This window comes from Quercus lobata, chromosome 12 (genome assembly GCF_001633185.2).
Source record: "Quercus lobata isolate SW786 chromosome 12, ValleyOak3.0 Primary Assembly, whole genome shotgun sequence".
Classification (NCBI taxonomy): Eukaryota; Viridiplantae; Streptophyta; class Magnoliopsida; order Fagales; family Fagaceae; genus Quercus; species Quercus lobata.
In genome coordinates, this window is record NC_044915.1 from 6,154,181 (window position 1) to 6,222,614 (window position 68,434).

The following is a 68,434-nucleotide window of genomic DNA, read 5'->3' on the forward strand; positions in this document are numbered from 1 at the left end:
ATTTAATATATAAAAATTGGTTTCTACTCAAACATCGACAACTTTTTTTTTTTCACCGCTCACAATCAGCCACTTCAGCATGATATGAAATTAGGTGTCTCTATAATTATTGTTGAAAAATTTTAAATTATTTTAAGAACTAATTCAAAATTACAAAAAGAAAACCTTAAAACAAAATGTTTCATTTGTTTCGACATTAACGTTTTTTAGAAAATGAATAATTTTCCAAAAAGTTTTTTCCTAAAAAAACTGTATCTTTTTTTTTTATATATATATTTTATATTTAGTAATAATCTTAAAATGAGTTAGAAAACTATTTTTTGATTTTTTTATATTTTTTATTTAACTTGATGTAAGATAAAGTTGCTTTCTAGAAAATTTTAGTGTAAAACAACTTTATCTCGTATTAAGCTAAATAAAAGAAGTCAAAAGATAGTTTTTTTTTTTTAACTTTTTATTTCTTGATATTACCAAACACAGGAAAACATGAAAAATTAGGGTATGTTTGGTAACTGTTTTTTTTTTTCCCTAAATTTTTTGTTTCCAAAAACAATTTTCTATTTTTGAGACTAAAAACTTGTTTGGCATTTGACAACCCAAAATGGACAGAAAATAAAAACTGTTTTCAAAACTCAATTTGTAAAGGAAACTGAAAACACACAAAATACTGTTTTCAGTTTCTAATTTTCAAAAGTCAATGAAAACACGCATTTAATTTGATGAATCTGTCTCATTTAATGAGTTAGTACTAGCGTTCAAATCCTAGTAACAACATATTTTAGTATTTTTTATTTTTTTCTTCAAAAAACTATTTTTTTAATTTCAACTTACCAAACAAGTTTTTGATATAAAAAATACAAGAATTTTTTTTTCTTTATATTTCCAAAAACAAGTTTTTGAAAATAGAAAACAAAAACTGTTACCAAACATAACCTTATATTCGCATAAGATTTTCTATAAGAACAAATGGAGCTTTAAAATATTAAATGCTACTCCTCAACTGCCACCGGATGTTCAAGGAATATAGGGAGGCCACGGAATTTTCTTAAAGAATCTTCCATAATCTTTTACATTATGTCGTGGTTTATGAACTCATAAAAGGTTTGATTTTTTTTTTTTTTTGAGAAGAATAAAAGATAATATTTGATATAAGTGATTAATGCAATATTTGATTAAAATTAGGATCTTCAATGCAGAATTTTGTTATTGCTGACCATCGATTTCGACTCAAGAAAAAAAAAAATAATTTTGTTGAATCTATGCATGATTCTGTAATATTGATCAGCCGAATATCAGTAGAAGTCTATCATAATTAATTTTCAAATATGTCATAGTTGAATCAGTCAAATTAGAGGTAAATTTTTTTTTTAAATTTAAGTTGCAAGTTACTACTTCTTCTTATCCATTATTCCTTTGGGAAAGTGACGGTCAAAACATTGATATCAGAAAGTGCCATATAATCAACGTCGATCAATTTTCCTAGGACTGACTATTGAGGCACAGCCTGCTTCAGAATTATTGCTCCTACCGAAAATGCAAGATTAGAAGCTAAGCTGGCACAGGATTTGGCAAAACTCGTTAGAGCATCCACACCAGCTCATGTAAATTAATCATCTATTTTATATGGAAAAAGCTACTTTTTCTATTTTACATTATCACATTTCTAAAACACCCACATCAGTTCATCTATTTTACAAATCTATTCTAATTAAATAATATTATTTATTATTTTTTTATTATTAGATATAAAAACCGTTTTTCTCTCTTTCCTCACCCATTCTCTCTTTCCCTCACCCACTCAGCTCGCCCGTTTCTCTCTGCTCGCCCGTTTCTCTCTTTCCACTCCCAACTCGCCGGTTTCTCTCTTTCCCTCACCCACTCCCAGTTCGCCGACCCAGCCGATCCAGCTCGCCGCCGTCGCTGCCTCAGCCACCAGTCAATTCGACTCCCAGCTCGCCCGTTTCTCTCTTTCCCTCACCCACTCCCAGCTCGCCGATCCAGCTCACTCCCAGCTCGTTGATCCAGCTCGCCGCCGTCGCTGCCTCAACCACCAGTCGATTCGGCCTCCCTTTCGCTTTCGCCCTCCCTCTCTCCTCCACAACCGACCCTTCGCCTCCCACCTCCAACTGACGACAGCAATGGAAGATCCGGCGGCAGTAGTGGTAGCAGATTAGGCGGCAAATCCGGCTCCGTTGGGCTAGGTTTTCCGGTGGGTGTGTACTGTTTTTGGGTTGGGTTGATTTTTGGGTTTCTGTTGATTTTGGGTTGGGTTGATTTTTGGGTTTCTGTTGATTTTGGGATATTTTTCTGTGCTAGGTTGCGGTGTTTGGTGGTGGCGCTGGGTTTGGTTGTTGGGTTTGTTGTAGTTTGGTGGTGGCGGTGGTGCTGGCGCTGGCACTGGCGCTGGGATAGTCTTCTTCCTTGCCGCGCTAGTTTGTTGCAGTTTGATAGAGGAGAGAGAAAAAAAGAATAAAAAATTATTTACACATTGAACAGTAACCGTGTATATATGCACGGTTACTGTTCATATACACATCCGGGTGTATATTTTACACATCTTTACACCCACTAATGTGGGTGTTTTTTTGCCTAAAATGTGTAAAACTTGCACCTTTTTCTATTTTAGAGGACTTTACATAAGCTGATAAGGATGCTCTTACGTCTTTGAAGTTGGCAGTAATTTTGTTTAAATAACTGGCTTAAGGCGTAACCCAATAAAATTATGTGCATAAATTGCAAGCATGATGTTTTAACGAAGGAGAGTGTTCCCATAAAAAATAAAATTAAAAAAAAAAAAAAAAAAAAAAAAAAAAAAAAAAAAAACAAAGGAGAGTGTAGATAAGAAGCAAGACCATGCTTCTATATACAGGTGTGATACACATGGTGATACGACAATTTCCAAAAATTAGGATACAATACTGTAGAATACATGTATTAATTAATTTATTATTTTATTATATATCATATTATATTATATATAATAAAAATTGGGTTTAGACGTTGTGGTTACGTCACGTGACTTCATAAAAATGCTTCATGTAAGATTGTAGGTAAATTAATATTAGATTAATCAGGACTTCATGTAAGATTGTAGGTAAATTAATATTAGATTAATCAGGACTCTAATTCATTCTTATCTCTAATTCATTGTTATCATAAAGTAAGTGTATCTCTAATAAAAAATTGTAGATTAATATTAGATTAATCAGGACTCTAATTCATTCACAACTAATGCAACTAACGCAACTAAAAAAAAATACACGCAACTAACACATACTCACAAAATTCAAACACAAGAACAAAACCAAAGCACAAAAACGTAATCCTAAAACATAACAAAAACCTTTGAACACAACAACACAAAATAAAAACCAAATTAAATCACACCCATACTATCAAAAAATACACACCCAAATTAAAAGTGGACATCCAACCATTTGAAAGGTGGTGCTGTTGCAGAGACTTGCTCTTAAAAAGGTTAGCTTCTATTTTTACATTTTTTTTTTAATGTTATGTCTCTCTGTATATGTGTTTAATTGTTGATATAATTAAGTTTCTATTTTATTTTTCTTTCTTCATATTGCTTGATTTTTGAAAAATTAAGAAAGGGGTACAAGTTTTCGAAATTTGAACTTTGATTTAATTTTTTCACCCACTAATTCAGCAAAATTTCATCTTTATTTGTTTTTAGCGATTAATTTTTTTCATACTTAAGCTTTGGTTCAATTTTTTTTAGGTTCTTGCAAGGAGAGCCAAGAATCAATATACCTGGAAAGGGTTTGGTGCAATCCCTATAGCCTTAAAGGAACTCAAGGTTAAGGCCTACAAAATTTTACACCATGCCCACAACCAGTCAAATGGGGTAAATCAGAACCCAATAGGTACAGCTTTTCCCTCTTTGTAACAATTTGGGTTTTGAAAAATTGTTTTGGGTATTTTAATTGAAAATATTATTTGTGTTTTGGGCAGGTTTCAGATGATGATGATGAAAGACTTTCCAATCCCAGTACTGGAAGTCAGAATGACAAGTCGAAGCTTACCAATGCTGTCAAATGACTTAAATACTCAAATGCTTGCTAAAAGGTATTAATTTCTTTTTGGAACCCTTTTTTAAAGAACTAAAAATGAATAGCATACTACCAAAGACTCTAATTCATTTTTATCATTAAGTAGTTTATCTCTTTAAAAAAATATAAATAAATAAAAAATTGCTTCACGTCTGCTTCATGTAAGATTGTAGGTATAGATTAATATTAGATTAATCAAAAAAATATTATGCCACGTGACTTTACCAAATTGAAGAAATTTTATTAAATTTTTAGATTTTTAAAGAACTAAAAATGAATAGTATACTACCAAAGACTCTAATTCATTTTTATCATTAAGTAATTTATCTCTTTAAAAAAAAAAAAAAGAAATAAAAAACTGCTTCACGTCTGCTTCATGAAAGATTGTAGGTATAGATTAATAAAAAAAAATTATATAGTAAGCGTAAAATAAAAATTGCTTCATGTAAGATTGTAGGTAAATTAATATTAGATTAATCAGGACTCTAATTCATTCTTATCTCTATTCATTGTTATCATAAAGTAAGTGTATCTCTAAAAAAAAAAAATGAAATAAAAAACTTTAGATTAATATTAGATTAATCAGGACTATAATTCATTCATATCTCAAATTCCAAAAATCAGGACGCCGTGATTATACCACGTGGTTTTACCAAATTGAAGAAATTTTATTAAAATTTTAGATTTTTAAAGAACTAAAAAAGAATAGTATACTACTAAGACTATAATTCATTTTTATCATTAAGTAGTTTATATCTTTTAAAAAAAATAAAGAAATAAAGAAATAAAAAACTACTTCTCGTCTGCATCATGTAAGATTGTAGGTATAGATTAATATTAGATTAATCAAAAAAATATTATATAGTAAGCGTAAAATAAAAACTTCATGTAAGATTATAGGTAAATTAATATTAGATTAATCAGGAATCTACTTCATTCTTATCTCTAATTAATTGTTATCATAAAGTAAGTGTATCTCTAAAAAAAGTGAAATAAAAAACTGCAGATTAATATTAGATTAATCAAGATTCTAATTCATTTATATCTCAAATTCAAAAAATCAAAACTCTAATTCATTCTTATCTCTAATTCATTGTTATCATAAAGTAAGTGTATCTTTAAAAAAAAAAAAACATACTGCTTCCTGTAAGGTTTTTATTTTATTTTATTTATTTATTTTATTTATTTTAATTTGTGTATTAACTTTAACGTAATTAAAAAAAAAATCTAATAACAATCTAGCTAATAACGTTAACAATTTTTTTGGGATTAAGTATTAAAAAAAAAAAAAAAAAAACTAGTATGTAATTAGCCTAAACTTCTTGATTAGGTAACTTCAAGGTGTTTAGAGTATTTGATTTTTACTTGGACTCATTTTCTAGGTGGAGTATGTATATATATACACCGTTCGTTGGTGTAGTTTTTCATTCTCCAACTTATTGTACAGTTTTTTATTATTTAGACTTCCATTTTTCTACCTACAATCATGTAGGTATGTATTTTTTACTCTGATTTTTTATTATAATCAATTAAATTCGTTTTATGTATTTGTTGCCTTTTGTTTAAGCTAATTTCCTTAGGGGGTAATTTCCTTATGATCTAATTCATCTGTTAATGGTTTGATCTAATTTAATTATTTTGTTGTCCAATATATATGTAAGTTGTTGTAGTAAATTCCAATCATAGACTATTAAATTTACATACAATTTTGCAATCTATATGGTACTTTGTTTTTTTTTTTTTTTAACTTTGTTTAATTTTCTTCTTGATTTTTTTTTCTTCAGGTTTGTCAAAAAAGACTTCAAGCATCCTAAGAAAGGTTTGTAATCTAGATGTAGAACTTTGCAAATTTTTTTTTTAATTAGAACAAAGGTTTTATTCCTCGAATAGTTCTATCTCTAAAAATTGGCCAATTTTATGTTACTTTGTCTAAAGATTTTAATCATTAATATTGTTGTTAACAATACTGCAAATCACTTATATTGTAGATTCATTAGATATAAAATTCATATGTGAATAGTTTGATACATGTAACTACAAATGATATTATAGCACAATTGGTATGTTATAAGATAATTTTGTATTAAGGTGCTATCATTTTATATTTGATGGTTGTTATACCAATGCAATTTATTCTTTTAGTTATAATAATTATTTATTTGGTAATAATAATTATATATATTCTACAAGTTTTAACATAAAACTGTGCAACGCACAGGCCTTCAACTAGTATATATATATTTAAGCAAATACCAATTTTGTTTTTCATAAATAAGCATATATCAATTTAAGAGCAATAATGGATGGTAAAGTGAATACATGGCCATTAAATAATACTAGTATATAACCCGTGGATATGCATGGTACAATTAAAAACAATCATAATTACACACATATATGAGTTCAAAATTTCAAATTATACGTAGTGCCTCTCTCTCTCTCAAAAAAAAAAAATATATATATATATATATATAATTAGTGTAAGAATTACATGTTTTTTAAGTCATAGATGAGTTTTATTCTCTCTCTTTTTTATTTTAGTTTTTTTTTTTTTGGATATACACATGATTGTATTTTTTTTTTAATTGGATCTTTTTATGGTTTATTTATACTACATTTTTTTCTTTTTGCACAGTATTAACTCATCTAGATCAAAAAAAAAAAAAAAAAAATTAGATAGAACACATGGGGTAAAATTAGATAACAATTGGAATATAATTTAAAATCTAATCGAATTTTGTTAGCTTTCGCTTTAATTATATATATAGATTTAGAATACAAAAGATCAAAAAGAATGAATAAAAGATAACATTGAAACCAAAATAAAATAAAAGATTAGTGTTTAAGACGATCTAACATCCTCATTTTTTTTCACTACCAACATCTTCACTAATATTTGTACCAACATTGATACTAGCATTCCTAATCAGATTGCTATCCAACTTTGGCACATGAGTTGTAAGGCTATCAATCTCAAGCATCCCAGCTCATCCCAGCTCATCCATCTATGTCATTCCAATTATCTACTACAATATCCCACATATTTGTTGCTCTATGGTAGTCCTCCTCATTGTTGCACCATGACAGAAGTTAAAGATTAGAATGCCCATATATCAAATTCTTAGCACATGCAAGAGTTATTTTGTTTCTCAAATAAATAATAACAATTTAGTAAATATATTTGGAGCATATTGGGGTGGCATGACCAAATTCGTCCTCGCCCTATCTCGATGATCAAGGCAAAGATTTTGCCCCATCCTTGAGAGAGGGTAATATCACATTTTATGAGTCTTAAACACCAATGGGTTCACATACTATTAGTGTCTTATTACATGTAGTAGAAATATATAAATCTTTTTACCATCCCAACCTCATCATTTATTTGAAACGAGAAAAAACCTACGTGATTCTTATCTATCCCAAAAATTTTAAGAGAGATGATATGTTCACAACATTTTTACAACAAATCATTGGTGGTTAGTTGTTATTGGTTCAAATTTGAACCTAACACTAAGATTACTTTTTTGCTCCAACAATAACAACTAGTAATAATCTGTCACTTAGAATTTGTTGTGAAAATGTTGTGGACATATCATTTCTCAAATTTTAAATAATAAAAATAATGAATTTTGACTATATTATTCTAAGAGTTTCTGTGATAAACATTAAAAATTTAGAATATGTAGACATGCAATGAACAACAAAGCATGATTACTTTAATAAGAGATACTCAGGTAAACATAAAGAAACAAAAAAAGAGAGAGAGATAATTAATTGAAAGTGGATAGTTTCTTTGACGTCGAAGGTGACGGTTTTTTAATTTCTATGATGGCATTGACAAAGCAAATTTTTTTTGCATGGAATTAGAGCTTTTTAGAGGAGCCAAAGCAACCAATTTGAAAATGGTATTTGTGGGTTTTATTTATTTTTAATAATTTGATTTTTTTTTTATGAGAAATAGTAATTTGATAGTCGGGGAGGGTGGTGACTCTAATTATTTTCTCTATAAATATTAAAGAGCACAATTATGTACGAGTTGGTCGTTTTTTAAAACTCATCCATTTCCTTGTTTAAAAAGTCTTCTTTCTTGCAAGGCAATTAAGAAGAAGAAATTGCAAAACAGAAAATCTATAGTGGTTTTATATATTTTTCCTGAATTGGAAACAAATGATGGAGACAGAAAGTCTCACTTTGTTTTTTTTACCCCCCAAAGAGGCTGTTTTCAAAAATCATTATACCCAAACCATGTTCTAAATTTATACCCAAACCATTTTATGTGTTTTGTTGCCTCAATGATGTTTCAAAGGTGTTTTGTAATTCATTTTTCCATCATATTCTTCTTTTTCTTTTTTCTTTTTTTTTTGGGCAAATTACAACTTACTCATATGTGGTTTGGCTGAAATTTAAGTTGCCTATTTGTGGTTTAAAATTTGACATTTTACCTACCTGAGGTTTGATTGAAATTTAAATTGCCTATCTGTGATTTGAAATCCCATGATACAAGTGTTCCGCTAAATTCTTTTTTATCTTATTTGATCTTGTACTTTTATTTTTTTATTTTTTTATTTATTTTTTTGTGTTTTTGGAGGAGAGAGACATAAAAATGGAGCAAAATTACATATTTGGCCTTGTTTTTAATCGAAGTGGGTTATGGAAATCTAATTAAGCTAACCTCAGGGGGGGTAAAGTGTCAGATTTTAAATCACAGGTAGACAACTTAAATTTTAGCCAAACCATATATGAGTAAGTTGTAATTTTTTTTTCAGTGATAAAGCTAAAGACACACACACACACACATATTTGGCCTTGTTTTTAATCGAAGTGGGTTATGGAAATCTAATTAAGCTAACCTCAGGGGGGGGTAAAGTGTCAGATTTTAAATCACAGGTAGACAACTTAAATTTCAGCCAAACCATATATGGGTAAGTTGTAATTTTTTTTTCAGTGATAAAACTAAAGACACACAAACACACAAAAAAAAAAAAAAAAAACAATTTTTAAGAATAGGTTCCAAACTGAAACTAATTTCCCGTCCACCTCATTGATCTCATAAGATAACTGCCGTAAGCCCTAACGTTATATTGTGCATATTTCATCTAGATCTCTCCCTCTCTGATGAACTCTTGTGAATCCATTATGTCATCAGTGATGTATTGTAGGTCAAAAGGTCCTAGTGGTGAATAAGGTGATCTATGGTACAAGTTATCGAATTGAATTGTACTGCTTACTGCTTAGCAACCAAAATAAAATAAGTCACCCGATTGATATTTCCCTAAAAGAATAGTACTAATTATAAAAACTTAATAGTTAAGCTTAAGCATTAGTATTATATAGGATGCTGATATAATCATAGGACAATTACAGTACTGCAGATTCATTTTGCAAGACTGTTATAGTAAGGATAAGATTGATTCAACGACTTCATAATTTAATAATGTAGTATTTATCCTCTTTGCAAAAATAAAGATTTATGATTTTGTCATAATAGTTACACAGTTTGTGGGATTTATAAGGTTATTTTAACGGAGTAATCAGATTCCAGAGCTTAACGAGAACTATATAACCTGTAGAAATGCAAAGCAAAACGTCCTTTGTAATTTGACATGACTGATTATTGTTAACTTTCTTTCTTTTCTTTTTTTTGGATAGGAATTGTTAACTTATTTTGATATTAATTAGGAATATTCAAAAAATTGGAAGTTATATTTTTAGATTGTTTTAGAATATAATATAAATTAAATATTTAATAGGCCCAAACCCTCTACTTGCACAATATTCCCCATTACCGTGTGTTTGAATTTAATAATTGGAGAACATAATGTATTATACCTGTGGGGCCAAAGAACTTGACAACCCCGGCTCACTTTATACTAAGCCCAAGGCCCACGCCGAGGAGGAATAAATGCCCGAGGACGAATGAAGAAAGCCCAAATGGGCTAGAAACATCGCCGGGGACAATCTTGTTCTCGGCCAACCCAGATCTTAGAAAGGAAGAACGACACGCCATCGAAGGCAGCGTCCCAAAGTGTCCCAAGAAAAAGGACAAGTATCTTAGGACAGCCATGAGAGCATGGTGTAGGAACAATTCAAGGAGAAACTGTCACCTCCGCATTAAATGCCCACAACTAACGTTCTGGCCGCATTAATGAGGAAATGACCCCTAAACAATGCGGTCTTGGTTGCTATAACTTACAGAAGGTTTGGGAAGGTGGCTGATGGGACTAGTACTCGAATAGTGGCTTGCATGATCAACGGATGGATGACCAAGATCAATTGGAAAGGGATATATAATGAGAGAAATCCCCCAGGAAAAGGGGATCGGAAATGAGAGGGAGAAGACGGTAGCAATTTACATAATCTTGGAAATCTTTGTAATCAAGCACTGAAGAAAGAATAAAAATAATAAGCTCCTTGGAAGAAATGTCTGAGAACAGAATTTCATACTTTAGCCTATATCTTTGTTATTCAACCCATTCATAACTATGTCAAGTTGTTGTAACCCTCACTAAGGCCTAATTCTTAAACCCATTCTCTATAAATTTATTGTATTGGACTAGTTGGGCCTGAGTCCACTCCTCTAATAGAAGAAGTGCTCAATTCTAGTCCCTACAATTGGCGCCGTCTGTGGGGAGAACTTGTGTGTTAGTAAGGGCAACAATCAAGCATGGTAGGATCAGGCTCTCATTAAGCAGGCTCCCATCAGCCCGAACCGGTGAGATCCCAACAACAGGGTAACTTTTCCAACCCTGAGTGTGACCGAAATGAAGAGAATGGAAGGTTTCGAGAGGGAAGTGTACACACCACTTAAACCAGCAGAAGCCACTCTCGTGTGGCCAGTCACATGCTTCAGAGACAAAATAATAACCGGGCCATGCAACCAAAAGAGGTTAGGAGTCACGTATCCCAGAGACAGAACGATAAGCATACCATGCAGCGAGAGATAGACGATTTGAAGAGAAAACTGCGCCATGCACAACGAAGGCGATCTCATTTTAGCCCTGACATGCCCTTCGGTGATGAGAGCGATGATGACTATAGGCAAAGATCGAGAACTCCTTCAAGTGAGACCTTTTCTCACGAAGAAGAGTACTACTGAAGGCATAAACGTAAAAGCCCGTCTCTTAGGGGCTTGGGAAACGATGCCATGAGCAGGGCACTGGATCAACTCTTCAAATCACCTTTCACACGCCGCATAGAAGGGGCTACACTTCCTCGACGATTCCAGTAGCCAACTTTTGCCATTTATAATGGCAAAACGGACCCCGTGGAGCATGTGAGTCAGTTTAACTAAAAAATGGCTGTCCATTCTAAAGACGAGGCGCTGATGTGCAAAGTTTTCCCATCTAGCTTGGGACTAGTGGCGATGAGGTGGTTCAATGGCTTAAAGACGAATTCCATAGATTCTTATAGGCAGCTAACCCAAGCCTTTGGCTCCCGTTTCGTTACAAACAGCAGAGCTCCTCGGCCCTTGAGTGCTTTATTGTCGTTATCCATGCAGGAAGGAGAAACTCTAAAGGTCTACTCGGACAGATATTGGGAGATGTATAATGAAATGGACGACAATTTTGACGATGTCACCATCAGCACCTTAAAAAATAGTTTCCCAGCCGAGCACGACTTGAGGAAGTCTCTGACTGGCAAGCCTGCCACCAGTGTGCGCCAACTAATGGATCGGATCGATAAGTATAAGCGAGTAGAAGAAGACCAGCTGCAAGGTAAGGAAGAAGGAGGAGGTCTGGACCGAGGAGACGATGGTTGCGATTGGGTGGAAGATGACATGGTCTGAGCAGGCTGAGGTTGGGGTGGAGGAGGAGGAAGTTTGGATTGGGGTCGCCCAAGTCACCAGAGGGATCCTCGGATTGATCAACTTGGTTGAATGCACCAAATTCTTCCTTGGACGGACCCAAATCACCCTCAGCCTCCGCTGCTTGATGGGATGAAGAAGGGCCTACCAACGGGATGCCTTTTGGGACAGGAGATCCTTCGGGAAGCAAAAACCTGTGTTCTGCTAAGGTGATTTTGTGAAGCCGAGGATCGTTAGCTTTGATCACGTGCTTTGGAGCAGGGAATGATTTCTAGATGGGATCGTACCCGAGGATCTTGTGAGCGGCCTTGACTTAGTTGTCAGCTTCGTTTACAAGGACCTCCGCCTTGAGAATAGTTTCTAAATCTCCCCGGTTGACCAAGTGAAAGTGTCTTTCAAAGGCGTGTGGATCTGCAAAAAAAAAAAAAAAAGCATGTTCATATTAGCAATCGAATAATGCAAGTTATGATAGCACAAAAGATTAACCCTCTCCTACTCTAAATACCCCACCTGGTTCCCCCTCCTCTATTGGACAATGAAGGCCGTCGTGCCACTCCCTAGACACAATGAGAAAGTCCTTATTTAACCCCTTGCTAGTCTCGGGGAGGCACTGAATAAGCTGAACCTTATCATCCCTCGTCTTCATATAATAGGATTTACCCTTTAGGTGTTGGAGGTTGTAGCACTAGTTTACATCGTGATGGGATGGGTTAACCTCAACTCCATTTTCTCGTTTAAGGCGTCCACACCCCAGGATCCTAAACACGTTGGCGGCGCACTGAGTGGGAGCTAATCGGAAATGCCTAAGGTAATCCCTCATCACCGGCCCTATAGGGATTCTCATACCACCTTCTATGAAGGCGATTATGGGAATCACCACTTCACCCTCTTGCCTCCTAAAATGCCACTCCCCTTCTTCACAGTATCTCAAACCTACATTACGGGGTATCCTATAATCGGCGACGAATTTTTCCGTTGCCTCTTCGGACTCAACCAACTTTTTTAATTTACCCATCCCTAGAAACGACTAAGAGACTCAGGGAAGAAACTTAGAAGAGAGAAAACGCGAGTTAGAGAGAGAAGAAAACTTATGGAAATGAGGAAAAGCTCCTTGGGCAGGCTTTTTATGCTGAAAAGAGATGTGAGTTTGGCTGGAGAGTTGACCGAACACAGGATGTGTGCGCAAGAACTCTTGAGTGTAAAAGTAAAGAAGCAGATCGGTTAAAATGGGTATTTATACCTCCAATTAAAAATAATTGTGCGGGTTTTCCAGCCCATAAAGTTAAAGAAATCCCCACCGTTAGATTACCATCACGCCGTTGAACGTGGGGAGCACAGAGCCACCAGAATTTAATGAGGACGCGCTCCGTATACCGAGGCGCCAAGAACATGCCTTAGACAAGTGAAAAAGCTCTGGTGCTGATGGAGGACAAGACTTGACAAGCCATGATAAAGGCCTGAGGATACCAAAATCCTCCTCTCTGTCTGAGGAGCTAGACAGCAGGATTTTGAGGGGCTATTGTGGAACCAAAGAACTTGACGACCTCGGCCCACTTTATATTAAGCCCAAGGCCTACACCGAGGAGGAATAAATGCCCGAGGAGGAATGAAGAAAGCCCAAATGGGCTAGAAACATCGTCGAGGACTCGGCCAACCCAAATCCTAGAAGAGAAGAACGACATGCCATCGAAGGTAGCCTCCCAGAGCATCCCAAGAAAAAGGACAAGTACCGTAGGACAGCCATGAGAGCATGGTGTAGGAACAATTCAAGGAGAAACTGTCACCTCCGCATTAAATGCCCACAACTAATGTTCTGGCTGCATTAATGAGGAAATGACCCATGAACAATGCGGTCTTGGTTGCTGCAACTCACAGAAGGTTTGAGAAGGTGGCTGATGGGACAAGCACTCGAGTAGTGGCTTGCATGATCAACAGATGGAGGGCCAAGATCGACTGGAAAGGGATATATAATGAGAGAAATCTCCCAGGAAAAGGGGATTGGAAATGAGAGGGAGAAGACGGTAGCAATTTACATGATCTTGGAAACCTTTGTAATCAAGCACTGAAGAAAGAATAAAAATAATAAGCACCTCGGAAGAAATGTCCGAGGACAGAATTTCATACTTTAGCCTACGTCCTTATTATTCAACCCACTCATAACTATGTCAAGTTGTTGTAACCCTCACTAAGGCCTAGTTCTTAAACCCATTCTCTATAAATTTATTGTATTGGACTAGTTGGGCCTGAGTCCACTCCTCTAATAGAAGAAGTGCTCAATCCCAGTCCCTACAATACCTAACAAAATTTTACATAAAATTTAGTCTTTCATGTCTATTACTCACATGATGCACCTATAAATATAGGTTTATATGTACACTTAGAATTACTTCCACTCTTTTTTTAAACTTCTTCTCAACATTGAAAATAGTATTGAAAATAGTATATATATCAAGTTACATTTAACTTTAAACAATGTTACCCAAATTTTTTATTGAATTAATATTTTGAAAATCCCACAATTGGATTATATGATTTTTATGTTTTATCATACCAAATATCATACCAATCAAATATTTATTATTCGATCTATAAACTCATCTTTTATAAATAATTTTAATACACAAAAAATTGAAATATAAATATGTTATAGATGAGATAGTTTTGATTTATGATAATCTTGAATTTTGCAAGCATATAGGTTATAAGAAGAAAAAAAATGTAATATAACAATGAATTTTTGTCAAAATTCACATCTAAGAAAAATGAATGACATAACATTGCTTAGTAGACACTTTTTACCCACCACTAGGCCAAATGATTAAATTTTATTTGAAGACATTTAGCTTGATAAGAGAGGGCCATGTAGGAAGACTTTACTAGTAGGATTGACAAATCAAAAATGTTTTAGAGGCTGTTTGGTAGGGTGTTTTGAGCAACAATTTTCAGTATTTAAACAACATTACATGTATTTTCACATGCTTTTTCACCCACACGTATTTCCAAAAAATACAAACGTTACTAGAACAACATTACCAAAACGGCCCCTTAATTAAAGGTTAGAGCCAAAAAAAAGAAAGAAAGTAGCATTAATCAATTGGAGGCAACACATCATTGCAAAGAGTGACAATTACTTCGAGCATTACTTCAAGTGAGACACATGCTAAGCACATGAAAGCAAAAGTAACTTTTTTTTATTTTTTATTTTTATAAAGAAGGTAAGGCAACAGTAGTCTTGGAAGTGATTAATTAAAAGAGGTTACCCAGTCTTAATACTCATAGGTTACTTATTTAATTAGGCATTCATCTTGTTTTTTGAGAAACAAACACACACACACAAGAGAGAGGGAAAATAGTTCTAACACAAAGGCATTCATCTTGTTAAGTAGGCATTTACTTTTCCTACAATATATATTACTTTGAGTAGGTTTAATAACTTATGCTTGGTGAATTAGACTTTGTAATCTAGGCATTTCCTCATTCTCATTTTTAACATGTGCATCTCACAAAAAGTCCTATTAAGCCAAACCCCAGACCTAAACCTTTGAAATCATATATCCACTTAGAGTCAATCTGAACCACTTCGGCTGACATGTAATAAAAAAAAAGGACCAAATTTAATATATAAAAATTGGTTTCTACTCAAACACTGACCATTTTTTTTTTCACCGCTCACAATCAGACACTTCAGTATGATGTGAAATTGGGTGTCTTTATAATTCTTTTTGACTCTTTTTTAATTCTTTAAGCACCAATTCAAAATTACAAAAAAAAAAAAAAAAAAAAAACTTTAAACAAAACGCTTCATTTGTTTCGACATTAACATTTTTTAGAAAATGAATAATTTTCTAAAAGTTTTTTCCCTAAAAAACTGTATTTTTTTTATTTATATTTAGTAATAATCTTAAAATGAGTTAGAAAACTATTTTTTGATTTTTTTTTATTTTATTTAGCTTGATGTGAGATAAAGTTGTTTTTTAGAAAATTTTAGTGTAAAACAATTTTATCTCACATTAAGTTAAATAAGAGAAGTTACGTTAAGCTAAATAAGAGAAGTCAAAAGATAGTTTTTCCTTGAACTTTTTTTTTTTTTTTTCTTGATATTGCCAAAGGCCTTGTAACTGAATTGGCACCTCCCCATGTACAAATTGCTCGGGGTCTAGGAAGGAAAGAGTTCGAGTTGCGAAATTAGCAACATGTTGTAATTATTTCTCAAAAAAAGAAAAAAGAAAAAAGGAAAACATGAAAAATTATGCTCACATAAAATTTTCTATAAAAACAAATGGAGCTTCAAAATATTTAATGCTACTCCTCAACTGCCACCGGATGTTCAAGGAATATAGGGAGGCCACGGAATTTTCTAAAAGAATCTTCCATAATCTTTTACATTATGTCGGGGTTTATGAACTCATAAAAGATTTGTTTTTTTTTTTTTTTTTTTTGAGAAGAATAAAATATAATATATGATATAAGTGATTAATGCAATATTTGATTAAAGTTAGGATCTTCAATGCAGAATTTTGTTATTGCTGACCATCGCTTTCGACTCAAGAAAAAAAAAAGCTTTATTTTTGTTAAATCTTTGCATGATTCTGTAATATTGATCAGCCGAATATCAGTAGAAGTCTATCATAATTAATTTTTCAAAGATGTCATAGTTGAATCAGTCAAATTAGAGGTACATTTTTAAATTTTTATTATTTTAGTAACTAAGTATAGGATTTGACCCTATAGTATCCTTCAACGTTCTTAACTATAATAATTACTCCTCATTATCACTTCAAGACATTAATTGATTTTTTTTAATAGGTTAGATTCAAATCAAGGCAGAGATAATTTTTTTTTTTTTTTTTTTTATCAATTAAGCTAATTAAACCTATGTAAAGCATGTAAAGCTAGGTCATTACCACAACCAAAAAAAAGAGAGATTAAATTTAGGTGTATATGAAATATGGTTTTTTTTTTAAAAAACTTGTGGCCCAGACTATCATATGTGTTTTGAATCTTGATTGAAATCGATTCTAAAGAGAACAACATCTAAGTACTGTACTTAAATTATAAGTTTTATTTATCAACAAATAGAACCTGCAGGTTTTTTTTTTTTTTTTTTGGTAGTGTTATTAACCTGCCAGGTTTTAGGGGGGAACACAGACTCATGTCTTATTTTGTAATACTATGGGCCAAATAAATTATTAGTCGGGTTCCCTGTAAATTAAAGTAAAAATGAGCTCAGTTTAAAATTAAACTAACTGATTGCAAATTAAGTATTCGTTTGGATTGGACGTCTGCATTTATAAGTTTGCGTTTTCTGGTTTTTTTTTTTTTTTTTTTCATGTATTTTAGGGAGTAATGCGGCTACTGTTCATGAACAGTAGTCGCAAATATTGACTTTTCCGTGTACGGATCCATAAATTTCACTTTTCAGTAACTTTTTCATTAAACATAGGTCTCACGATATTATTCACACATTTAAAAATTATTTTATTATAGTATTTTCAATTTTAATTTTCAATTTCAATAAAAATAAACTCAATCCAAACATACCCTAAGATGCAAATTGCAACTATTGGGTTACTACTTAAATCCATTGTTCCTTTGGGAAAGTGACGGTCAAAACATTGATATCAGGAAGTGACAAATAATCAACGTCAATCAATTTTCCTAGGACTGACTATTGAGGCACAGCCTTCTTCAGAATTATTACTCCTACCGAAAATGCAAGATTAAGCTGGCACGGAAAGTTTTATAGAACATGGGTAGATTTTTTTTTCTTTTTTAATTTAATTTTTTTTAAATTTAATCTTATTTTTATGTTTTATGAATAAGGATAAGTTAATTAAATTAAGAGTATTTTTGAAATAAAAAAATAATAACTAATTTTTTGAATTTTCTTAATATATAAAATAGAGAAAAAAAAAAAAAAAACCGAATGAGAGTGTAGATAAGAAACAAGGGCATGTTTCTATATACAGGTGTGATACACATGATGAATTGATGATACGACAATTTCCAAAAATTAGGATACAATACAATAGAATACATGTATTAATTAATTAATTATTTTATTTTATATATATATATATATATTTGAGGAAGATATATATAACTAATCATATATCAAATTTTTTTTTTTAATTATAAATAAGCATATATCAATTTAAGAGCAATAATGGATGGTAAAGTGAATACATGACCATTAAATAATACTAGTTTATAACCCATGCATATGCATAGTACAATTAAAAATAATCACAATTACACACATATATGAGTTCAAAATTTCAAATTATACTGATTTCCTCTCTCAAAAAAAAAAAAAGTAAAAAGAAAAAAACTTAGTGTAAGAAGTACACATATTTTTAAGTCATGGATGAGTTTTATTCTTTCTCTCTTTTTTATTTTAGTTTTTTTTGGATATACACATGAGTTTACTCTTATTTTTTTTAATTGGATCTTTTCATGGTTTATTTATACTAGATTCTTCTTCTTTTGCACGACATTAACTCATCTAGATCAAATTTTTTTTTTTTTTAAAACTTAGATAGGATACATGGGGTAAAATTAGACAACAATTGGAATCTAATTTAAAATCTAATAGAATATTTTTTAGCTTTTGCTCCAATTATATATATATATATATATATATATATATATATATATTTAGAATGCAAAAGATCAAAAAGAGTCATTTTATTTCTCAAATAAATAATAACAATTTAGTAAATATATTTGGAGCATATTGGGGTGGAATGACCAAATTCATCCTCACCCTACCTCAATGATCAAGGCAAAGATTTTGCCCCATCCTTGAGAGAGGGTAATATCACATTTTATGAGTCTTATACACCAATGGGTTGACATACTATGAGTGTCTTGTTACATGTAGTAGAAATATATAATTCTTTTTACCATTTCCACCTTATCATTTTTTTTTGAAATGAGAAAAATCTACATGGGACAAAACGAGATGAAATAGCTGTTAGTCTATAAATATGTAAATTTTAATTAACCCCTCACTATTTTTGGTCATGTTTGCTCACAATAAGAATTTTTTTTTTGTTTTGAGAAGAAAAAAGTTGGGATTATTTAGTTATTTTTAATCAAGTTGGGCTTAAATTAAACTCAAAACAACCCCCCAAAAGAAAAAGAAAAAAAAGAAAAAGAAAGAACAGTGTTTTAAATGTTGCACTAGGCCCATTATATCCTCAGAAAATACATTTAGCCCAAACCAAACCGCATCTTCATGATTTGTCAGCTATCCATTTTGTCTTTCACTTTTATAAGACACATACACACACATGCTTTCTTTCTCTCTGTTTCAGAATTTCGTCTCAGCGAAACACTCCAAAATCAAACGCCGATCCTCATCAAAAATCCAGTGGTGAGTCTCTCTTCTCTTCTCTAGGCCCATAAAAAAATTTCATTCTTTTTCTTCATCTCAATAAAAATACTATCAGATATCAATCAATCAATCAAACAATCTCTATTTTTTACAATTCGTATATAACATGGGTTGCACTGTAAGAGAGAAGCACATGCGAGCGAATCGTAGGACCCGATCGCTTAAACCCGAATTTGATCCCTGTGCTTACATAGATAGAGCATCAATCTCGAAATCTATATTTGATTCGGGTATTAAATCATTGAAATATCATCTGGGTCATCTGGGTCTCAAGGATTCGACCCAGAACCACAATTCTTGTAATAACAACCCCAATACCCAAGAAGATAACGGGTGGGGTTACTGCACTGAGGAACAATTAGAGGAAATTCTGTTGAAAAACTTGGAGTTTTTGTATAATGAAGCTATATCTAAGCTTGTTGCATTGGGTTATGATGAGGATGTTGCCCTCAAAGCCATATTGCGAAACGGGTATTGCTATGGGGGCATGGATGTATTGACAAACATATTGCATAACTCTTTGGCTTATTTGAATTGTAGTGTTAGTAGTAATTGTGGTGCTGGTGGTGGTGATTGTGATGGTGATGGTGATGGGAATTCAGATGAGTCTGAACCCGTTTTCACTGATTTGAGACAGTTGGAGGAGTACTCCCTTGCGGGTATGGTTTCTTTGTTGCAACAGGTTAAACCGCATTTGAGTAAGGGTGATGCCATGTGGTGTTTGCTTATGAGTGATCTTCATGTGGGTCGGGCGAGTAGTATTGAAATCCCGGTGCTTCCTTCAAATATGAGCAATGGGTGTGTTAGTAGTAGTAGTAGTAGTACTATGGTGTCTAGTGCTGTTGAGAGTGTTGGTAGTCATTCGGTTGGTGTTGTGACCCCGGCGCTTTGTAGGTTTCATGGTGGCTGGGGTTTTGGGAGTGGGGGAGGGTCAGAGTTTCCAGTTAATGGGTTTTTTACGTGTGGGGCAGAGGTGACTTTGCAGAGAGATATTGACTGTCCAAAAAGGTTTAACCTTTCTCCTTCGATGAAGTCATTGTTGAAAAGGAATGTTGCCATGTTTGCTGCTGGTTTCAGGGCAAACTCAAAACAGTTGCAGCCACGGTCTCAAGCTTGTCCGAGTGCTTTGTCACGTGGGGGTGCCCAGGCTGTATTGGGGGCTGAAGTTCCAGTTGAGCAGAGTCAGGAGTCTTTGTGTTTGAAGAACCAAGAGGTTGTAAACTCAGTTATGAGTAAATTCCGTGATCTGAAACTTGATGAGAGTTGGGATTCTGTGGCAGAAGATCAGAAGGATGAGATGATAGTGACTCTGCTTCATCAGGTTAAGGATTTTGAGAGACAAGTGAAGGAGCGGAAGGAGTGGGCTCACCAGAAGGCAATGCAAGCTGCAAGAAAGCTTTGCCATGATCTGAATGAGCTTAAGATGTTGAGAATGGAAAGGGAGGAGACTCAAAGGTTGAAGAAAGGGAAACAGACTCTTGAGGACTCAACCATGAAGAGACTATCAGAGATGGAGAATGCTTTGAGAAAGGCTAGTGGTCAAGTGGACCGGGCAAATGCAGCTGTGAGACGACTTGAGACTGAGAATGCAGAACTCAGAGCTGAAAAGGAGGCTTCGAAATTAAGTGCATCAGAGTCAGTTACGACATGTTTGGAGGTTGCAAAGAGGGAGAAGAAGTGCCTGAAGAAGCTTTTAGCTTGGGAAAAACAGAAAAGTAAGTTGCAGGAGGAGATTGAAGATGAGAAAGAAAAGATTAAGGAATTGCAGCAACAGCTGGTTCGGATCAAACAGGCTCAGAAAGAATTTGAGGTGTGTTAAGAATATTAATTTACCTCTGTATTAACACACACACACGCGCACACACACGCAAACTCTCATGTCTATTTACATGGGTCATTTGCTTATGATATGGAAATAGAAGTGGGAGGCCAACTCAAAAGCTCCCTTGCTATGATGATTTGTGCAAAAAAGCCATGATGTAAGATATATAGATGATCAATGTAATATGGGTTGAGGATAACAAATGAGGAACCAGTTTAGACTTGGCAGTCAGTTGATGCAAAATGTTGCATAAAAGTATAATTTGTTAGATTGCAAAATGTTGCCTTATCTGTAGGATCAATTAATTATTCTGTGAGAGAAAGCAGTTCTTTTTTTGGGGTAAATGTTATATATGATTACAAATCAGATGAATTAACAATAAAATTATTTGGAGTTCATGGTCACTTACTCTTTTAACTTTGCTTTTGGCTTACTGTACTGAATTTCTGTTTACCACACTCGTCCGCATTCATCTAATTGTCTGTGTACCTTAAGCTCAATTTTTCACGTTCTATTTTTATTGGATTCATCACCGTTATTTTTCTTTGCATCCACAACTGTCTCCACAGCTTTTGTAGCAACTTATAAGTTCCCCTGAATTCTTGTGTGTTAATCTTAAACAATCAATGTATTCTATCATATACATGCTGTACTCACTATTGCACCAATTATTTTTTTATGATAAGTACTTATTAGTGAACCAATTATGCCTGTGCAATTTTCTTATTACAGCTAAAGTGGAGGCAGGAGTTGAATGCCAAAGAACTAGCCTCAGCACAAGTGGAGGAGGAACGACGCTCCAAGGAAGCAGCTGAGGCTAGTAACAAAAGGAAACTTGAGGCTTTGCGCCTAAAGATAGAAATAGACTTCCAGCGGCACAAGGATGATCTTCAAAGACTTGAGCAAGAACTTTCACATCTAAGAGCGTCTTCTCAATTCACTGAGTCGCACCATGCATCAGATACAGTGTCCACAGAACACAATGAGGGCATAAAACCACAAGGAGAATCCATTGCTAAGCTGCTTCATGAATTATATTGTTTGGAGGATTCTTCAGAGCAAGAAGTCAATGGTGATCGGGAATGCATAATTTGTACGAAAGATGAAGCCTCTATTGTTTTCTTGCCGTGTGCTCACCAAGTTCTATGTGCTAATTGCAGTGATAACTATGAGAAAAAGGGTAAAGCTACTTGTCCAAGCTGCAGGGTTCCGATTGAACAAAGAATCCGTGTTTTTGGTGCAAGTTCATAGTTTATTCGGTTTGAGTTGTGATTTGAAAATGGAAAATAATTGTAAGAGCATTACAAAAAGGAACATCTTTGCATGCTTGTTTCTTTATTTTTCTTCTTGTAATTTTTTGGGTGCTATATAGGTGGTTACACTTGTAACCTTTCAAAAATGGGCAATAAATTCTATGTTGTGTGGTTCGGCATTTTACAATCAATCTCATTAGTCATTACTTACACCATGATTAATTTTACATTTCTCATGATATATATTAGTTTTTGAAAAAAAAAAAATCATATGTAAATGAACATGGAAATTTAAACCTATATTGTTTTCCTTTTAAATTCGTTCAACAAGATAGTTTGAATCAATCTCTTATTACATGACGTACTATATTTAAGGGTGGTCATAAAATTGGGGATGTTATCAAGCTAAGTTGAGTGTTGATATATTTAAGGGTGGTCATATAATTAGGGTTGTTATCAAGCTAAGTTGAGTGAGTATCAACGGCTTAAGATTGGAGATTTTATTACCGACAAATTTTGTTTCTTGATAAACAAATTATACGCTAATCAAGATAAATGTAGATGATTCCAATTAGCACAAGTAAAGTCTTGTTGTTGAATAAAAAAGCTGTGATCGAATCCTGCCTACAAAATGTCCCTAAAATTCCAAAATGATAGAAATACTAAAAGAATCTCCAAATTGACTAAGCTTCAAAATAACGAAAACACCCTGCAATCTTTAAAAATTACAAAAATATCTCTAAAACCAAAATATTATTAAAAACTCCAAAATGATCAAAATACTCCCAAACCTACTAAATGACTAAAATAACTTTGAAACTTTCAAAATGAATACCTCTACAACTAACCCTATAACCAAGGTTTTGAATTCCGTTCTAGATTGACAATTGGAACGGAATATTCCAATTTCGATGTGTTTCGATACACCATTTCAGAATTACGCACCAAATATATATACATACACATATACATAATTTATATATTTATAACTTCATATTTCATTATATCTAATTAACCAAATTTTTTTTAAAATATATTATATGGGAATAAAATGAGTTAAATGATGAATTTTGGGCTTCAAAGTTTAAAAACAAATCCAACACAATCTGGAAAATCCCGGAATAGGCCGAAATTTAGAGATCGGAATAATTGGAATTTATCTGGTACACCATAATAGTCTGGAACAACTTAAAATTTAGACCGAAATAGAATAAGGGGGTATGTGCACTGGATTAAGCATTAGAATGAAATTTAAAACATTACCTATAACCCTACAACTAACCAAATGAGGAAAAAAAAAAAAACTATAAACCATGTAAATAATGAGAATACCCTTGAAGCCTCCAAAATGACCACAATATGCCCAAAACATTTCAAGAATCTTTTTGAAGGTTTCAATTATTTGTATTGATACATTTAAATGTGTAATTAGGTAAATGGTCGGGTTACATCCTGCTTAGAATAATTATGTTGGGTGGATCATGGATATTACTTTTTAGGTGATAATTTTTTTAAATAAATTTAAGTGATTTATTAATTTTTTAGTATTTTTCTTAAAAGTGTAATTTTCAATAACTTTATTTTGAGTGTACTTTATTAATATTTTGATGTGGTAAATTAAAGTTCTTCTTTCATACTTATATCAAAATATAGGAAAATTTGTGATTTTTTGTATAAGCCAAATGCCAGAAAATGTGTTTAGCATTTTCAAGAATATAACCAAATACCAAAAAAAAGTAACTTTTATATATTCTAAATCAAAATATTTTACACCTAAATAAACCAAGTCAAGAAATAAATGTAATGCAGTGGTGGTTAACTTGTTATCTGCTCATGATGATTGTCTTTTATCATTAGACCAAGATATTAATCGGTTTTTGGTATATGCAGAGATCAAACCTCAAATCTCTTATTCGCTTACAAAATTTTTTACGTTGAGCTAGCTGAAACCCACGACACAGTGGTTAATTTGTAAGACAACAAAAACATGGGTTTGAGTCCTAACAAGTAACAACAACAATATTTATTTTACAATTTTTTCAAACAAAGCAACCCAAACTGGTTCAACCCATGATTAATTCGCTACAAACCAGTAAATTCAACCTGTTTTGGACGATTTAGCCCACAAGTTCTGCCTATTTGGTTCTTAAAAATCTGGCCCAAATCCAATGGCCTATTAACAGAAAACCAAGTCGGACATGGTTGGTCCAATCAGAGTTTTATATACAAAATATTTTATGCAAAGTTCATAAATCCGAGTTTTAAAGTTTTTAATCTATTTGGTGTGCCTTTGTATTAGAATCCGTTTCTCTCTTTTTTGTGTATATGTGTTTGTTTCTCAAAAAAAAAAAAAAAGTTTTAAACCTATGGTAAATATGAATATGATTGTGTTGGTTTTATAATGTTTTATTGTGGTAATAAAAAAAATTATGGTAACTACTTTAATTATAATTTTGTAGTATCTTTTTATAAATCCATTTTAATGATTATTTACTTAATCCGGGTTAAACTATATTTCAAGTAAATTAGATAGGCTAATTTTTATTTATGAATTTATAAAAATGAAATTTACTGACCTTGTATTTGTTAACAAATTATGTATAATTTTTTTTATCAATAAATGAATTATGAATATTAACAATCACTTAAATTTTAAATGTAATTAGTGTATCATAGTCCCTCACCTATATCTTCAACAATCTGATATTATGTTTATTTAAGTACAATTTTTATATAAAATTATCTGATATTATGTTTATATAAGTACGATTTTTATATAAAATTTTCAAATTTTCTGTTCAAAAACTTCTTGGATATACTATCATGTTTACGTCTAACTTGTTTATTAAATAAATGAAAAATAAATAAAACTCTTTTTGCATGTTTAGTTTCAGAAGTTCATTCACAATTTGGGTTGAACAAAGTTTGAGTACTCCAAACATGTTTAGAGTTATCTTTTCTAATAAATTATATGACGATTTATAAAACTATCCACGTATTATTTAAACATGTTTAAAGCTATTCTTATCTACCTTGGATCATCATCCTCTTTGCATTTAGGGATGGGGTATTTATTGGAGGGCTCGGTCCCTTATCCCCATAAGTGGGGGATAGAGTTGAGGTATTTGTCTAATCTCATTTTCTTCTTGTTAGGGAAAGGGAATGGGTTAGAACTTAATCTTACCATCCCAATTGTTCAAACAAGTCATTCAGTATTTAATGTATGCAGTGGCGGAATTAGAATTTTAGTTCAGAGAGGGCAAAATTAATTTGAAATTATTAATAAATATTTATAACAAAATAAATATACAATTGTAAATAAGTAAAAATTTACTTACTCAACTATTGGGTTAATTATTATGTTTCTTACCATTTAAATAAATTAAATAAAAAATAAAAGGAAAAGTGCATGTTATGAGTTTGTGACTTTATATAAATGAGAAAGTGAAAATGTAGGGCAAGCCAAAGCTAAAAGTTCTTTTTGACTTGTTAACTTTACTGTGTCCAGATCAAAAAAAAAAGAAAAAAAAAAGACTTTGACATGTCATGTAACTCCTTGCTCTTTTTGTTACAGTGCCATGTTCTTTTGCTTTTTTTGAGAAAGATGGTGTCAGTTTTTGGTTTCTTTTATTGAGTGTAGTTTTGTTTTTTTCTTATGTTAGTGAATTAGAGGGGGCAAGCTTTTCTCATATGCTTATAGCTTTCGACCCCCCTGGCTGCGCCCCTGAATGTATGGAGAATGTCTGAATAGGTAACTTAATACATTTCCTAAGGATTGTACAGGGCCAACTAGGTTTATCTGAAAAATTTCTTTGTACTTTAAAATTATGCATAAAATATAAGTTTATAGATCATTTAGTAAATAATATTTGATTGACACAAAATTTTACACCCATATTTTATTTCCTTTGTAAGTCCACCTGTGGACATTTGCAATGCTTTTGAGGATGACTTGAATGGTGTTTATTGTAATAGGTTGTGTACTGTTACTGCTGTAAGTGTTTAGTTTGTTCAATGCATCGTCTGTTTAAAAAAAAAAAAAAAAAAAAAAAAAAAAAAAAAAATTCTTTGAGTGAGATTCATGCAGATTTAGCCCAAGGGGGCATCATCTTGAGCGTGGTCGATTTTGATGTCCCGTGGCTTCGTTATCATGTCAGAGGGGGCATCATCTTGAGCGTGGTCGATTTTGATGTCCCGTGGCTTCGTTATCATGTCAGAGGAACTCAAATGGCCATTGGATTTTTTATTTCATCTTGTATTCGAGGCACTAGTCAGTAGTGCCTTCCTAAGAGTGAGTTTCATGGGCTTTCGTGGATGGGTCCAAAACTGTTAGTTTATTTATTTATTTATTTTTTTGTTGAGAAAGTTAGTTTATTTATTTAGAAACAAACTGTAAGCTATATCTATGATATATAGGAAATATATGAGCATATATGAATTGATGTACAAAATTTAGTTACAAAATTTGTTGTAGTTTAAGACTATAACCTTACTCAATATCTTTTTATTAGAGGTGAATTTTGACTAATCCACCATTGATTACATTTTTTTTTTAGATCCTCTATGCTTGCAAAATTTTTAAGAAATTAAAGATCAATAGTTATGTCATCAGTAAATTGTCTAAATTGCAAGTTTTTGTACTTTAAAATTATGCATAAAATATAAGTTTATAGATCATTTAGTAAATAATATTCGATTGACACAAAATTTGACATGTGTATTAAAAGTGTAAAAAATATGCAATTTAACGGTTAGATTATCAAAATATGTAGTTATGTTTATTTTATTGAGTAAGGTTATAACCTTTACAACCAGTTTTGTAGTTAAAATTTGTCCTATAAAACAATCCGTGTATATAAAAAGGTGCTTCCAAAAAAAAAAAAAAAAAAATCTACTGTATCTATAAATAAAATAAAATCAATTGCCATGTTGTGTGTGTCGCTATTTGTATGTATGTATGGGTTGGATTTAAGTTTCATATGGTGTAACTCTAACAATGTTATTCCACCTAATACACTCTAATTGGATTAATATCTCAAAATTTTCATTGTTGGATTACATATTTTCTATATTCTTAATATGCATACCAATGTTTGTGTTAATTGAATGCTATTTACTATTTGATCTAAAAGCTCATATTTTATGCACAATTTTAAATACAAAAACTTGCAATGTGACATAGTTATTGATCTCTAATCATCTTGAAAATTTGCAAGCGTGTATAGTATAAAATGAAAATCTAATCCAACGGTTGATTTGTTAAAAATCGCATTTAATAAAAAAATTTATATGATACAATATAAATTCAAGTTAGAGGATATAACTTGAATTCAATCCTCTCTCTCTCTCTCTCTGAGGCCATGTTGCCGTGTTTCTTAATATATAAAAAGCGGCTATGCCGCTACAGTGCTTCGGCACTGTGCACCCAACGTATTTCACTGTGCAGTACTGTAGCTGCAACAGTATTTTGGTTTCGTGAGTCCTTTTTTTTTTTTTTTTCAACCCTTTTGTTTAAGTTTTGCACAGTAGTTACAGTGCCAAGCGACACTGTAGCTACAGTAGTTGCATTTTTTTTAGTCTTCCATTTGTATTTTTTTTTTTATATATATTGTTATACTGACACAACAAATTTCACAGAATTTCACAATATTTTCACAATTATTGAGGTGTCAATTTCTTATAAGTCAAAATAAAATAATAAAATATGAAACTGTGACCAATCACAACTGAAAATAAATGTTTTGTGAAAATGTTATGACACTTGTTAGTACAATATTTTTGCACTGTAACTATAGTATCAAGATTTTTTTTTTTAAGTAATCTATTTGTGTGTGTGTGTGTTTTTTTTTAAATATTTATGTAAGTGGGTATATATATTGTTATATTGATACAACAAATTTTACAATATTTTCACAATTATTGACATGTCAATTTCTTACAAATCGAAATAAAATAATAAAATATGAGATTGTGACCAACCGCAACTAAAAATAAATGTTTATAATAAAAGTGCGAATGCGCGCACAGTGTCTTGCCACTGTACATCCAGTGTTTTTGCACTGTGCAGCACTATAGCTACAACAATGCTTTGGTTTAGTTAGTCATTTTTTTTTTCTGTAATCAGTTTGTGTTTTTTTTTTCTTTTAAATATTGATGTAAGCTGACATTTATATTGTTATACTGACATAACAAATTTCACAATATTTTCAAAATTATTGACGTGTCAATTTCTTATAAGTCGAAATAAAATAATAAAATATGAGGCTACCAACCACAACTGAAAATAAATGTTTTAAAAAAATATTACAACATTTATTGTTATCACAATATTTTCACAATTGTTGAAATCTCAGTTTCTTATATATCAAATAAAAAAAATGCTAAATCCACAACATTTTAACATTAATTTCACAACAAATCATAGGTAAGCTATTATTGATGGATAGCACTGGAGCTATACTGCTTTTGGTTTATTCAATTGGCATTGTAGCTAAGTTTTCAATGACCAACCACAACTGAAAATAAATGTTTTGAGGATAACAATAACAACATTATCAGTTTAAAACCAATAATAACTTGTCATTTATAATTTGTTCTAAAAATATTATGAATGTAGCATTTCTCTCAAATAAAATAAAAAAATATCTATTTGGATCCTAAAAATGAAGATATTGTGAAAATATTGTGATATTTTGTTGTATTCTTAAACTTCTTTTTTAATATAATCAAATTAGATTAGCCAAAATTCATGATTTCACACACAAAATTTATATTAATTTTCTCACTACTGGGATTTTTTCACTGTATATAATGTGTTAATGTTGTTGGGTTTTAGGGTTACCGAGGAGTGAGAGCTATAAGTGAAAGGATGGTTTGGTATCCCTAGTCTCCAGCAACAACGAGAATAGCATTGGGGAAAGAGGAGGGAGTCTATTTCACAAACTCTTTTTACTTCTCACAAAAAAAACCGTGTTGCCGTGTTTATTACACATATGCATGAATCCACGCGTGTTTGACGGTTTTTCCACAGTTATAATGTTGTTGGGTTTTAGGGTTACTGAGGAGTGAGAGCTACAAGTCAAAGGCTGGTTTGGTATCCCTAGTCTCAAGCAACAACGAGAATAGCGATGGGGAAAGAGGAGGGAGTTTATTTCACAAACTTTTTTTACTTCTCACAAAAAAAAGGAAGCTTATGCCAATGCCTTGTGCCACTTGGAAAAGCCTGAACTTCATATAAAGAAGTTGAGAATGCACGGGAGGCAGGATCGCTTGATAAATAATATCAACCACATGCAGCTGTTTGAAAACAACGTTAACGTACTTCAAAGAATCAAAGGAAAAGTGGTTCATAATTCACCAATATTAGGTTATCAATAACACAATAAGATTTCCTTCCACTTCTGACAAGTTATATGTGTTAGCTGTATACAACCCGTGACCCTGAATAGTACCTCTAGCACGACCTTTTAATGCAATGGGTGCACCACATATATGCCACTTGAGTTAGGTCAACCGTGTCTGTGTACTGTTGACCCAACCACGCCAAGTTGTCAGCACACATATAGCCAACTTGGGTGGATTAGTTTTGAGACGAGTTATTTTAAGGTCACAATTAATTTTACTCTAACTTTTATAATTATCTTATGTGATAGATGGTGGCTAATTGCTTGTTACTTTTATATAAATTTATTACTCTTTTTTTTTTTTCCACCACTCATAATCATCATATAATTATAAAAATAAGTGTGAAAGTAGTTGTGTTCCTATAATTTTTCTTTTGAGACAGAGTAGGAGAGCAAGCTGATAAAACAAAGATTAGGTTTTGCTAAAATTGTGTACTTTATTAAAATGTGTACCTTATAAACTTCAAGTTCGCATTTAGTTTATCTGAACCGATTTCTTGATTAATTAATTAATTTTTAATTTTTTTATGTTTCTTGATTTTATGTAAGTTGTTTTCTTGATGATCAGAATGTGTTAAGTCACACCAACCTTCTTTTTTTTCTCAAAAAAAAAAAAATCATTTTAATTTTGGTTTTGTTGAACAATATTTATTTTATTAGTTTTTTGCAATATTTTTATCATTTAGCCTCTTTATTTTGGGTAGAAACTTAAAAAAGAGTTTTTTTTTTAATATTTTTTTTATGGACACAACAAAATCTTGTAATATTTTTACAACAAGTTTAGGTGTGAACTCACTATAAATCAAAATAAAATAAAATAAGATATATCCAGACCCACTATAACTCAAAATAAGGATGTTATGAAAATATTGTACCCTAAACTTTCTCCGAAGGAAAAATGTGTGAAAGATTGGAAGACCTAAATTTTGTCAAAAAAGAAAAGAAAGGCATGAATAAATCTGCACCACCCTTAAGCCTTAAGAAAGTTCTTTCTTAATAAAACTTGATACCATATCTCCCTCCTTTTGTCAAGCAATCATGAAACCACTCCAGTGAGGGAGGATGACGGAATTTAAAATTTTGCGACCAGTAAACACACATATCGATCCGGTTTCTTTATGTACATAAGGAAATTTTTGGATAAATCCAAATTATAACCTTTAATTTTTTTTTAAAAATTTATTTTTATCCTCAGATATTTTGTCAAAATTGTCCAAACTTAAGTTGTTTTTCCTATAAAAAAAAGAAAAAGAAAAAGAAAAAGAAAAAAAAGTTTAAGTTTTTTAAGGGAAACTTCTTAATGGGAGTGGATGAAAGGATGTAATTGATAACAAATGTGAACTTTATGCCACATCTTGATTCTAGTATGTCTGAGAGTTTAAAATTTTAGGAGGTTTTTCATGCATCGTTCAACTACTCTCAATAAAAAAAAAAAAGGTTCAAAGGTTATGTCATCTTCATTCACTTAGTTGAAATACTTTACAATATAACATATTTTTATAACGGAAATTACATATACACAAATCATTTATAATTTTGAATTCTTCTAAAAATAATAATAATTAATTTTGAATTAATTGTTTCAATCCCTAAATCTTCTCTAAAAATTAATTTCTTGATTTATTCCAATATCAAGGTTTTTTTTTTTTGAGTAACAGATGTATTACTTTGATCTCCAACAATATGGAAAGTATACATTTTCCTACCAAATAAAATTCTGTAAGGACATGTTACAAAAACTCAGGGCAGTGTTTATTTCACATTGCCCTATTATACACAAAGTGTTCGTTTGACATGATTAATTTTGCCAACTTATTTTACTATTCAACTTATTTTTGCTACTATTCATGGGCTCCATTACATTTTTTGGTATTATTCATGGGTCACACTGTACTATTTCAGCTAACTTTTACTTTCATTTACAGTACTTTCAGTAAAAAGTTTTTAGTTTCAGCAAAATAAGTGGATCCCAAACAGGTCTAAAGTATATATAATTCAGTTTTTAAATTAAAATCGTGTCTTGAAGTTACAATTTCAATTCAAAAAAGAAATTACATAAGAGTTGCTTCATATAGTTCCACACCCTATTGCCACTGAATCAATTACACGATAAAGTATCTTGTAACAACTCTCCAAGTTATGCTTTGTTAACTAAAATCTCTTAACATATTTTCTTGCGTACTTTAACAAACCTCCACTATAACTAAACTAAGAACCATCAGTTAGGATTGGAGACAACAGCGTTTAATGGTTTGTACTAATCAAAATGTTAAGGTTTGATTAATTAGTTTTACATGCGTGTCAAATAGAGCTATAGAGTTGTTGCGTGAGATTTGGTAAATGACACTATTTAACTTATTTTTTTATGAATTTATTAAAATTATGTCGTTTATTTATTATTTTTTAACAAAAATTTTGAACTAAAATCGAGACTTCAAGACATGATTTGAATTAAAAAATAATTAATGACCACAAGAAAAGGTACACCAACTTCAGTTAAATTGGTTTCTACCTTGTTTTGACTAAGCCCATGTGAAAGCAACCACTTTCTTTCTACTTTAATGGAATGCATGTGAATGTAGGAATAGCATCACGATCTCTCTTCTCTCTCTCACAGATATAAATATATAGTGACACTAGCTTCTTAGAGAAAGGTGGTTTTCTCATTAAACAAACGAAACTCCACAACAACCAAATAAAAATTATCAGCTTTCCCCACTATTTTTATCTCCTTTTCCCATATCGTGGCTGCATGGTCTTTTTTTCTTGGATATAATATAAATAAACTTCTTGGGAATCATCTGGAATTTTTGCATTAGGATCACCGTTCTCTCTCTATTGCTCAAGATCAAGAAATGTTTCCCAAAGTTCATGCAGGCATGGAAATGGATATGGAAAGAAATGGAGATCGCACTAAAACTATGGGGAACTGCGAGAAACGTATCCCAATCTTTGCCCAGAAAATGAAAACATATCCGGGTTTGTTGTGTAAAACGATTTGGAAGGTAGGACATGATGACCCAAGAAGGGTGATCCACGCTTTCAAAGTTGGTCTGTCTTTGACACTGGTTTCCTTGTTATATCTCATGGAACCATTGTTCAAAGGGATCGGACAGAATGCCATTTGGGCTGTCATGACTGTGGTTGTTGTGTTAGAGTTCACAGCAGGTTAATTATTCTCTCTTTGCTATCATCTTATATTCTTCTTCCTCATATATATATAGGGTTACAACGAAAGTTTTTTGCACTTGGTATGACTTTTTTTGGTCGATGTTACAAATTATTCATCATTTGATTACAGGGGCAACTTTATGCAAAGGACTGAATAGAGGATTTGGGACGCTATTAGCAGGATCATTGGCTTTCGTTTTTGAGTACATTGCAACTGAAACCGGCCCGGTCTTTCGAGCTATTTTTATTGGAGCTGCAGTTTTTCTAATTGGTAAGTTTCACATTTAACTTGCGCTATTCCAAAGGGATCCTTGAGTGCCCAAGCAAATGGATTGAGTTCATTGTATTTTACAGAAGATATTATATATATGAGCCTTTGATTGATATATTCATTTTATAATCCTTAATTTTTTTGTCATTTCTGATATGAAGGGCAATTTATGATCTCAGTGATTGAATTGTATGTAGTCTTCATAGCTCCTATAAAATAACCTTTTTTATTATTATTATTATTTTTTTTAAGTCTACATAGATCTTGATGCTAAAGTTTTGCGCGTCCATAAATATTACTATCATTGTCAAAAATTTTCTCAACCAAGAACAAAAGACTATCAATTACTCAATATCACAATCCTTAAATCCTTATTTTGTTGATTTATGTAGAGTCTTCATAAGAACCATTCCTATATAGTATAGCTGCAGCCAACTTTTTGTTTACAGTTGTACTTTCCTTTTTCTGAGGCAAAATTTTTCATTCCAAAAAAAATATGCCAAGTTTATGCTTCTTCTTCTTCTTCTTCTTTTATTTTTATTTTTTATTTATTTATTTTATTCTTTAATTTCATTTTCAACATGGCAGGATCTGCTGCTACATACCTGAGGTTCTTTCCCTACATAAAGAAGAACTATGACTATGGTGTTGTGATATTTCTCTTGACCTTCAATCTGATAACTGTCTCGAGCTACCGGGTCGATAATGTCCTGAAGATTGCACATGACCGCTTCTTCACCATTGCCATTGGCTGTGGTGTCTGCCTGCTCATGAGTTTATTGATATTTCCTAATTGGTCAGGGGAAGAGCTCCATAACTCCACTGTGTTAAAGCTTGAAGGCCTTGCAAAATCTATAGAAGGTATACAAATTTTTAATGATAATACCACAGCTTCCTATTTATCAAGTAAAAGAAATAATTAGTAAAATTTGTTTGAATTAAGAACCTATGGGGGTGAATGTGTGCAAACTTGTAAATTATAAACGTAGAACTTCTTTTTTGGCAAGCAATACTAGTAAAACTTCACTGTTATTCATGTCATAATGTTCTTTTGGTTGATTATGTCAATAATACAAGTAATATGCGACATGAATTTTGCAGCTTGTGTCAATGAATATTTTGTTGATCCTAGCATAGAAGAAACCGAAAAACAGTCCTCGGAGGATCCCATTTACGAAGGTTATAAGGCTGTTTTGGACTCGAAATCCAAAGATGAAGCCTTGGTAAGATTTTCAAACTCTTTCGCTTAGTTTACTATATTCAAGAATTAATATATAGTACATATAATAACTCTTCAATGGTATTGGAATGACGATATTGTGAATTAAACAGGCACTATATGCAAGTTGGGAGCCAAGGCACTCAAGATACTGTCATCGGTTTCCATGGCAGCGGTATGTGAAACTGGGAGGTGTTCTTCGCCATTTTGGCTACAAGGTTGTAGCTCTACATGGATGTTTGAGGACTGAAATTCCGGTAATATAAAATTGATTTTTTTCTATTTTATCCTAGTCGAATTATAGTATAGCACATGAATTTATTTTCTCACTTCCAAGTTCCAACTTTTAATGTTTGCCCACTATTTGCAAGGAGGCAATGAATGGTCTCTAATTAATTTTTTCTTCCTAAAAGAGTAACAATGACTACAGAAGTGATTGGGTTTTGTACAAAACTTGGCCACCCTGTGTGACTTTAAACAAGAGGTAAATTTTTCAAGAGCCATAATTGATGTAATCCCCATAAAGAAGTTTCCATTTGAAATTAGAGCCATAATTACTTCATTTGAAATAGGACAAAAGAAATAGTAAAGTTATTTCATTTTTTATTTTATTTTTTATTTTTTTTTATATAAGATAGAAATTCTCCTCTAGTCTAATCTAAATATATAAGTGTGAAACACTTTCCTGGAAATTTGAATCCTGTCCCTTACCTCCCACACCTCACAAGTACTTATATTTGAGGAGTAACTATTGCACAAAAGGTGTGCGGTAATAATTTTAATTGATGTAATTTTAATTCCCAAAAAGAAGTTTTCATAACGTTTCATAATGTTGTAATTGAAAACTTTGAATTATCTGTCTTCTGGTTGTCAAAGATAGGAAAAACATAAATTTACGCCAAAAATCTGAATGTATTGTATTTAATGTCTGACTGTCCATAAGTATAACAAATATCTGATTATTTTGTCATATAAATGCAACTCTTGTGGTGACAATAAATACAATCTCAACAATAAATGTGTTAAGCATTACATTTGATATAATCAGTACAGTTGATGTTTCTTTTTTCTATAATAATTGCGATTTCTTATTAAATGATCTTTTTTTGTTTTGTTTTTCTGGCTAGACCCCGCAATCCGTGCGAACCTTATTCAAAGACCCTTGCAATAGACTTGCAAGGGAGATTTCAAAAGTGCTAATGGAACTTGCCAATAGCCTAAGAAGCCACCGCCACTGCTCTCCAGAAATACTCTCCGATCATCTCCATGAAGCCTTACAAGACCTTAATAACGCCATAAAATCCCAACCAAGGCTATTCCTTGGATCCAACAAAAACCAAGCCACCAACATGCTCGCTTTAGCTGCTGCACAAGCTAGCCAAAAGCATGAAAAGGCCCCTGGAGTCTCATTATCAAGTGTGAAAACTGACAGTTCTGCATTGAGGGAATGGAAATCCAGAAGGACTACTGATTCTAAGGAGGCTGAGAGGAAGGTCTTAAGGCCACAATTGAGTAAGATTGCAATCACTAGCCTTGAGTTCTCGGAGGCACTTCCTTTTGCTGCTTTTGCTTCTTTGCTAGTAGAGATGGTGGCAAAACTTGACAATATTATTGAGGAAGTTGAAGAATTGGGGAGGGCAGCATGCTACAAAGAGTACCATCCTTGTGACGAGGTTGTTGTGACTTGTGACAGGAAAAAAATAAATGTTTCTCAAGGTCATGTGCACACCGATGGAGCAGATTAGTGGAAAATGTTTTAGGTGTTTATAAATTCTTATCGGTTGCTGCAGCTTTAGTGTTAAATGAAAAGATGTTTTAGATGTCTTTTTAAGATTTGATATTGATTCAAATGAGAGCATATTAGAGTCAAAATGAAACAAACTAAAGCTTTTGATTTTTTAGTTTTAGATTACCTAGTGATGAAAAATTGAACTATAATAAAGACTTTCTTATGTCGACTGTGCTTTCATGAAATTTTTCACTCTAAGACTCTAAACTTAGCAATGAAGGGAATACTTTTTTTTTAAAATAAAATAAAATAAAACCATTGAAATGAATACACCAAAATTAAAATTCTGAGTTTCTTATCAATAGATCCTCATAGTTTGTTTGAGTCTTTTTCTAGTTCTCCACATGTTTGAACTTAATTGGGCTTTCTTGCTGACCCAGATTTAGTCCGAAGAGCCGAATCCGCGACTCACTTCCACGCAAATGATGAGGGAGGCTAGCGGTGCATCTTGACGATATGCGGTGCTTAATAAACTTGCAAAATATAGGAAAAATTTGCAGCCAGTTCTCACAACTTGGAGAATTGGGTGTTGGCTCCAAAGGAAAAAGGGAAAATGAGAGTAGTGTGATGAAGAAGAAAATGACATTTCTTTTTGTGCATTTCAGAACTCATATGCGCATCTTAAACACCTACTGAATGTATCCAAGGTGTTTTGGGTGTATGGTAACCAAGAGGTTTCAAGTAAGTTAAGTAACACATTTTAGTTAACTAAGTTCAAAATTCACTTACATCAGTTTATGCAAAATTGTGTAAAAATACATAATTGATATATGTTGGGAAATTTAGACCCCGGTTAATAGAATTAATAAGTTTTAAATCCAAATTGTTAATTATATTTATTATGAATAAATTTTGTTAAAACAAACAAACATCAATATCATGTTAATATCATGCATAATGGAATAGTAAATAAGACAATATATGATGACTCAGGAAAACTAATGAAACAAATTAGTTTCACAGTAAAAAACCTAGAGGGGAAACCTTCCCGAAAAGAAATTCACTATAGTAAAGAGAAATTTTAGATTTAGTACAAAACTTTTGTCCCTAGACTCTACAATTCCCGTAGATGAACTTACAGCAGAAACCTTCTACCGCTTCAAAACCTCTGAATTCTTCAATATATGAATGTCACCCTTTTACATGGATCCTAGTACGTGACTAACTCCAATAACTTGAAGATGTTGTTGGTTGCAAAGTTCTTCACTTCATCAACAATGAAGATCAAGAAGTACTTGGTTACAAAAACCTAAGGCGTAAAAGATGCAGTAACTTCTTGGAAAGTGAATAAGACACTAGGTCACTTTCTACATATGTTCTTCATCTACAACGACCTTTAAAATAAGCCTTATATATGTCTAGGGTTGTGATAAAAGAAACCCTACACATACATGTCAGCTAGGGTTAAAAATCAGATTTAAAAATTCTGATTTTGTAGATCTCGACAGATTCAACTTCTGTAGAGCTTCTTTCGAGTTTCGTTCTTAAATCTCGATAGAAATTGTTTTTGTCGAGGTATCTGTTGAGTTTTAATGCACAACTTTTCTTTACTTGTTTCTTGATCCAATCTTCATGACTTTAACACTTGACTTGAACTCTTATTTCTTGAAGTACTAAACCCATCCTAGATCTACCCAATTATAAGTAAAGTATATTTTGTCTAAGTATTAGCCAATTACATAAAATATGTCCTTAACAATCTCCCCATTTGGCAATTCGTCACAAAATCACAACAAAACAAATAATCATGAGAGAAGTCTTAAATCACTAAACTCATAACCACTTGTTGTATTACAAAATAAATCTATCCCTACTATAAACTCTTGAAAAACTTTGCAAGAAGAGAGTTCATGGCAAGATAGACTTTCACAACTTGTCTTTCTGAAACACTTAAACAAAACTCATCAAGACATCATGTGTGAAACAGAAATAAAGATTGTGTACATAAAGAAACATATGCGTATAAAGATAGAGAAGAAACAACACATGTAAAGATAGGTGAAGAAGACATACATCATATATATATATATATATAAAATAAGTACAATGTATGTAAAAATGGTCACAAGACCAGTGTACAAGAAGCTAAAAGAAGCTCCTAAAACAACAAGGAGGTAAACACTCCCCCTTACAAAGACATGTATTTCTCCCCCTAACATGTAAAATCTTAAAAAGAAACCATATTTTCTTCCCCTTTTTGTCATGATTGACAAAGGGTACAAGAAGCTATAAAACTTCACCCGAGAAACACAAAAATGATCAAGGGGGCACAAGGAATCCATATAAATGCATGAATGTAATGAAACAAGATGCTATAGATGACAAGATAATAGAAAAATGCAAAACATGTGAAAAACAATGCATGCAAGAGGGTCTTGATAGATCGAGAAGCTGTCGAGCTGCTATCGAGCTGGCAGAGAGCACATAAAATTACCTCGATAGATCGAGATATGCATTGAGAATTTATCGAGAAGCTACCCAGAAATCTTGATGGATTGAGAATCTATCGAGAATGTATCGAGTAGATAGAGAGCACAGAAATTTGGCTCGATGGATCGACCTAACTGTCAAGAAGCTATCAAGGTCAAATCTAGAAATCTCGATAGAAGAAACTTGTGTTGAGCTGTTGTTGAGAAGACAGAAGCAAGGTTTTCCAAGAGAGCAAAAACACACAAGATGAATGCAACAAGATAGTTACTCAAACACAGCTCAAATTTAGATGTAAAACATTTCTAGATCAAAAGACACACATACATACTAAACAAGTTTAACCAATTTTATTTTTCAAAAACAAGTTAAGATAGTTTAGCAAGCATATATTGACACATGTATCCTTTGTAATGACTAAATCACATTGTACCTGTACATGTATCAAGAGTAGTAAGGAATTTGCGTGTTGTGTGTGAAACAAAGCAAGAGTGCATAAGTGTCTCATATTATGAAGATTTGAGACATGGGAAAATCAAATACAACCATAATTGTTTGATGGGGATTATCACTTTTGAAGTACATCCTATAACTCCCGCATCTCCTAGAAACATGCTTGCAACCATATTAAAAGCATTTTGATTCTTTTTGCTTTTATTTTTCTTTGTATATTTTTCTTTTAAGCATAGCATGCATGGACCATATAAGAGAGAAAAGAAATACCCAATTATGTAAGCCAAAACATCACAATTTTGCTATGCCGAAGTACACAGATGTTATACATAATTGGCCGATTTTAGTGGTGAGATGGTTATTTATGCATTTCTCTTAAGATTTTCTAGTCATTCCCGTAAAAAAGAGTGATACGAGTATGAGATATAAGAGACAATTTTAATTGTACTCATCACAGCCACGAGCCACAAAACTCACTTGCTTAGTTATGCATTGAGATGCTCATCTAAACTAAAAGAGATACAAAATTTAGAAATTTTGTTTCAATGGCCATCAAAGGTACACAAGTACCAACATACACAAACACACATTGTTTTTGTATTTTTTATTTATTTTTTATTTTGAAAAAAAAAAAAAAAAAAAAAAAAAAAAAAAAAAAAAAAAAAAAAAAACTAAACAGCCAAACAAAAACAGACAAACAACATGAAAGAATGAAGATAGATGCAAATGCATGAAAACATGATTCCAAAAAGAGATAAGAAGTCAAGCAAGAAAGTCCTACTTTAGATAGAAAGAATAAAAGTAGAGGACAGATAGAAAAGACAAATAAGTCTTAGGCTTATTTCTCACCCATATAGCCCGAGTCTTTGGCCGTGAAGATGAAAAGACACATGTTCTAGTATGTCTACTAAAGGACATAAAAGAATTAAAATTATCTTGAAATAGAGTTAAAAAACTCAAAACTTTTAATAACTCTCCAAATAAAGGTGTTGAACCTTGAGAGGGAACCTGTAACCGTTTGGACACTTGCTTATAAGGACACAACTTGAAGCAATTAGGATGAATGTGTCTAGAAACACCATAATGGTGACAAACATGAGTAGTTTTTGAACTACTAGACTTCTAGAGTGAGGTTTAACAAAGGATTTAGAATTAGCCAAATCAATTTTGGATTTCATACCTTTATCACATTTCTTAGATTGGGGCACAAAGACAGTCTTTGGTCCAAGAGTCATGGAAGAGGAGGGGCCGGAGGAAACAACATATCCTAAGCTAGTTTTATCAGAACTAGGCTTTTGAACTCTCAATACCTCATCAAGCTTTGCACTAGACATCTTCTCTATTTGAGTTCTAGCTTGACTAAGCTCAACCTCGAGATTCTTAATCTTTTCTTCTAATGAAGTGTTCTCCACAACAAAATTCTCAACTAACCTTGTAGTCTTATCTAGTTTGACTAATAGTTAGCTTTTTCAGTATTTACCTCATTAAGGTTTTTTCTACAAAGATGAGAAGTCTTTTCAGATTTTATAAATTCAGTGTATAGCTTATCATAGGCTTCCTAAAGGGTTAACTTCTTGGGTACTTCATCATCAGAAGAATCCTCACTGTCACTAGCACTCTTCATAATCGCTTTATTGGTTGTGGCAGCAAAGCCATATAATGACCACATTCATCCTCATACTTATCAGAAAGATCACTCTCAGAATCACTCAAGGTAGCAACCAACACTTTACCTTTTGAATTCTTGGTCTTTTCCTTCATAAGATAGTTTGGGCACTCTATCCTCATATGACCAAAACATTTGCACTCATGGCACTGGATGAAGGGTTTCTCATTTTTGCCCTTCCTAGATGAGTCAGATTTCCTAGGGGCTTTATTGTTATCCTTTTTCCTATATTGGAGAAGTTTGATAATCTCATTAGCTATGAAGGTTAAGTCCTTATCCTCATCCTCATCTTCATCTTCATCTTCAAAGTCAACACTCTTTTCCTCTATACCCTTAAGAGCCATGTTCCCACTCTTTCCACCTTTTCCCATTTTACTTAATCCCATCTCATAGGTTTGAAGGTTCCCTACAAGCTTAGTCAAAGGAATTTGATCAATGTCCTTCACTTCTTCAATGGTAGTGATCTTGGCATGGAATCTTTCAAGTAGGGATCTAAGGATTTTCCTAACAATTTTGGGTTCCGCAATAGATTCTCCAAGATTGAAGGTAGAATTCACAATATCCTTGAGTTTAGCATAGAACTTATCAAAGGTCTCATCCTCCTCCATCGTTATTTCTTCAAAACTGCTGGTGAGTCTTTGAAACTTAACAGTCTTCACTGCCTTGGTACCTTCATAGGTGGTCTCAAGAATAGTCCATGCTTCCTTAGAAATTTTCGTGGATGATATTTTCTTGAATTCCTCATTGGTCACACCACTAAATAGAGCATTCAAAGCCTTACTGTTGAAATTTGCGGCTTTGATCTTTGCTTCATCCCAATCCACCGGCACTTCCTTTGGCTTAACCCAGTTAACTTCAACAGCTTGCCATACTTTTTCATTAAGAGCTTGCAAAAAAGTTTTCATACGAATTTTCCAGTACACATAGTTAGTACTATTAAACAAAGGAGGAATAAAAAAAAATTGTCCACGATCCATGACAACGGGGGTCAAGGATCACACTTAGAAAATTAATCTAATCAGAGTGTACCTGCTCTGATACCATTTGTTAGGAAATTTAGACCCTGGTTGATAGAATTAACAAGTTTTAAACCCAAGTTGTTAATTAGATTTATTATGAATAAACCTTGTTAAAACAAACAACCATCAATATCATGTCAATATCATGCACAGCGGAATAGTAATAAAACAAGATATGATGACCCAGGAAAACCAATGAAAAAACCTACGGGGAAACTTTCCCGAAAAGTAATTCATTATAGTAAAGAGAAGTTTTAGATCTAGTACAAAACATTTGTCCCTAGACTCTACAATCCCCATAGATGAACTTACAGCAAAAACCTTTTACCGCTTCAGAATCTCTGAACTTTTCAATATATGAATGCCACCCATTTGTACGGATCCCAGTACGTGACTAATTCCAACAACTTGAAGATATTGTTGGCTGTAAAGTTCTTCACTTCATCAACGATGAAGATCAAGAAGTACTTGGTTACAAAAACCTAAGGTGCAAAAGATGCAGTAACTTCTTGCAGAGTGAATAAGGCACTAGGTCACTTTCTGCATATGTTCTCCATCTATAACGGCTTTTAAAATAAGCTTTATATATGTCTAGGGTTGTGAGAAAAGAAATCCTACACATACATGTCAGCTAGGGCCAAAAATCAGATTTGAAAATTCTGATATCGTAGATTTCGACAGATTCAGCTTTTGTCGAGCTTCTGTCGAGTTTCGTTCTTAAATCTCGATATATACTATTTCTGTCGAGGTATCTGTCGAGTTTTAATGAACAACTTTTCTTCACTTGTTTCTTAGTCCAATCTTAATTGGTTTAACACTTAACTTGAACTCTTATTTCTTAAAGTACTAAACCTATCCTAGATCTATCCAATTATAAGTAAAATGCATTTTATCAAAGAATTAGCCAATTACATAAAATATGTCCTTAACAATATAGTAACTATGTAAATTTACATTATTTATTTTGCATTTACTTTTTTTTTTATTCTTTCTTTACATGTTTCGAGGATGAAAGAAGAGAGTGGATGGAGAAGAAAGAGAAATAATTAAACAAATCAAGAAAAATTGATATTTTAATGAAATATAGTGTAAACTAAATAATATTAATGTAGGGTGTTTTGAAATGTGAGTAGTTGTCCCTTATGCTAAAATAGACGAATTTTTTTGCACAAGCTATGCAAATGCACTTAAGTTTAAACAAAAATTCTAAGAACACATAATAAACCATAACTCTTTCACAAATGTTCATATGACAAACTGTGAGTAGTAAAGAAAAAATAGTAGGTCCATGTAAAAGTGGCATGTTGCTAGTCACACTCTCACAATTACTAAAATTACTCTACTTTAAAACCTTGACTCAAATGAGTGGCTGACTCAAATGCCTTAAAATTACTTTCATAAGAGGAAAGGTCCTCATTGGAATTTGCTGAAGCCAAAAGCTCCAGCAGCTCATTGTCAGGTGATACTTGAGTCTTGACTTGATGAAAGTAAGAAAGAGATGCAACAGCAGGTAATGCTTGGTTTTCATGAGTTCTTTGTTTATACAAAGCATTTTTATAAGGATCCATTGGTCTCTCTTGCTCGACCTTTTATTAATGTAGAACCACTCCTTTATGCCCTCCAAACACGCTCTTACTTACCCTTTTCCCCTTTGCTGATTGCTTTCCTTTTTGTGAGCTTTGGTTCACATGGTTACAAACTTTAGCTGGCTTTCCTTTAATTTATTTCTGTTAAAGTAGTTTCAGCGAGCAACCAAAACTTGTATTTTTTTTATTTTTTTTTTGCTTCTCACGTGTTAAACATGTGTTTGTAGTCACGGGTTGGGCTTCAAAAAGAAGTGGTTTTGGTCTGATTTGTGGGCCTTGGCCTCGTAACTCTGCTGCCCAAAAAGAAAGTCATATATGCCGAAATTCTAAGCAAGTCGCGTAAAAGTAATTAAAGAAAAAAATATTTGTAAACGTATAAAGGGCCCAACCGGGTTCGAACCGGTGACCTCTTGATCTGCAGTCAAATGCTCTACCACTGAGCTATGGACCCGTCTGTGCAAATATTATGCAAAGATTATATAGATTCTAAAGTCCATACGTGTCAACTAGTTTCAGCTAAGGAAAGGAAGAGTCCAGGATGACCCTGAACTTTGTCAAGCCCTAGAAACCAAATTATTAGAACAATACATCATGAAACAAGTTTATGAATATAAGAGTTTATTCAATCAAACATAGAGTATTAGAAAAATTATAAACAAAATAAAGTTACCAAAAAACCACAATCTCAAGGCACAAAACAGAAATCAAAAGCTTCAGGAGCTGCCAACAAACAAAACAGCAGCATATGGCATTAAGCAACAATATCTCATCTTGCCAGGGTGTAGTCAGGATTTTTTACTAGGATCGAATTACATATTTATATGTTAGTTATAATTTATAAATATATATGATATTTAAAACGATCAAATTTAAAATATAATAATATTATTTCTAAACTCAAATCAATGTATACAAATTGCCTAATTTGCTATAAACATGTACCAATTTTCTTTTTAAAAAAAGGAACTTAATATCTCCTGTAAAAAAGTTATGCTTGACGTTGATCCATTGTAGTATAAAATTAATTCATTATTAATTCTATGTGAAATTTCTTAGCAATTTTCTTTTCAAACCTTGAAATAATAATAGTAATCTCATCTCTAGGGCAACCTAAATTCTCTTCTAAAAATAAATCAAGGTTAGCGCAACTTATCAAGCACCTAAATCCAAAATTAAAAGATAAAATTAGCTGGAGAAATATGAGATGATGAGAAAAAGAACAAATTTGTGAAAAAAAAAAAATCATAAGTTCGAGCAATGTTGCTAGTGCACAAAATATACACAAGAAATACTATGCACTTTTGGATGAAAAAACTTAGTACCGCAAATTATTACGTAACTTTTTTGCCACAACTTTGAAGTGATAGAGTGTGAGTGGTGAAGAAAAAATTGCAAATCTATGTGTAGGCAATCACTCACAATTTGCAATATCAAAATTGTAGCAAAAAGTTATGAAATAAATTGTGATCCTAAAACCACTCTTTTGGATGCAAAAAACACTATGCATTGCACTCTTGCAACGATGTCCAACCCTACACGAACCCTACATGAAAGTGTTCAAATTCAATTGTTTGATTGAACTCAAATTCCCTAGATGTCTAATGATCAGCCTAAGAGTTAGTTAATTTCGTTGTTGAATAAATAATCTACAATTTGAATTATGCGGCACCAATAAAAAAGGTGACTGATTTTATTTATTTATTATTAATTGGTGAAAAACTTGAAGTTATTGAAGAATAATGTCTACCTAGGATTCGGACCCCTAAAATAAAGGTTATTTTGGCTATTTTCTATTTAATGATTTATGGATCAATTTGTATTAATATAAAATGATCTTATAGTTAAGAGCATTGTAATTCAATTAACATAAAGTCTCTTATTGTTGAATAAGAGATTTGAGGTATGAACCCAACTTACACCGTAAAACCAATTGGTATCTGGGTTGGATAATAAAGAGCAACTATATGTTGAAATTATATCATATATTATAATAATAATTGTGGGTACTTAAGGCATGCTTGGCAACGTTCTAGGCATGTTTGCAACGTCCTCGGCATGCTTAACAATGTCCTTGGCTGACCTTGGCATGCTTGCAACCTAGGCGTCCCACATCGAAAGAAAACCCCCCCACTTGCTGTCTTATAAGCTGTAAAGTAAATGGAGTAGTGTACCACCAAGCCTCTTGTGATCACAGAGATGCTTGGTGGTACACTACTCCCTTTACTTCACAGCTTATAAGGCAGCAAGTGGGGATGTTTTCTTTCGATGTGGGACGCCTAGGTTGCAAGCATGTCTAGGACGTTGCCAAGCATGCCTAAGCATGCCAAGCATGCCTAAGCATGCCTTAGGTACCCACAAATTACTATTACTTTTTCCTAACATATTTAAGTTCTAGAATAAATGATAATTTATTATGGTATTAGTACAAGTAGTCTTTTGTTTATTTATTTATTTTTTTTGAGAAGAAGATCTTTCATTTGAAGTTTAAACTACGTCTTTGCATTAACCCGTTCAGTCCACCCAAAGCGTTCAACCCATTTTGTCTTGCACCAACCCACACGGATATGATATTGATTTTCATGCTAGTTGGATTATTAAAGAGGAGGGACAAGCTTGGTGGTAGGTTGAGCACCAAGACCCAACCCAATTTGTCTATATTTATATTCATTGCTCTTTTGTCTTTTTCTCATATATGTGTATGTGTTAATTTCAAGATTACACATGTTAATATGAAAAATGAATGATACTTTTCTCTATATTTGTAAGCATACATAGTGACATGAATATGGTAGTTATACCTTCTTTATTTTTGTGGAAAAAAAGTTAGAAAATACTCATAACTTAAGCTGTGTTTATTTTGATTTATGGAAAAATTTATCCAAAAATGGTAAAATAAAGTTTAAATGTTAGTTTACAACACATAACTAAAATTAACCTTCTTAATCCACTGAATCAAAATTACCCAAATTTTCAACTGACTTGCCATTTTGAAGGTTGGTGGGTTGATGGCAATTTGGTTGAAATTCTTCAACCTATTGAATTCAACCCACACATAATTTTAGTTAAAAATATATCTCTATTTTACCTCCTATTTAAAACTTTTTGAATTGAATGGTAATTTATTAAGTTAATCTTATAAGACCTAAATCTATTGTTCATTTAAAATATATATATATATATATATATAATTATCATTTTTAATTAATTAAAGAAGAAAATAAAAAGAAAAGCTCTAGAACTAGAAGTACCTTTGCTTTTGTTTAGGAAAATGTACACGGCTTGTGTCCGGTGTCTAGTACTCCTCCTTAGGAAAACATCTATAAAATTATTGGGCGTGGGAACAATTAAAGTGTGCTTAATTTTAACCCGGAGCATATATAGCACTATAAACTTAAATAAATCACTTATGAGATTGGGTTTTCGGAAAATCTTGATGGATACTACAAAGTCAAGCTTGAACAAAATCAATTCACTGCTAAGCGTCATTTGAAAAACTTAATCTGTCAAAATAATGTATTGAGCCTTATTAGCCTAATCATAGGCCCCATTTAACATCAAGATTTTCATTATTAACTGGATTAGCAACATCATGGGACCTTTGGGCTCAAGGGTACCACTTTGATCTAGCCAATAGCAAAGTGACACGTGTCCTTAATGGGTGGACAAGGTTTAAGGATAAGATATTGCATTTGATGATGTGTTTTTTGAGGACCGTATGTGGAAAGTGTGAGGTAAATGGATTAGTCATCTACAGTCTACAGATAGATGGCTGCTTGTTGCATCTCAAACACCATATGTTATGGGAGGAACAGAAGCCCATATAGCTTATTTGGTTGGAACATAGGCAAGAAAAATTTTGATGAGAGGCCACAGACCACGTACCATGATATCGATCTTCCTTTCTCTCTTTCTTTGGTTGACAAAACATTCCTAAGGGGTACTCTCTCTCGCTCTCTCTCTCTCTCTCTCAATTGCTATGCACATGCATTACTAAGAACATAATAGATAAGTTTAGCAAAAAAAGAACATAATAGATAAAATCTATTAATGTGCATCTGTTTTCATAATATTAGCCTCAATCTTTATGTCCTTTCCCAGATTAATAAGGATTTGAATAGAATTTTGATAAGACTTGGAATCATGTGGCGCATCAGAGAGTAAACTGATCAAATCACATGGTCTTGGGTTGTTCCTTGTTTTATTCTATATGTTTTGTATGAAAAGGTATTCTGAACCCTATTAGTAAATCTGGCCAAAAAGAAGAAGACTATAAACTATGACAATTCTCAATTCTGACACATATTTGGACAAAAACTAAGTAAACTAAAATGTTTAATATACGTCAAGAGTCTTATAACTGAAATGTTTAATATATGTCAAGAGTCCTATAACTTAACCAGAACATTTTGATGTTTTTTAAAAAGAAATTTAGGGTTCAAGTCCCCCACTTTTGTGATTATTGAACTATAAATTTTTTTTATTTAAAGAAAAGTATTAATAAGCTACAATCAGTGACCTAAATTTCTGATTGATTATGATCAGGGAGGGACCTCAAATGCTGCTACAAGGCCACCATTGATGGATTTAGCGCGACTAGTTTCCACAGTTTTTGTGACTTTAAGGGACCATGTGTGATAATTGGGTACACAAACAAGTCCTTCAAGTTTGGTGCATTTAGCCCTGAAGGTTATAGAAGCACAGATGATTATTATGATAGTTTTGATCCATTCCTATTCTATTGGGCAGACAATAAGAAAATTGAACCCATCATTCTACCAAAGATAGGAGGCAGTGGTGCAGCCCTTTTTGATTATTCTCGGGGTGGGCCCCAATTCGGGGCTGATGGGCTGCTCATTGGGCCTCCTCTAGCCCCGGTTATGGGTGGCTTTGCAGGGCCAGACACCAATTCAGGCATTGGTGATCTGAGGCAAGCAAAATCTAGACTAGGATTGTCATATGCTAAAAGGGAAGATGGGAAAGAGTCTCTTTTTGGAGATGAGACTAAGGCTACCCTTGAAGAAGTTGAAGTTTTTTGCAGTCCTCAAATTGCAAGCTTATACTGAAGTGCATGGAACAAGTAAGAATAAAAGTTTATACAATTTTTGTTGTTGTTGTTGTTGTTAAAGCGTCCAGATTTCTTCGAGTACTATTATTAGGCTCTTGATTATAGGTACATGTTTCTTTTGTAGCAGGTCATGTCTATAGTAACATATATGGTCAATCAAAAATCATTTTAGCCACCTCATTCTTCTCAAAATATGTGAAAAGAGTTGTCAAGTATACAGAACACCTATATTACTACTTTTCAACTATATATCCATCAATGAACTTCCATGTCACACTTTTTCTTCTTCTTTGTTTCATTGTCAATAGAGCATAATCGTTAAAGGGGTTTTATTAATTACCAAATTATTTGTTTGCATGGTGAGGAAAAGCAACATACATATGCATTCTGTACTTTTAAAGCCAATAAGTAGGTGTCAAAGGAAAAGCAGTAGGGGGCGGGAGAATATATGTCTTGGAGAATTGCATAGTGTTGCATGAAAAGAATGTGGATTGTGGGGCATGTAGAAAGCAGTCACACAAGTCAAGATTCTTGCCAAAGTGAGGGAGGGGCGGGGAACAATTTACAAACTTTGGCTAAGAAATAAATTTTTATTGAGTACTAGCTAGCTAGCACTTTTTTATGGCCTCGTTGAAGCATTGCTGCTACACATTTGCCCTCTAAATTTGAGCAATGTTCATAACTTTAAAGAGTCACAATTCATTCATTTCATTGGTTATCCTTGCGACTGAGTATCAATTTCTCAAAGAATGTTTTGAGTTAGTTTATTCCCAGAAGCAATTCAAGATAGAATATAATAGAATGGATTACTTGAAGCTTCTTCTGCCTTTCTTTTCAAGTTTGGTTAAGGGATAAACGTGGGAGTTTAAAAAGGTGGTACTTAGTCATGAAGCTCTTTGCCCCTAGTAATTTAGGAGGTTTCTCTTCATAATGACATCAAATGTATAATTGCTTGAGGGTTCTCTATGAAAAAAAGTGGTTTCATTAACAAAATATACAAATGTAACAAGAACCAATAGTTACTAGAAAGTAGTATCTTCATTCTTACAAACACCACCCTGACAATATATAGGCATAGACTATCAAAGCTGAAGCTGCCAATTTGCACACAACTCTCTATTCACTCAGAGTCTTCATCTCAATCTCTGCTTGCAACTCAATTTATTTTCTCCAATAGGAATTGCTGCAATATGAATTTGGCCTTCAATGTTGTTTTCTTCTGGCCAAGAATCTTTTCTTGCCAGGTTATTCTATCAAAGGCAAAACTCTTTTACAGATTTGTTCTGATATGAATCAACCAAAAAAGATGTGATCCCTTATCCCCAGTTCCCTTTTGCAGAAGAGACTTCCTTGGTAACCCCACTGGAGCTGTCTGTCTTTTGTGGATAAGGGATAGCCTGTTTTTTTATTATTATTAGCCTATCAATAATGCAATGCTTTTTTATAGCTTTAGAACACCAGACAAGATGGTTCTACTGTTCTATCACAAGCAGCCACCGCCTATTGCTTCTCATGTTTGAGAGATGCTAAAAGAGGGAAAGTTTCTGATGAATGCCTCATTTGATGCATCTTAATAGAAAATTAAAAGATAACTGGAAGTTGATCTATCTTGAGCAGCTTCCACTCAGTAGTGAAAGCTTTTAATAATCTACAAATATCTCAAGTTACCCCACTAAATCAATAGGAAACCAACAAAAAGCTCAAGAATGTGTCTAAAAGCAACTTCTAAATGGAATGGCTTATCAACATGGATTTAAAAGTGAACTTTACCCTTAGCTTTAAAACTAAAGAGAACATTACATTTCAAAAAATTCAAGCAACTTGACAAACACAGTCATTAAAGAAAGCTACTTTGGCAATTGAAAGTTGTGACAGAAGCTCTCTTCAGTTCACATACCCAACTGCCTTTTCATTTGTTCCTTGCAGTCTTGCAAAATTAAACATCTTCACCTCATCAATCCTACTAAGTTAAATGGCGCAAACATTACAATCCAAATTATAAGGAAACACCTAGGCATCAATGTCTAATATATACTGAAGCTATCCTCTCTAAGAATATCTGAACAAATTTGAACCACAGGGAACATACTATAGAGATGGTCACTTCAATATAAAGTATGTGTTCATTGCAACAGGAATACAGAACACTATGCATGTCCTAGCACATAGATGAGTAGTTATTCCATTAGAGCATCAACAGTGGGGCATGTATATGCCAAATGTTAGTAACATTTGGCATTTAAGCCCCAAAACTGCTCAACAATGGGAAGGCCAAATGCTATAAGGCCAAATTTATTTTGAGATATAGCTACAGTACCATCTCAAATGTAAGATGGTACTGTAGCTGAATTGCATAAAAAAAATATTTTTTTAATCCTCTCAATTCTCTCTCCTCTCTCATTTTAACCCGGTAATTTCTCTCTCCTCTCTCATTTTTTATCTTTCTTTTCTCTCTCTGCTTTCTCTCTCTTTCTTTCTGCTCTCTGATTCTTCTCAATATCTTCACTCTCTCCGGCAACTCTCTAGATCGGCGTTGGTTTTCTAGATCGGTGGTGGGTCTCTAGATCGGCAGTGGGTTTCTAGATCGGTGGTGGGTGGGTGTCCGCTATCCTTTAAGCTTCCCAGCTGTGAATCCGCTTCCTTCAAGCTTCGGCGGTGGTGGGTCTGGTTTTTGACAGTGGGTTGCTGGGTTTTTTTTTTTTTTGGTGGTGTTAATGGGCGGAGAGGGTGGTGGTGGTGGTGTTGACTGTTTTTTGACCGTGGGTTGCAAGGTTTGCTTTTGACTGTTTGGTGTGTGAGACAAAAATATTGTGGGTTTTTTTGTTTCTGTTTTGGTTTGGGTGTTGGGGGAAATTCTTGATATAAACGAAAATTTGTGTGAATTAATGTGAAAGTTGATTGATTTAGATTTGAGGGAATGAACCCAATTTCTGTGAATCGTTTGTGTGTGTGTGTGTGTTGGCTCGATTGATTTGGAAATGGAGTCCGATTTTTTTGAATCGGTGTGGATCGTGGCGGGTCGTGGTGGCTCTGGGGCTGAGGATCGTGGTGGATCGGCGGGTTTGGAGTTCTGGGTTAATCTATGGGTTTGATTTTGATTTTAATTTTGTTAATCTATGGGTTTCTGGGTTTCGGTGGCCATGAGTTTGTGGCTGGTGTTTCTGGTTTTTCAAGAAAACAACAGTTTGGTATGTTCTTCGTGGTGGTGGTTGCAGAGGTTATTTGGGGATTGGGTTTTTGTTTTTATTTGGGTTTTAGGATATATTATTTTATTATGTAAAAATATTATTTTAATGAATAGAATAGGAAAATAAAAGTTGGGATGTTGGATGTATTGAAAAATGGTATGGTATAAGTGATAAAGTAGCTTTTTAGGATGGTAAAATAAGATGGGATATGAGATCCGGATGTGGATGCTCTTAGCATACAGCATTAGAAGGGAATTCATGCATAAAGACGCTTCCATATGAACTAGGTAAAGAAATAAGTGTTCTAACATATGTGTATGAATATATATATATATATATATACATATAAAGAGAGAGAGAGAGAGAGAGAGAGAGAGAGAGAGAGAGAGAGCATACACCAGAGAATAAGAAAAATTTATAAAACATTAGATTACTAAAAGTAAACCAACTTCCGGTGCAATCGATAAAAGTGATTATCACCAGGGGGTACTAGCTTACAACATAAACAAGACATTGAGAACAGACATGCCTACTAAACCAACCCTGGTAAAAAGCATAAAGAGGACTTCTACAGCAAGCCCTTTCTGCTTAATATATAAGAAAGGGTTACACATTATTTTCCATTCCAAGAACCAACATTAAAAGGCGTTGTCTCAGATACCCTTCTAGATGATAAAAATGCAAGGTACTCATAGTTGATAAATCCCACCCAAGGCAGGTCCTGCGTAACAATCACCAAGTCATCCTCATGCAACCATCGATCACTAAGTTGCCCCAAACTCCCAACTCCACTTGCTTGTCAGAAAACTGGAGCTTGGTCATTCTAATATTGCATTGAAAATAGAGCTGCTATGATCCTATCCTTTTCAGTAAGGATGTGGATATCTCAGCGAATTGGTTTGGTCATAGCCTTCATATGGCATATGTTCATTGCCAAAAAGGTCCATGTAGTTTGCATGTCCAGAGTAAGGTGACATGCAGCCAATTCGACTCAGATCCTCAGCAACTTCAATTTCCCCTGGAAATTGATACTGTGGAAAGTATTCAGATACAGCTTCTTGAACTAGTGGATAATCCTGCAGTAAGCCAAGGGGATATGTTTCAAGAACTCTAAAAAATATAAAATAATTTACTGAAGTTCCTTTATTCCTAAAATGCAATACCTTTGATGAATCAAGAATTAGTTCAGGTGCGACCCAGAAACTTGTGGGATTGGTCTCCATCAAGGAAGGCTCAAACTCTGCCATTGGAGTAACTTCAAGTGGAGGGGTGATAGGGCTAGAATATTGACTCTCATTTTGCAGGTAATTGGAGATGCTGATGGGCTCATTCGAGGCTCTAGTAGAGGTGAAATCCACATTGCTCGAACTACTTCCAACCCTCTTAGCTTTTGGCTCTCCGTGATCATTCATCTTCTGTCCATTCTCATTCTTCTTTATAACGCGGCACAAAGCAAAAGGTCCCTAGAGAGAATGACCAAATAGAATATAGGTCTCTCAGACTATATAAGGGAAACAAGCACATTTTTCCAAACAAACTTGAGGAACATTTAAAGTTAAACCATTACACAAGTCCATAGATTTTACCTGAAAACTTGATGATCCTAGTGAAAGATCATCAGAGAGGCGATACTCATGCATTACCCAGTCTGTTCGATCTCCTAAAGGAGCCCGTCCACGATAGAAAACCAAGGTCTTGCGATACCCAGTCACAGCATCCTGACAGACAACCTTCCGGTCTTTCCCAGTGGCTTTCCAGTAGCCAGCTTTGGTGGCTCTATTTGTTCTTGAGCCATTTGGGTACTTCCGATCCCGGGGACAGAAGAAGAACCACTCCATATCTCGTTTTGGAAGGAATGATTTCTCTGCAGTCCACAGCTTAGACATTAGATTTGAAACCTCTCAGAACAATCAAATTAAAAGGAAAATGAAAAAGAAATCATTTGGAGGAGTAATTGTTCTTTCAGTGCTTTCCTTTTCATCATATTCTTTGGAGATAAAAGTACTCCATATGAACCGGCTTTTAGAGGATAAAAGTTAAAGGCCCCATGAGAAAAAGAATTTTTATAACAGGATTTAGTCATAAAGAAGAATGATAAAAGAAATCAAATAAACAAAACAAACAGAAAAGTACTTTTCCAGCACTAAAGAATTCTCAGTTCACATTGGCATAAAGTTCAATATAATAAATCCATCACTAACCACATACACTCTACCCTGACTGATTTCTAGAGCACCAATGTATAGGTTGATTTTGCATTGGTCCTAACTTGTCAACAATCTCCTACTCAAATCTAACTTTAATTCAAACCAATACAGATGGTTATAATGATTGGTTTCACATTCACTTTCAAATACTCACTCATTAATGCTCATATTTTAAACAGAGGTGAAGATGACAACAAAATTGATATAATGTAAAAGTGTGTAACAAAACCTCAATAAGACTGATTTGAAGTGTACCTGGCAACTCCCATGGATCGAATTTGTACAAATCGACTACGGGAATAACTTCCAGCTCAATTTCAAGCCCCTCCACTTTTCTTTTCAGGTAATAGCCCACCAATTCCTCATCAGTTGGATGGAACCGAAATCCGGGTGGGAGTGATGCCCCTCCCATAGTTACACTCCTCTAGACTATCTAATTCTCTAAAAGCAGCCAAGCTAGAAAAAAGAACAGATAGCAAAGCTTGCAAATTTAGGCACAAATTCTCAGAACTTTGTTGTTATGTGCCTACACCTATTAAAAATCTGGAAGATCCAAAAATAAAAGCTTTTTTCAACAATAGATTTCTTGTCAAAAGCCGAGTAAAACGTCAATAGAATGCATCCGTTAAACAACGGAATCATTGTCTGTAGGATTCAAGCTTATGATGTGGTGCAATTGTAGCCCCCACTAACCCCCTTAAATAGTACTCACAGAGCAAAGTTGAAATGAACAAAAACTTAAAACTTTAAGCAATACCCAGAAGCTGGAACTGCTTAAATTCAACAATTACACCTCCAATTCAAAGTTTTGAAACTGAGAATGATCAAGAACTTCTACCCAAAAAAACTAGTTAGAACTTCCAAAATTGGAACCTATTCAAAAACCCAGAAGCTAAAACCATTCAAAATAAATTTTTAAAAAAAAAAAAAAAAAAAAAAAAAAAAAAAAAAAAAACAAAACAAAAAGGTGTTTTGAATGTGTGGGGACTACAATTGATAGAAAGGTCAGCAGTGTGTTCCAAGAAACTAAAAAGAAAAAGAAGAAGAAGAAGAGGAGGAGGAGGAAGAGGAAGAGCAGAGTAAAAACTTGAGGCAAATGGAGTGTGCTATATATAGCATATTGGGGGAACCAACAGTCCAAAAATACACACCGAAAGTTTTGAGATTGCTTGTCTCAAGCGCACCCAAAATTCCAAAGGTGTGGCCCACATAGCTCGAACTCAGTTCACACACAACAGTTATAGTTACTTCGCGCCAAATCAATTTATGACCGTTGCTTCAATGGCTTGAGTCTAGTTTGTGTGTTTGGCTCTACAAAAAATTCTGGGACATAAATACTACATTCTAGCACCCATACTTTTTGTTTTTCTTTGGCTAGTAAAAGGGGTCAAAAGACAATATTTCACGAGTCACTTGTTTAATATTCCAAATACTGCATGTATGATAAAGAAAAACAAATCATATAATGATGATCGTTTCTAAAACCAACCAAAATTTTCCCATGATTTTTTGATTGCCTACAGGTTATCTATCAACTGTGACCGTCCAATGCAATTCAATTTCCTATTCCTTTTTGACACAAAAATTTGAATCCTTTCCTATTGAGCCTTTTTTCAATTCAATGATTGAGATTAAATATCCGTAGTGTACTTTATAATTCCACCATCAAAATTACAAGGCATATGATATGCCCATCATATCATATCACATGCAAGAGATTTTTTACATGGAGAAGAGTTCCAATTAAATTAAGGAATAATATTATCATCTCATTACAAATTAATTATGTGATCTCAAATGATACATATATATGATAACCTAATAATCACATATATTTACAATCCATTATATTAAATTAAAGTTAATTCAAGAGCTTTATAATTAAATTGGTTCACATAGTTTGGTGTTTCTAACAGAATTATCTAAACTTTAAATCATTATAACTATCAAATTATAATAAAAGTTACGAAACAACTAAGAACTTTCATTAAATAATTATATCTTTTTTTTTTTTTTCTCTTAATGAATACTTTGGTAAGCAAGATGATGAGAGGCAATAGTATGAATATAACTTTTGAGAGACCTCACTTCCTGAGAGTAGTGAGCGGTCAAACGCGGCATTGATTGGGGAATTTGGGCTTTCTTGGTCGTGGCCTCCAATTTGAGCTCCTTCCACATCATCTTGAGCAGGACAAAACACTTTCGCTTTTTATTTATCGAAGTGATGGTGTCATCAACCGGGCCCCTCTCTCCAAAAAGGAAACGAAAGTCACGAAAAGTGTTTACTGAGTTTTTGAGGCTTCGTGGAATGACCAGACGCACCTTAGTGAGTGGACACTTTTTAACCCTTCTTTTTTTTCCTTTTTTGAATTCACAGCTATGTAAAGTATACCTCTTATTAATCCCCATTTAGTGGGACCAACGAACGTAATGCCTAGTAAAGAATCTATTTGGGTGGTTAATGGGACACCTTGCTACTACATTATCAAAATGGAGAAAGGTATAATTAGAAGACTCGCTTTAGGAGTTAGGTGGAGAATGTATGACCACACGGGGTGTAGTTTGTTGGTAGGAGTTTTTGTCCTAGCACTCAGAAATAAGCGGTTCGATCGATAGTTCCAGCAAGCCCCCTGTGATATAGATGGTATTACCCATTACTGTTACGTGGTGTAGGGTCGATGAGTTCACACCGAAGACCCTTTTTTTTTTATTTAGCAAAAAAAAAAAAAAAAAAAAAAGGTGGAGAATGTATGGCTACACTTACATGTCTAATGGACAAACTTCCACCTAGGTTGTGATTAACTATATAATGGAATTTAGTAAGAATTCTATTAGCTATTAGGACTTCTTGCTTTTCATTACTTTAAGAATTAAGAATTAGGAAAAGTAAGTTGGAGCGTGCATTCAACTCATCAATCATATGGTTCAATCTAACGTAATCTAACGCGTTACCTTGGGTTATTTTTTCATATATTAATGGGTTGGATTAAGTTTATTTTTGTTTGTTTTTGATAATTGGGTTGAGTTAGCTTATGTTCAAATTGAGAAAATTTTCAATCCAAGTAACCCAACCTAACTCATGCTATTAATAATTTAAAAATATATGTATTTTAAGTAGAGTTTTTCACTAGTTGATTTGAGTCAATTTTGGACTCAACCTAGACTCGATTTGATCACATCTAGTGGTAAAAGATGAAACCTGTCATTATCCAAAGAGAATCAATGCTTTGGTCCAGGTTAGTTGTCCATAGGTAGCAATCAGTGATCAAAACCAAATAAAAATAGAGACGAGGAGCGTTTCTTCGCCAATCTAGTCATAGATCTGGAAGATCTCCAAATTTGGTCGAAGATTGTGAGATCTCCACCAATTTGTGTAGAGATTCCAAAGGTTTAGGTTTTTCTTTGGTTGGGTTGGGTTCATTCGATTCCCAAGTGGAAAAATAGACACTCAACCCATTTGAGGCTAGTTTCGGATTACTCAGCCTGTCGTTGACTGACAACAGTCACCAAAACCAACGAAATTCGAACAGCTCGGTTTGGGTTGAGCAAGTGTGTCAATTTGGACACTCATTTGGATAGCCCTAATTTTAAGTTTATTATATTCTTACAAAATGGTCTCAACTTGATCATACAACCAACTTGAGGTTGAGTTGGGAATTTCTCAATTTTAGAGGTCACATTAGATGGGAGAGGTCTTACCTAAGTGGGCCTTTTATCACTTGCATTAGAACGGCTTGGGCTTGGAGAGAGAGACATTGTTTTGTTCATTGAGCATTCATATTGTTGTGCTTCTATTTCCTATGATCATTATTGTAGACACCAAATTTTGTACCAGTTAATACTCTTTATTCCTCAGCCCAAATGAGGGTCTTTACATATGTTAAGCAAGGGTAACTAAAGTATTCTCAATAATTTAAAGGTAATCAAAACTCAAAAATGTTGAAAATGATGTTGAAAAATGGCATTTGCTTACTATTTTACCAATATCTTTTGAACCACAAAGAATTTTTAAATGAGTTTTTTTATTTTTTATTTTTATTTTTTTATAATCCGGTTGGAAAGTAAATATCTAGGACTTCAAAATGGACATAACTATTTCTCAATTTGGATTTAAAATGAGTAAGTTATGGTTGTTTGAAGTTGGGGGTAATAGTGTTGTCAGAAAATTAAGGTTGTAGGCAAGGCTGCATATGCAAGCTCAAATGTGCACATGCTTCAGGGTTGCGTACATAGAGCAGCCCCAGCAAGCCTAAACTTCCAAATTTGAGCCGCAAATACTTCAATCTTCAAGGGAGCACCACATAGGTGTCTAGGAAGCTCTAAAACCCTCTATAAGGCCTCAACAACAATAATTTCATTTTATAAATAGTCACTTTATGCCTCCATTTCAAATCACTTCAATAGAGAATGTCCTTTTGCTATTATCCTTACAAAAATATATTTATTTACTCTAATCTATCCGTCACCAACACATTAGCACGTTTTTTATTCTCCAAAACCTCTCTCTAGTAGTCATTAGTACGCAAAAACTTGTTTTCAATTTCATTTTTAAAAAATACTTTGTCCTTGAGTTGTGATAGCAAAGTTCTATAGTGTTCTTTAATTTCCCTTGCAATTTCAATCCAAATTTTTTGTTGTAGGAAGTGAAGGGTCGGTTAAAAGCTTCCAAGCATTGATCCATAAGCAAGGCGAGTCTTCTCTTATATGATTTTTTTGCTTTGCATCCACATGAGTTTGACGTATTTCATTTTAATATTTATATTTGATTTATTTTATGACCATGCCTCTTTCCTTGTCGTGTTAATCTGATATTGAGTTGATCAAATTTAGATTTTAGGATTTCTCATGTTTTTCCTTAGTTTCTATGGTAATTATTAAAAAGAAATTCTAAATTACAATTTTTTGTGATGCATAAGTAGTATTTTGATCCTACGCATGCTTGATCAAGTATGAGTTTGAATTCCGAACCCAAAATGGTTAGAAAATTTTATTTTGATTGATTGACTCTCACATGTTTTGTGATTTGTTTGACTCCGAATATTTAGGATTACAATAGTTAAGTATTTGCCATAATTTTATCTTTGAATTATTCCACATTTAATATTATGACATTTAGAGTATGTTTGGATTGGGCTGATTTCCTCTACGTCTGCGTTTTTCCCTTTTTTTTTTTTTTTTTTCACGTGTTTTTTAAACTTGCGGCTACTGTTTATGCACTGTTCAATGAACAATAGCCGCAAAGTTTGACTTTTCTAACTTTTTTTCAACCAATCAGTGCACATCGTGTACTGTTCACGGACCTACAAATTTCACTTTTCAGCAACTTTTTCATTAAAAATGGGTCTCACGGTACTATTCACACATTTAAAAATTATTTTGCTGCAGTGTTTTTCAATTTTCAGTTTCAGTTTTCAGCTGTATCCAAACGGACCCTTTGAATAGAATGTTTCTTTGTCAATGCATGCTTCTTTTAACTTGAGTTGGTTTGATTTAGTTGTTGATTTTCCATATCCTAATGTTTGATTTGAATTTAGTTATTGATTTGAATTTCATTAAATAAATTCATTTAGTTATTGATTTGAATTGAATTTCAAATGTTTCCTTCTTTACTTGATACAAGTTTGAAAATATTTACTTATGTGTTTTAAGTGTGTGATTAGGATTAGAGCTCCATTAATAACTTCTTTATTTAAACATGGCCTATCAACTCTAGTGGAGGCTAGTCAATTCGACTAGGTGGGCTTGAGTGTCTATTACCTTCCTAAGCATGTATCCTAACTATAAGTGAACAAAAATCAGTTACCAATCCCGAATGGATAGAGAGTTGACATGAAATTGCCCAATACAACTAATTTGTAGAGAATAGGTTTCTGATGTCAACTTCTGTATGCTTTAATGGTTTAGTTTCAAGTCTATTGGAAAAACAACAAGTAATTTGTAAGAAAGAAGAAGAGTTCAATGTTTAATTCTTCCTCGGGTTAGTCCGAGGATCTCTAGTTCATATAATGTTCAAGTTTCGGTTACAGAGTAATGATACACATAATATATTTCTCTTTCAAGTTTTTCGTCCCCCCATCTTGAGGTGTTCCCTTTCTTTATATAGCTATTTGAATTGCATCCCAGCCCTCCATCACTACAGCCACTGATCTTTCTTTGGATGCTTATCCCATCAGGGTTTTGCTAGAAGTGGTAGAATGTGCTGCAAACTATGAGGGTACTGTTCAGGGGTTATTCTGCCATTAATGCGACCAGCTAAGTTGGTGCAGTGTATTGAATGTGGAGGTGATGGGTACTGTACCTGGATATTTCCCTTCTTCTTTGCTTGCATGTTTCTGCCTCATTCCTTGGTATTTTGTCTTTTGATCCAAGTGGCCTACTCAAAGCCCCCGAGGAATGCTCACTACTCTTTGGGCTCCTCGGGCAGTGGGCCTCTTCAGCTTCAATTCTCAGGCTCTTATCTATGTATTGGATTAGAACTAATGAGGGAATGGGCCCTTCCGTCTCCTCTGGTTGGGTCCACAAGGCACTATTCTGTATTCGAATCTTACCCCTCCCACACTAACTATGAACATAAAGTCTAATGTGTAGTTCTCTACAAGGGACTCAAGTTGGTTCTTGAACCTAAACCAGGTGATGAATCTCAATTCTCTACCTCATGGCCCATTCAACTGAGGCACACTCCCAAGGGAAAACTGTCACAATTATAACTTGAGAGACATATCCAAGAGACTCAAAGACTAATTGTGAGGAGAAAAATCTATTTTAAGGAAGTAGTGTCAAACACTAGCCTTGATCATATCTACATTTTTCATTCTATACACATCTGGTCTGTGGGTGGTATTTTAATTGTTTTACAGATTTCTTGTTTACATAATCTATTTGTTGTATTTTGTATACAAAATCTATTTATTTTCTTTCTCAAAAAAAAAATCTATTTATTTTTCTTCTTTAGAGAATCTGTTTGTATTATAATATCTGTGTGTTGTTCTTGTGAGATCCAAAGCTAGAAAGCTCACACCCAAAGTTCACTTCTGTAAATCCTTAATTCAATTTAGGGGCCCTTACAAACATTGCGCTGGACTTTGACATGTATCCCAATTTTGTTTTATTTAAACAATTAACCTCATGCATAATAGGTGTGTGAAAAATCAAACATTCCGAATCACATAATGTACACCTAGTAATAATGTTATTTCAAAATTATTGATGATGTTTGTAGTAGAAAGTAGAAACATAGGGCGTAATTAAATCCATTAGACTTAAAATATTAGTAAAATGTTTGATTTGTCACATATCTGATCATATGCAATAATTGATTATTTAAATCAAAACTCTAAGAAACAAAATTTAATTGATTATTTAAATCAAAACTCTAAGAAACAAAATTTACACGCACATTGAAATCCGACAGTGATAATTTGCAAAAACCTGTTCAATTTATCAGTCTTACTCGCAAGGGCTAGCCTATTACTTTTTTGTTTTTTTTGAAAGTCTACCCTATTACTTGCTAAAACAATGATCAAAGATCCATTACAATTTTTTTTTTTGGGGACAAGTGTAAGATAAGAAGATTGGACCACCGACACAAATTCTTCCAAAATGTCGAAACACTGTCGAACCATCAGGGTCATTTGCCACTAGACATAACTATGTTCAGATGTGCCATTGTCAACTCGACATGAATTTTTTTTTAAAAGAAAATGATGAGTTATAATTTTTTGCCTTTTTTTTCCAACTCGGCAAGATTGAAAGTAAGATTTGTTCAAATTAAAAGATTTGTTCAAATTAACCCACCTCTTTTTAGGGGTTGAAAAAAATAAATTAAGAACCCCACTCCATTTGTCAATGACGGCAAGACTTAAAGAGTGATTTTATTTATTTATTTATTTTTTGGGGGTCGAAAAGGGAGGTTTTATTTATATAAGTAAACTGTTTATATAGACAAAGCAAAATCAGCAGATGTATAGCACTCTGGGGTGTCCAGGTACATTATTAACTCTCACACAAAACAGTAATACACATAATAGAGACAGCTATTATATTCTTTACGCAATGTTTGTTTAGGCAAAATTATTTTCTAGAACTACCACGCACTTTTGGTGCAGTGATCACTTCACAAGTATAAATGTTTGTAGGGTGTGGGGGGTAAGGGATGGGATGTGGGGTGTGGGGGGTTAGGACCAGGGTTCAAGTCTCCAGAAGGGAGTTTCATACACGTATACACTTAGATTAAGTTAGAGTAGAAATTTTATCTTGTATCAAAAAAATATGTATATATATATATATATATATTTTTTTTTTTAAGAAAATGAGTCATTTTCTAAAAAGTATTTTCTATAAAACTATCTTATTTTCCTATCTTTGATAATTATTACCTTAAATGAGTTGAAAAAATAATTTTCTAACTTTCCTTATTTTAGTTTGCTGTGAGATAGAATTGTTTTCCCAAAAAATTTAATGGAAAACAATCTCTAAAAAACAAGTTATACTTTTCTGTTGATCAAAGATAGTTTTCCTTTGACTTTTCTTTTTTTTATACTACCAAACACTGGAAAATATAAAAAATTATCTTTATAGAAGATTTTTCATCGAAACAAACAGAGCGTAACTTAAATTTTCAGCACTCTCATAGAGGGTCCAGGTACATTTAGTCCCATACAAAATAGTGATACACATCATAGAGACAACTATCATACTCTTCAGTATTGTAACTTAAATTTTCAATACAGAAAATCCACCATTCATTGTTACCCTTAACTACAGGAAGAATGATGTGTGACTTTTCTTTTTTTTATACTACCAAACACTGGAAAATACAAAAAATTATCTTTATAGAAGATTTTTCATCAAAACAAACAGAGCGTAACTTAAATTTTTAGCACTCTCATAGAGGGTCCAGGTACATTAAGTCCCATACAAAATAGTGATACACATCATAGAGACAACTATCATACTCTTCAGTATTGTAACTTAAATTTTCAGTACAGAAAATCCACCATTCATTTTTACCCTTAACTACAGGAAGAATGATGTGTGACTTTTTTTTTTTTTTTTTTATACTACCAAATACTGAAAAATACAAAAAATTATCTTTATAGAAGATTTTTCATCGAAACAATCAGAGCGTAACTTAAATTTTCAGCACTCTCATAGAGGGTCCAGGTACATTAAGTCCCATACAAAATAGTGATACACATCATAGAGACAACTATCATACTCTTTAGTATTGTAACTTAAATTTTCAGTACAGAAAATCCACCATTCATTTTTACCCTTAACTACAGGAAGAATGATGTGTGATTACAAACTAGTTAGTAATTTTTCTATCCAATAATTCACAATTGGATAGGATAGCAATTCGCTGGAGACTGGAGTCTTAATTAAAAAGTTGAAAAGAAGAAGAATAGCCTAGAAGTAACTACAAATTTTACTAACTAAACCTAAAAAAGAGAAGAAAAAAAAGTTGAAAATGTAAACTTTAACATATGCGCAATCAACTTTCCACTAACTAAAATCTTGTCAAATTTTATAGTCCAAGAAAATACATAAGGAGAAAAATTGGTAGAAATGATTTCAAAGTGAAAAGGTGTTTTTTTGTGTGTGAAATGTAGTAGGGTTATCAGTTGTGTAAATCAAGAAGGAAAAAAAGGTTTTTGACGCCTTTGTTTGTGATGAGTTGGTTTACAATATGGTAATGGTAGCGCTGAAGTTGAAGTGTGAATGAAGTCTAAAAAACAAAAAAAAAAGCTAAAAAGATGGTCATAGTCTCATTTTTTATTTTTGCTGAACTGGTCATAGTCACATTGGGCGTGAATGATAATGGAAGAAACGTTGGGCTGAGTTTCTTTTTATGGGGAATTGGAAAATAGTAAGACCACCTTCCTTATCCTTGTCCTTGTTTGTCTACTGCTTTCGGTTCCCTTTGTCCCCCGTTGTATTATTGTGCATCAACTTCTTCTCTAATCAACGGCAGTCTTTAAGTCTTTGCACATAGAAACCAACTCTAGAAAGAGAAATTTTCAAGATCAAATGGGGTTTGAATTAACTCCAAATTCAACCAAGTAATGGATGAGTTATGAGTATAATACAAATATTCTTTCGGTTAATGAACTCAAACCCAAATCATTTCCCTAGAGGATAGTACCAATTAATCAATTACACTCTTTTAAAAATGACCAAATTAAAAGCTTTCTAATTAAAATTTTGTACTAATATAATATTGGGCATGCGAGAGAGAGAGAGAGAAGAAGGATGTGACAAGTTTCTTTCCCATATCGGTGGATGAGTTATGAGAGAGAGGGATGGGTTTGAATAAACTCTAAATTCAACCAAGTAATGGATGAGTTATGATTATTAGTGTAATACAGATATATATTCTTTCGGTTGATGATCTCAAAACCAACTGGCTTTTCCTAAGTTCAATTCTAAGATATATCTAATAATCAATTACCCTGTTTAAAATCGACCAAATAAAAAGCTTTCTTTTTTATTACTTAGTAAAATTTGCGCATGTAAGAGAGAGATGGGGATTTGATAAGTTTCTTTCACGAATTTCTTTTCCACTTTAGTGGGATGAGATTGCGGAAGATTTGAGTGATACATTAAAAAAGAAAAGTTCAAAGTCATTTTGGCTGCATCTATTCAAAATCATATTCCTAGTGATGGACGAGTATAAATCATCAGTCCCACTCTTTGTGTCCGATTTTATGTTCTACTAATCATAATATGTCACGTGATTGATTCTTTTTCATTATAAATTTTGATTATTTTATAAAAAAAGTCAAATAAATACATAGCATATCATGATTGATAAATTATAAAGTAGAACACAAAAAAGTATGACATAAAATATGTACTCCCGACGGAGTAAGTGAGCTTTGAGTCATCTCCTCTAGCTGCATTTACCAAGTTGTGGATATGTAATAATTTGGTCAGTGAGAAAATTTTGGAAAAGCAGCCACCAAACACTATTTGCCAAAAATAAAGCCGAAAAATAAAAAGGTAAGAACTGTGTTTGCACTTAACACACGCCACCTAACCATAAATTACTCACAAATAATCAATAATGTCTCATCTAATTATTATTATATATGTTAAAGATACCTACGACCATTGAACCATGTAACACATTGGCATTCATGTACCAGACATGTCCCGACATGGATCTGCATTAAAATTGAATCCACCATGTAGAGTCTGCGGCGGCCTCGTTGTCTTGATGCTAATTCTATTTTGCATGATGATCATATTGAGTGTAAATCTTGACCCTAAGACTTTGGATATATTCATGACTAATCTGGTTTTTCATGAATTTTCTATTGTGCTCGTTTGACATGAGATGCAATTATGCAAGTATCATGCAAACATTTTGGTCAAACACTAACAATAGTATAATCACTAGTTTTATGTGCGCAGTCATGCCGTGCTTATTCTGTATTATGATCTGTCCCTCGTGTTTCGCAATATTTTTGAATCTTTTCTCCTATTTTGATATTTAATGGATTCACCTTCTAAAGCCTTTTTTCAAGATTTTGTGAAGTGGGTACGTACTGGTACTGGTACTGGTACTGGTTTATCATATATGTATGCCGGTTTGAGCAATTTTTGGCTTTGCAGATACACTTATAAGCTTTATCTATTCTTTATCTTAAGTAGGGATTTAAAAAAAACAAAAGCCCTTTATGTTGAATCAAGTTCAAGATGTTTATTCAAATTTTGTCTCTTCTTTGCTTTCTTACTTTCAACCCTTCTAGTTCGCCTGGCAGCATTAGTTTTGCTTTCAGCTTTTTGCCTTTTGTTTCAACTTTTACCTTATCATTTATCTTATAAGATGTGATTACATCAAGTGGTTTTTTTTTTTTCTACGCGATAAGTGACTACAATCTCATTAATTTTGCTAGAATTCTATTTCCTAAGTCAAAATCAGTTATTGAAATCTTTTTCTATATATTTTGTAATGTTTATCAGTTTTGAACTAAAAGAAAGACGACTAATTCTAATACAGTTTCTTGAAGGTGTTTGGAGGAACCTTTATTTTATTTTATTTTATTTTATATGACTTCAATTTTTATTTTCAACAAAACTACTATAAGTATTAACTACAGCATTGATTTAACAAGGTACCTAATCATCAAAGAGGGCCTATCTAAAGTCATGTAGGAAGTGTTTTCTTACTGGATTAGTGTGACTTTTTTTCTTTTTTTTTTGAGAATCTGGTTTAGTGTGACTTGATGCCAATAACCACTTTCACGCCAGACCACTTGTATCATACATGACACTTTCGTTTACTAAAAAAGATGTATTGAGCATCCGAAGAATTCCCAAAAAATTATTGTCGCGGGATAAGTCAACAAATAAAAAAAATAAAAAAAAGGCAAAAATTGCAGTTACTATTCCAATATATTGCCAAAATAATAAATTCCAAACAATTTATTAATGCTCAATAAAGATGCCTTTATAGTTCACAATATGGCTAGGTGCCAAACTGCAAACTCAACATCAAATACGAGAGAACCAACGAGATACACATGGACCAACAAGATTTACATGTACATCAAACCTGTTGGACCCCAAACCACTTTTAGCTGCCGATGCTTCATGCTTGTCGCTTGGAATTGTCAAAAAAAAAAAAAAAAAAACTTTCCTCCATTTTCTTCTTCTTGTTGCTCAAGATCTACATATTAAATCATCATTTGGAGAGTTCCCTCAATGCCCAATTTTGAAGTTAGCTAAGCACATACTTCATCCATCTCTTCAAAAATGTTCCAACAGTCAAGCCTACATGTTTCATGGTCAAAAAGATAGTTTTGAAAAATGGTTTTACAAGAACAATAATATTTAAAAGCTTTTCAACTTAGCTGTACATGGCTACACCCCTAAGCCTTATTAAGTAAAGAACTTCTGAGACATGACCCTTTTGGCTACCAAGGTTTGAAGCTAGGTTGATCCAAATTGTAAAGCAAACAAGCCTTGATGAAGTCGTAATTTGTTGAGATTAGACAACCATTCCCACCCAATTCACATCTTCAATTATATGGGTACTGCATCAAGTCCTCATGGCACCAGTTCTAAGAGTTTAGATGCACATAATATAATTTCAGCTCCTTGTCAATGAAGAACCCTGTAAAGGCGAATAACAGTAATTGCATATGACAAATAATTGTGAATACTTTGCCATGACTGAGGAAAATGGGCAAGGATTCAGGATGCTTTGCAGCTTCATCCAATCCTTTTAATTAACTTGTTTAGGCAAGATCCTGGAAATAATATAGTGTCAACTCAATTGCAAAATGAAACAGTGTAAAATTAAACCGGGTAGGGCAGAATGCTATTGCTAGCTGCTGGCTGCTACCTGTTACATTGCAAGCATTTCATATCATCTCAACTATTGTCCACCATCAAATCCTAACCAATCAAAAGCAACAGCAAAACAAAAACATCAAATTTTCAGCACAACACTACATCAATTCCTTGATCATCCGAATACAAAGCCACAGCAGGTCTGGACAAACTAAATCTCTGTGAAGATTTCTTTTTTTTTGTTAGAAATACTGAAATCTATAGTATTGTATTTCATAATGAAAGAATATACATGAGTGTCTTTATATAGGAAGCATATGTGTGCAGTACAAGTAAATATGTGTATAGTATAAGTAAGAGTGTAATACAAGAATGTGTGCTATACAAGTAATGTAGCTGGGCCTAAAACCCACAACATTATACACGTTAACAGCCCCCCTCAAACTCAAGGTGGATGTGAGACCGGCTTGAGGTTGTCAACCAAATCACGAAGGCGTCCCTTAGGATGTGACTTGGTGAAGATATCTGCAAGTTGATCTTTGGAGGAGGCTGAGAAGAGCTTGAAAGCACAATGGACAAAATGATAACGAATAAAATGACAATCAATCTCAATGTGTTTAGTCCATTTATGGAAGACATCATTGTGAGCAATATAAATGGCATTCTGGTTGTCACAATAAAGAGGAGTAGCAGATGATTTGGATACACTTAAATCCTTAAGAAGCCATCGTAGCCAAAGGAGTTTAGATGTGGTATTAGCAAGGGCATGATATTCTGCTTCAATACTGGAATGGGCCACAAAAGTTTGTTTCTTACTTCGCCAAGAAATCAAAGAAGAACCAAGGAGAAAGAAATAATCAATAGTGGACCTGCGATTAGTGGGATCTCATACCCAATCAGCATCAGAGAATGCACGGAGTACAAGAGGAGAATGAGCTGAGTAGAAAAGGCCATAGAAGAGAATGCCCTTCAAGTATCGAAGAATGCGCAGAATAGCAGCATAGTGAGTCGATCGTGGAGCAGACAGATACTGGCTCACCTGATGAACAGCATAGGAAATGTCTGGATAAGTAACTGTGAGATAAACTAAGCTACCAACCAATCGTCTGTAAAGAGAAGGATAGATAATGGTTTTCCTCTCGAGGGTGTCAGATGCACATTAAGTTCAATTGGAGTGTCAACAGTCTTACTATCGGTGAGTCCAGCTCGAGACAAAAGGTCAGAAGCATACTTGGCTGGAGTAATATAAAGATCATTTGTGGAATGAGTGATTTCAAGACCCAAGAAATAGCTGAGATATCGAAGATCTTTCATCTTAAACTGCTG

The 68,434-nt window shown here is 33.2% G+C and overlaps 4 protein-coding genes and 1 non-coding gene across 8 annotated transcripts; 3 read left to right on the plus strand and 2 right to left on the minus strand.

The window, feature by feature from the left end:
- Positions 1 to 19,165: 19,165 nt before the first annotated feature.
- On the plus strand, positions 19,166 to 22,536 carry LOC115971458 (MND1-interacting protein 1-like). The gene is made up of 2 exons (XM_031091387.1): positions 19,166 to 21,080; positions 21,825 to 22,536. Exons 1-2 carry the CDS (start codon positions 19,377 to 19,379, stop codon positions 22,341 to 22,343), a joined length of 2,223 nt encoding a protein of 740 aa, XP_030947247.1. The 5' UTR covers positions 19,166 to 19,376; the 3' UTR covers positions 22,344 to 22,536.
- A 9,876-nt stretch (positions 22,537 to 32,412) lies between these two features.
- LOC115972388 (aluminum-activated malate transporter 12-like) lies at positions 32,413 to 36,910 on the plus strand. 4 transcript variants are annotated; one of them, XM_031092661.1, is made up of 7 exons: positions 32,413 to 32,916; positions 33,050 to 33,190; positions 33,779 to 34,051; positions 34,292 to 34,413; positions 34,523 to 34,666; positions 35,537 to 36,169; positions 36,579 to 36,910. In XM_031092661.1, exons 1-6 carry the CDS (start codon positions 32,604 to 32,606, stop codon positions 36,152 to 36,154), a joined length of 1,611 nt encoding a protein of 536 aa, XP_030948521.1. In that variant the 5' UTR covers positions 32,413 to 32,603; the 3' UTR covers positions 36,155 to 36,169; positions 36,579 to 36,910. The 4 variants fall into 4 exon arrangements, with proteins under 4 accessions (XP_030948521.1, XP_030948522.1, XP_030948523.1 ...); XM_031092662.1 differs by having other exon boundaries at positions 35,537 to 36,082; XM_031092663.1 differs by having other exon boundaries at positions 35,537 to 35,921.
- A 6,818-nt stretch (positions 36,911 to 43,728) lies between these two features.
- TRNAC-GCA lies at positions 43,729 to 43,800 on the minus strand. Its single transcript has one exon. It is a non-coding gene; the product is annotated as a tRNA-Cys (tRNA).
- A 3,272-nt stretch (positions 43,801 to 47,072) lies between these two features.
- On the plus strand, positions 47,073 to 48,700 carry LOC115970709. The gene is made up of 2 exons (XM_031090296.1): positions 47,073 to 47,286; positions 47,892 to 48,700. Exons 1-2 carry the CDS (start codon positions 47,115 to 47,117, stop codon positions 48,410 to 48,412), a joined length of 693 nt encoding a protein of 230 aa, XP_030946156.1. The 5' UTR covers positions 47,073 to 47,114; the 3' UTR covers positions 48,413 to 48,700.
- Positions 48,701 to 51,996: 3,296 nt separating this feature from the next.
- Positions 51,997 to 54,720, minus strand: LOC115970741 (NAC domain-containing protein 71-like). The gene is made up of 4 exons (XM_031090348.1): positions 54,065 to 54,720; positions 53,189 to 53,466; positions 52,766 to 53,065; positions 51,997 to 52,678 (listed from the first exon to the last, which is right to left on the minus strand). The coding sequence occupies exons 1-4, from the start codon at positions 54,219 to 54,221 to the stop codon at positions 52,469 to 52,471; spliced, it is 945 nt and encodes a 314-aa protein (XP_030946208.1). The 5' UTR covers positions 54,222 to 54,720; the 3' UTR covers positions 51,997 to 52,468.
- Positions 54,721 to 68,434: the final 13,714 nt, after the last annotated feature.

Coding starts and splice junctions, on each gene's coding strand:
- LOC115971458 (XM_031091387.1), top strand. CDS start 19,377: ATGGGTTGCACTGTAAGAGAGAAGCACATGCGAGCGAATCGTAGGACC. Junction 21,081..21,824: donor AGGCTCAGAAAGAATTTGAG/GTGTGTTAAGAA, acceptor TTCTTATTACAG/CTAAAGTGGAGGCAGGAGTT.
- LOC115972388 (XM_031092661.1), top strand. CDS start 32,604: ATGTTTCCCAAAGTTCATGCAGGCATGGAAATGGATATGGAAAGAAAT. Junction 33,191..33,778: donor AGCTGCAGTTTTTCTAATTG/GTAAGTTTCACA, acceptor TCAACATGGCAG/GATCTGCTGCTACATACCTG. Junction 34,667..35,536: donor GTTTGAGGACTGAAATTCCG/GTAATATAAAAT, acceptor TTTTCTGGCTAG/ACCCCGCAATCCGTGCGAAC.
- LOC115970709 (XM_031090296.1), top strand. CDS start 47,115: ATGGCTGCTTGTTGCATCTCAAACACCATATGTTATGGGAGGAACAGA. Junction 47,287..47,891: donor TGACAAAACATTCCTAAGGG/GTACTCTCTCTC, acceptor GATTATGATCAG/GGAGGGACCTCAAATGCTGC.
- LOC115970741 (XM_031090348.1), bottom strand. CDS start 54,221: ATGGGAGGGGCATCACTCCCACCCGGATTTCGGTTCCATCCAACTGAT. Junction 53,467..54,064: donor CGATCCATGGGAGTTGCCAG/GTACACTTCAAA, acceptor TGTGGACTGCAG/AGAAATCATTCCTTCCAAAA. Junction 53,066..53,188: donor TAGGATCATCAAGTTTTCAG/GTAAAATCTATG, acceptor CATTCTCTCTAG/GGACCTTTTGCTTTGTGCCG.